The sequence below is a fragment of the Sinohyriopsis cumingii genome, chromosome 17 (assembly GCF_028554795.1).
Source record: "Sinohyriopsis cumingii isolate HCF-2022 chromosome 17, ASM2855479v2, whole genome shotgun sequence".
NCBI classification, from domain to species: domain Eukaryota; kingdom Metazoa; phylum Mollusca; class Bivalvia; order Unionida; family Unionidae; genus Sinohyriopsis; species Sinohyriopsis cumingii.
This window is the reverse complement of record NC_142977.1, coordinates 7,758,398-7,830,486: the sequence shown is the minus strand read 5'-3', so window position 1 is coordinate 7,830,486 and position 72,089 is coordinate 7,758,398. Positions and strand designations below refer to the sequence as shown.

General features: G+C 38.3%; 1 protein-coding gene and 1 long non-coding RNA gene across 4 annotated transcripts; one reads left to right on the top strand and one right to left on the bottom strand.

The window, feature by feature from the left end:
• Window positions 1–23,650: 23,650 nt before the first annotated feature.
• LOC149777704 (uncharacterized) lies at window positions 23,651–32,650 on the bottom strand. Of its 2 annotated transcripts, none has more exons than XR_016415446.1 (3): window positions 31,166–32,650; window positions 25,215–25,369; window positions 23,651–24,738 (listed from the first exon to the last, which is right to left on the bottom strand). It is a non-coding gene; the product is annotated as an uncharacterized LOC149777704 (long non-coding RNA). The 2 variants fall into 2 exon arrangements; XR_016415445.1 differs by lacking the exon at window positions 31,166–32,650 and adding an exon at window positions 26,214–26,400.
• On the top strand, window positions 26,483–68,567 carry LOC149777703 (steroid 17-alpha-hydroxylase/17,20 lyase-like). Of its 2 annotated transcripts, XM_089938756.1 has the most exons (8): window positions 26,483–26,893; window positions 34,514–34,716; window positions 36,952–37,158; window positions 38,153–38,291; window positions 39,916–40,129; window positions 46,135–46,186; window positions 55,947–56,074; window positions 57,492–68,567. In XM_089938756.1, the coding sequence occupies exons 1-8, from the start codon at window positions 26,605–26,607 to the stop codon at window positions 57,697–57,699; spliced, it is 1,440 nt and encodes a 479-aa protein (XP_089794882.1). In that variant the 5' UTR covers window positions 26,483–26,604; the 3' UTR covers window positions 57,700–68,567. The 2 variants fall into 2 exon arrangements, with proteins under 2 accessions (XP_089794882.1, XP_089794883.1); XM_089938757.1 differs by lacking the exon at window positions 34,514–34,716 and having other exon boundaries at window positions 26,731–26,893.
• Window positions 68,568–72,089: the final 3,522 nt, after the last annotated feature.

The following is a 72,089-nucleotide window of genomic DNA, read 5'->3' as shown; positions in this document are numbered from 1 at the left end:
ACGGCCAATGACCAGGAAATCGGAAATACCTATCACGTTCAACGCGAATTTGTACATCCTTACTATTTACCCGTCCGTAATACGTATTTTGACACTGTCAACATTGCTATAAAAGGAGATCTGGGACAAAATATTCCATTCTCCCAAAGGAAAAGTCACGATAAAATTCCATTTTCGAAAACGAATCTCTAGCGATGTATAAGTCATGTATCCAGTGTACCGAGGAGTCGCTCGATAGTAAGGATATGGTTTAGCAGATATGAGGAAATCGGCCTTTTCATTCGTTGGACTCGGTGTTGAAACCGATGGTGACACAAGGAATGCACGCTTTGAAAAATGCCACATGGACGCATGGCAAAGAATTTCTCAAAAATGTCATCATCGACAAATAAAAACCAAAAGAAGCTTTCTTGAGAGAAGGCAAAAATGTCTTGCTTCATTTGGGCAAAGACATTTTGGAAACTCCTGCTTCCCTGACGCCACAGCAAGGACAAGGCATATTGAGAATACCAAGACACCCTTCCAGAGGACTGCACACTCATAAAGATAGAAAGACTAAGAAAAGAAGAACTGTTGGAGACTTACAAGCTTTTGAGTGTTAAAAAAAATCACAGTCAGACAAAAAAGATGCACCTAGAGTCTTACACCTGTTCCAAATCGGAACTGCATATGTTTACCATGACACCCACCATGATAATGATGCAAGAATCCCAATGGGTCGAATTTTATCCCGTCTGATCTGTGAAGGACTCAGGACCAGCTTCAATCGAGTTTGAAATCAAAGGACAGTCCAAAGATTACATTGATCTGAATAGAAGTTACTTTTACTTATATTTGAAAGTGAAAGTAATTGACACATCGACAGACGGTCACGATATAAAGGACCAAGATAAATTTGCCCCCGCCATTAGTTTCATGCATTCCTTGGTCACTGGGGTAGATTTGTATTTGAATAACAAACTGGTTAGGAGCAGCATGGACACTTAACCTTACCAAACGTACCTGGAAAATCTCTTGACGTACGGAAAAGAAGCCAAGAATACCCATCTGGATGCTTGCGTGGTACGGAAACCTGATACAGTGGACAAGTTTAACGATACCGATTTGATTACAGATAAAGACCCCAACCAAAATGTAGGATACAACACCCGACGAAACCAAATCAAAGGACCCCAAAAAAATTTAGAACGATCGTTTGCATTTAGAGATGTGGACGCAAGAGAAGTACTTGTTGAACGGAGTGGATGTCCGCCTGAGACTGAATCTCAGCAGTGTGGCTTTCCATTTGAAACGCGATGCTGTCTATTACAAAATCATCATCTTCCTCCACCATTAATACTGGCCGCCATGTATAGCCTATCTTGTGCTGAAAATGGCGTTAAACCCCACAATAATAACAACAACAACAAAACCATCATCGAAGAAGCTAGACTTTACGTGCGACGTGTGGACGTGTTACCTAAAGTGGGAAACGACATCAGTCACACTTTGAGCAGAACGACCGCCAAGTATCCAATATGACGCGTGGAAGTGAAACCTTTCACCATTCCCGCTGGGCATCAATCTATCATCGAAGATCATCTGTTTCGAGGTCGGTTACCCAAACATGTCGTCAGTGGTATCGTCAAAAATACAGTCTTCATTGGAGCCTTCGAGGAAGATCCTTTTGAGTTTCAGCACTACAATGCATCCAAGATCGATATATACACACACACGTATAAAATACATTATATATATATATATATATATATATACATATATATATATATATATATATATATATATATATATATATATATATATATATATATATATATATATATATATATATATATATATATATATATATATATATATATATATATATATATATACCTAGATAGATAGATATGCACACACACACACATAAATATACGTGCCTGCAGCATGATATCCCAGTGCTATACATCACTGGAAACTGTCACACTGCAGACATCGTAGCGATATCACTGAAAACTTCTTAAAGCTACGTTAAAAATCTGAATCACACACACACACACATGTCAGCTAAACAAACCAAAGCAAAGGAAAATCTAAAATCTTTCGGCAATGAGTCTCAAACTGCAGGACATAAACTATAAACAATAAAATAGATTAATTACTTAAGGGTAAAATTGGCAAAATAATCTCCTCTTATCCAACATATCTTGAAATTTGCCAGTACAGTTTCACGTATTACATACAATAGTAAGAAATCATACGTAGAACACAAACCATTCATTGCAAAATTGTATCATCTCGCTAATGCCATTTGTCTTTGATATCTTTTCGTATATATTCACATCCTGCTTCCCTAACATCATTGCCTTGTTACGACTCTATGGTCTTAAACAATGTAACAGAAGGATGAAACCAACAAAATTACAATATACATAACAGCTTACAAGTAACAACCATTTTCAATCTCACCTTTGGATTTTCAGCATCGTTAATACTTTGCCTTTACAAGTACAAAACTTTATTTCTGTATAAATAAGGCCATAATGTTTAAAACTAAATATAGACACACTAACAACAGACAGTTTGGTAACAACCAACTCGCCGTCATTAGCGTGCAGACTGATGCATCATTGCCACAGAATATATGCCAGTAAATGCGATCTTGTGCCATTTTGTCCGTCCATTACGCAACCCGAAGTTGAAGTCCTCAAGGACCTGCTCCACTATTAAAGCACCCAGTTAACTATAATTTCACATGGTGGGGGAGAGGCCTTGGTTGGTACTAGTCTGACTTCCTACAGTGCGGATGTGAAGTTTGAAGTTAAGTGGGTAGGAGGCGCACATTTAGTACCACTTTACCTGACTTTTTAGAAACCTGAAAGAATTAAGGTTAAGGAAAGTTCAAATGTAATCGACGACCATTCGTCCTACACTAATATCATTGAGTCTCTTATCCAGACACACACCACCACACACATACATCAACCCCACACACCACCACCAACCGCACAATAATACAAAACAAAAAATTGAAAATGTGAACAATGACAAACCACACAGTTCTCCCGAATTCTTGGGTTGGCCCACATTTGTATCGGCCGCATACACCCTTCATGGATCAACCATGCACACAAGTTTACAGATCAGCGGTTTCGTCTTTGTATGGCCTTGATTGATACATTATCTTCCATATTCATATAGAGACAAAGACGGCCAGACGGACAGCCTGGTATACCCACACATACATACGCACATACAGCACACTGTTGCTGAATTGGGTTGTTCTAGTTGTATTGGAAACGCCAGCCCTTCATGGATCAACCATGCTCACTTACATGCATATAGGTATACGCACAGTCAGGTACAGACAGTTACAATAAAACCGTGCTGGTCATAATAACAGGTACGGAATTAAAATCTATAGATACATGCTACTAAATTAAACTCCTAATAGCAATTTGTAACAGTTCAAAATTCACAACATTTCAAATCCGCGTAGTACTAAAGGCATCAATTCATGAAATGACATTAAAACCTGAATATGTTTCACATATCAAATAAAATACAAATGTCACACTTACCCCTATGGCTGGAGAACAAGAATGGAGAACGTTCACTCCATGACAAGATCCAAAAACCAGTATGTCAGTTAGAAAACAAACTTGCCTTAAATCTACGTGAGTGTGAGTATTGATAAGGGTAAAATACCTCTGCATACCGCGCTTTTAGTGTCTCTCACTGCAAGCGATCTACAACGAGATAAATGCTAGTTTAGTTGCTAGACTATTGTCCACCCTAGTTAACGTTGTACGCAGGTACGAAGAAAATGATCAAATCGTTCTAAGGCGATACAAAGTTATGTCTTGCCTTATTCTGAGACAATGAAAGGGATTACAATATCATCTCCCTCCCAATAGAGACGGAAGTAAATTTATTAACTTTATGTCAGTAATTTAAACTACCGTCGTATGATACATACTAAATGGTCTCCATACTGAAGGTTTTAAATCGCTCATAGTTGTTTGCTAATTAGAAATTCAAATATTCCAAAATTCATGTACCACGGTTGTATCAATTTTAATTATAACCATCTGCCTTAAGAATTATCTGACGATCTGTGGGGTTTTTTTTATTCTTATTATTTAGATTGCCTTTATTGTAATTGCTATAATCCATTTAGTTTTCGATTTCATTTGTTAGTCTTGTAATTAAAATCAAAACACAATAAAACAATCGAACAAACAGGTACGTGCATGTAAGTTGGCAGGTAAAGGAATATAATAAAACGAATGAAAAATGAACAAACTAATGAAAATAGCAATGAATGAAAAACGAAATAGACAAATTGCAGAATGGCGAAATATATGCATTTATAAACAAATGAGAATAAACAAGAGAATAATAAAGGATAAGAAAATTTCGCTAAACGGGCATTTTTATGTGAATGGAAATGCAGTATGCATATTACGGGAACGAACGGAAGAATATATTTTGAGTGGGGGTATAATTTACTTCTGTCCTCTTAGCTAATAAATTACTAATCTAGCCAATTGAAAGGACTTAACGACTATAAAGCCATATGTTTTGTTTTCTCTGCTAAATCTAGTTAATAGTTTATCTTCGAGTGCCATTGGGTATAAATTGCTAAGAGCAGAGGAATACAGATTAGTTTCAACCGTATTTGGGAAACGTTGTAAAATTCAATAACAATCACGTAATTTTGGGGGATTCAGTGGAAAGCATAGGCTTATTATCATTGTCTCCCCCTCCCCAGTAACAACAAACGTAACATCAGTGATCTCGATACTGGTGCATATGATTATACAGAAAATATGAATAAAATTACATACAAAGCATAACAATGAACATAGTTCCCATGGTACAAGACATAGTTTACAGATTACAAGACATAGTTGACAGAGTATAAGACATAGTTCACAGAGTACAAGACATAATTTACAGAGTATAATGCATAGTTCACAGAGAACCAGACATAATTTACATAGTACAAGACAAGTTCACAGATTACAAGACATAGCTTACAAAGTACAAGACAGTTTACAGAGTACCAGATATAGTTCACAGGGTACAAGACATAGTTCACAGAGTACAAAACAGAGTTCAAATAGTACAAGACATAGTTCACAGAGTACAATACATAGTTTGCAGAGTACAAGACATAGTTGACAGAGTACCAGACAGTTTACAGAGTACAATACAAGTTCACAGTGTCAAAGACATAGTTTACAGAGTACAAGGCATAGTTCACAGAATACAAGACATAGTTCACAGAGTACAACACATAGTTCACAGAGTACAACACATAGTTCATAGAGTACAAGACACAGTTTAGCGTAAGCTTCACATTATGTAGATTCCAATCAATGTTCTTCTGTTTTTTCCAAAGTAATATGGCGTTTTACGCCAGGTCTTGTGGGTAGAAAATACATTATATTATATTTAAACCAACAAGGTGAATCCATAAACTGCCCTACCAAGGCCAAACACACTCTTTAATGCCTGATTCGAGTTGTATGTCCAGGGCCAAACACCACTCTTTAATGCATGATTCGAGTTCTATATCCAGGGCCAAACACCACTCTTTCATGCCTGATTCGAGTTGTATATCCAGGGCCATACACCACTCTTCAATGCCTGTTCCCAGTTGTATATCCAGGGCCAAACACCACTCTTTAATACCTGATTCGAGTTGTATATCCAGGGCCAAACACCACTCTTTAATGCCTGATTCGAGTTGAATATCCAGGGCCAAACACCACTCTTTAATGCCTGATCCCAGTTGTATATCCAGGGCCAAACAAAACTATTAAAGCCTGATTCGAGTTGTATATCTAGGGGCAAACAACACCCTTTAATACCTGATTCGAGTTGTATATCCAGGGCCAAACACCACTCTTTAATGCCTGATCCCAGTTGTGTATCCAGGGCCAAACAAAACTCTTAAAGCCTGATTCGAGTTGTATATCCAGGGCCAAACACCACTCTTTAATGCTTGATTCGAATTGTATATCCAGGGCCAGACACCACTCTTTAATCCCTGATTCGTGTTGTATATCCAGGGCCAAACAATGCTCTTTAATGCCTGATCCGAGTTGTATGTCCAGGGATAGCTTTTTATCCATTCATATATATATATATATAGCATATTTGTACATAACACCAAAAACAGCTGATTCTTTGATAAGTAATTATTAGAATTCTTTATTTGTTATAAACAAAATAAATCAATCAAAGTATAGGGGAGAAGTCCAAATATTCTGGCACTATTTGCTGTTTATCGGTTATATGATAAAATATGAATGTTCCAAACAACTCGGACTAATTTAAAGTACTATAGTAATTGATGTTTAGGGAAACAAGGAGAACTCGCTCGTGCAATGATCAGAACCGTGATAAGGCACTAACAATCAGCTATTTATGCAATCTACTACGACCTGTCTATGCGACTCCACCCAATCTTTTTAAAATTACCTTGGCGCTTGATGTTTGTCGCAGACACTATACAAATTGAAACTGATCGATTTGAAAATGTACCAGTCAAGGAAAGAAATGTAATTACTGTGACAGTTATGGTACTAGAGACGAATACTACTCATTATTCATTAGTCCTCTCTTTCGAGACCAAAATGGACGACTTTAGAAGCTATTTTACTACCGTAGACGTAATATTCTAAAATGCTGTGAACTATTTTCTACACATAATTGCGTAATTTGTGTGTGTGTGATATTTGGATTTTTAACGTAGCTTGAAAACATATTCAGTCATATAAAGATGTCTGCAGCGTTGCAGTTTATAGTGATCTTTAGCACTGGGGCATCATGCTGCAGACATGTAGCATGATGTCCCACCCAGTCACATTATCCTGATATCAGGATGAGCAGTCATAACACTAACCTCTTAATGTTGAGCACTTAGCGAGGCAGCTGTAAGTACCGATTTTAAAAGTCTTTGGTATGACTCGGCCGGGGTTCTAACCCGCGACCTCCCGATCCGAGACGGATTCTCTAACCACTAGGCAGCCTGAGCGGTCTCACTTTTATAATGAAAACATTATCATAGGTTTCTTCATCTACTTATAGCTTTTTATTTACACGATAATTTATAAATGCATTTGAAAATAATTGTGCACACCTCACGACAGATATTTTTATCGCTTTACAGCACGCTCACCCCATGACCTTATGGACCTTAATCATTTGCCTCAACAGGTCTAGCTCTATGGTCTATGTAATTGAGAACATGCATTTGTGTTTATGCAAATTAATTAAATGATTACTTACAGGACTAACAATTAGTTTTAGATTTTGAAAATGCTGATGATATTAAAGACAAGATAGTATATTCAGTTTCTCTAATTAGCAAGAATATCTTGTATATAGATTTTAAAGAAACAAATATTTTATACTTGCACTCTGACAATCTTTGCCAACCCTTACACATAAACTACATTTATTTAATATTTATATTTTGAGGAAGAGGTTGAAAGTGAGTGTGAGTCTGATCAGATTATATTATAATCATTTATATGTTTTCAAATCAGCTTCTAGACAACTTATTAGTGAGATATCAAATGTTTAGATGAATGACGGAAATACAGATCTATGTACCAGAAACAATCAAGCTAGTTATAGAAATATGATATTAGGATATTTCCTATGAAGTCCGCCATGTGGCACCATTCCGCTCCCCGTGACCAATTAAATAGTCCGTTTCGGATATTAAACAAACTTGCATGCCCCTATGGGCGATTACGCCTATAATTTAAATATGATGATGATGGTTAGAGGAAGCTTTTGAATGTGAATTAAAGAAATATATAACCTAGTTGATGTTTGTTGGCTCTAGCAGCAAATTCCCCAATGTAGGTGCCACCTTCCCCACACAACTACAACACCATCAAAACGCCAAGCATATTACAAGCGATTAGACCATCACAGGGACAAGCGTGTTACAAGCGATTAGACCATCACAGGGACAAGCATATTACAAGCGATGAGACCATCACAGGGGCAAGCAAATTACGAGCTATCAGACCATCACAGGGGCAAGCATATTACGAGCGATCAGATCATCACAGGAACAAGCATATTACAAGTGATCAGGCCATCACAGGGACAAACATATTACGAGCGATCAGACCATCACAGGGCCAAAAAATGTATTAGAAGCGATCAGACCATCACAGGGACAAGCATATTACAAGCGAATAGACCATCACAGGAACAAGCATATTACAAGCGATCAGACCATCACAGGGACAAGCATATTACAAGCGATCAGACCATCACCGGGCCAAGCATATTACAAGCGATCAGATCATCACAGGGACAAGCATATTACTGGCAATCAGACCATCACAGGGACAAGCATATTACGAGCGATCAGACCATCACAGGGCCAAAAAATTTATTGGAAGCGATCACACCATCACAGGGACAAGCATATTACAAGGGATCAGACCATCACAGGACAAGCATATTACTGGCGATCAGATCATCACAGGGACAATCATATTACTGGCGATCAGATCATCACAGGGACAAGCATATTACAAGGGATCAAATCATCACAGGGACAAGTATATTACTGGCGATCAGATCATCACAGATGCAAGCATATTACTGGCGATCAGGTCAACACAGGGACAAACATATTACTGGCGATCAGATCATCACAGGGACAAGCATATTACTGGCGATCAAGTCATCACAGGGACAAACATATAACGAGCGATCAGATCATCACAGGGACAAGCATATTACTGGCGATCAGACCATCACAGGGACAAACATATTACAAGCGATCAGACCATCACATGGACAAACATATTACGAGCGATCAGACCATCACAGGGTCAAAAATTGTATTAGAAGCGATCAGACCATCACAGGGACAAGCATATTACAAGCGAATAGTCCATCGCAGGGACAAGAATATTACAAGCGATCAGACCATCACCGGGCCAAGCATATTACAAGCGATCAGATCATCACAGGGACAAGCATATTACTGGCAATCAGACCATCACAGGGACAAGCATATTACAAGCGATCAGACCATCACAGGGCCAAATATATTGCAAGCGATCAAACCATCACAGCGACAAGCATATTACGAGCGATCAGACTATCACAGGGCCAAAAAATTTATTAGAAGCGATCACACCATCACAGGGACAAGCATATTACAAGCGATCAGACCATCACCGGGCCAAGCATATTGCAAGCGATCAGATCATCACAGGGACAAGCATATTACTGGCAATCAGACCATCACAGGGACAAGCATATTACGAGCGATCAGACCATCACAGGGCCAAAAAATTTATTAGAAGCGATCACACCATCACAGGGACAAGCATATTACAAGGGATCAGACCATCACAGGACAAGCATATTACTGGCGATGAGATCATGACAGGGACAATCATATTACTGGCGATCAGATCATCACAGGGACAAGCATATTACAAGGGATCAAATCATCACAGGGACAAGTATATTACTGGCGATCAGATCATCACAGATGCAAGCATATTACTGCCGATCAGGTCATCACAGGGACAAACATATTACTGGCGATCAGATCATCACAGGGACAAGCATATTACTGGCGATCAAGTCATCACAGGGACAAACATATAACGAGCGATCAGATCATCACAGGGACAAGCATATTACTGGCGATCAGACCATCACAGGGACAAACATATTACAAGCGATCAGACCATCACATGGACAAACATATTACGAGCGATCAGACCATCACAGGGTCAAAAATTGTATTAGAAGCGATCAGACCATCACAGGGACAAGCATATTACAAGCGAATAGTCCATCGCAGGGACAAGCATATTACAAGCGATCAGACCATCACCGGGCCAAGCATATTACAAACGATCAGATCATCACAGGGACAAGCATATTACTGGCAATCAGACCATCACAGGGACAAGCATATTACAAGCGATCAGACCATCACAGGGCCAAACATATTGCAAGCGATCAAACCATAACAGCGACAAGCATATTACGAGCGATCAGACTATCACAGGGCCAAAAAATGTATTAGAGGCGATCACACCATCACAGGGACAAGCATATTACAAGGGATCAGATCATCACAGGACACGCATATCACTGGCGATCAGATCATCACAGGGACAATCATATTACTGGCGATCAGATCATCACAGGGACAAGCATATTACTGGCGATCAGATCATCACAGGTACAAGCATATTACTGGCGATCAGATCATCACAAGGACAAGCATATTACAAGGGATCAGATCATCACAGGGACAAGCATATTACAAGCGATCAGACCATCACAGGTACACGCATATTACGAGCGATCAGATCATCACAGGGACAATCATATTAGTAGTGATCAGATTACCGCAGGCTCTTATAAAAGTTGCAAAAGTGTAAATATACATAACACATTAGTTAGGCAGAAAAGAAGAGAGAGAGAATGGTAATGAAGAATATTAAAAATTAATTCGTATTCATTCATTGGGGAAAACAATATGAACTGTAATGTTTATCTTCATTAAACGTTTGATTGATTGACTCAAGAAGGAAACATTGGAACATGGTGAAATACGGTTAGAAATAATGCGTTTTATTTGAGGGTGGAAAGGTATGTCTACATATATCTCTCTAAACATTCTTCAATTTATGTTTGAAGAGTTATTGCCGATTCTGTAAACTAAAAGTAAATAAGTGAGGTATTTTTAAAATGTGGCTTACAAATGTAATATTTGGATAACACTACTAGTTCGTATTTCAGCGTTTGAATGAACAATATTTAAAATTTTCATAATTTTCCCAATGCATGTTTTAATTTGCTTTGTTTTTCTCTTGAAATATCTATGGCCATCATCATCGTAGGTGTAGCGGTGGTCTCTTTGTTTTCTTTTCACATGATTAGCCATCGTTTCCTACGCTACCACAAACTCTGTACACCTTAATTTACATTAGCGATCTTTCTGGTTTCATTGGTACGTCACTTCTGCGTACAAGTACACATGTAATGCCTGTACCATGTTGTGGGAGGGTCATGCGGTTAAAACCAATAAGTATTGTTCATTGATGATGCAATATTAATTTATAGATATTAACGACGAATATGAGGTTTCTCACGTGTTGAAGATCAAAACATAAATTAAGCTATAAACCTCTCTATTTGACCTATGATGACTCTATGGTTTTAAAATAATTAATATAAATGAGTGAGAAACAACAAGCTTAGTAAAATTCAACGAATAATTTTTTCCCTAGCATACAAAAGTGAATTAAATCCAAAAATATCAGAGAATTGCAGACACAAGTCCTAATAATTAAAATTCTGAATAAACTTTAATGGAAATCCTCATTTCAATACTCTAAGAGGCAGAATAATTAATTCTGTCCCTACTCTCCCTCCATTGTTCTAGAAGCCTGTTTTGAAAACATACTACCAATGAATTTATTTCAAACTTTACAAAAGGCCTCGCCTCGCAGTGATCTGGTACACCAACACGAGGTGTTAATGTTAATGATGTGTCACCTTTTGCGAATATAAAACGATTGATCTTGTATTCTTATAAACATAGCCAGGAAAGCGAGCATGACGAAGTTCGACAACCCGTAAATGTGCTAGAAACCTCATTTTTGAAGCAACAAACGACATAATTTATTTATGTACATGTGGCCTCTCAGTGTTCCCCTAATCCTACATGAGGCAGTAATAATTTAAATTTATAAGTTGTCTCGCAGTAACCTCGTAGGTGGTAATGTGTAGCGACCATTCACCGTGAAAATAAATCAGAACCCTGTTTGATTAGTATTAAGGCTCATTGAATATAACTTTTGTTTGGTGAGGGTGTGATTTTTATCGGACTGTGACAGATTGGAAAAATGAGAACATTTGTACATCAATGATGCAAATAGAAACTATCCAGTGATTTGTACCAAGACAAGACTTGTTCTTTATTGCACTAAGCTTACAATACTCAACATAAGAGAAAAGAATTAGTATCTCATTTTGCATGCATACACATCAGCCATGGACAATTTATTTTCTCTCACAGAAACTGCAGTATATCTCCCACTGATAGCTCACAGTAAATGCAATATAACTCACAGTGATAACTCATAGTTAATGCGATATAACTCACAGTGATAACTCATAATAAATGCAATAAACTCACACTGATAACTCACAGTATATGCAATATAACTCACACTGGTAGCTCACAGAAACTGCAATATAACCAACACTGATAGATCACAGTATATGCGGTATAACTCACAATGGTAGCTCCCAGTCAGTGCAGTATACCTCACACTGATAGCTCACAGCAAATGCCATATAACTCACACTGATATGTCACGGTAAATGCAATATAACTCACACAGGTAGCTCGCAGTCAATGCAATATGACTCACACTGATAGGTCACAGTAAATGCAAAATAACTCACAATGGTACCTCACAGGCAATGCAATATAACTCACACTGATAGCTCACAGTAAATGCATTATAACTCACTGAGAGCTCACAGTAAATACAATATAACTCATACTGATACCTCACGGGAAATGCAGTATAACTCACAATGATAGCTCACAGTAAATGCAATATAACTCACGCAGGTAGCTCGCAGTTAATGCAATATAACTCACACTGATAGCTCAAAGTAAATGCCATATAACTCACATTGATAGCTCACAGTAAACGCAATATAACTCACAGCGATAACCCACAGTAAATGAAATAAACTCACACAGATAGCTCACAGTATATGCAATATAACTTACATCGACAGCTCACAGAAACTGCTATATAACACTGATTGCTCACGGTAAATGCAATATAGCTCACACTGATAGGTCACAGTAAATTCAATATAACTCACACAGATAGCTCACAGTAAATGCAATAAACTCACACTGATAGCTCACAGAAACTGCAATATAACTCACACTGATAGCTCACGGTAAAGGCAATATAATTCACACTGATAACTCACAGTAAATGCAATATAACTCAGATTGATAGCTCACAGTAAATGCAATATAACTCACACTGATAGCTCACAGTAAATGTAATATAACTCACACTTGCAGCTCACAGCCAATGCAATATAACTCACACTGATAGCTCACAGTAAATGCAATATAACTCACACTGATAACTCACGGTAAATGCAATATAACTCTCACTGGTAGATCACAGAAACTGCAATATAACTCACACTGATTGCTCACGGTAAATGCAATATAGCTCACACTGATAGGTCACAGTAAATGCAATATAACTCACATTGATAGCTCACAGTAAATCCAATATAACTCTCACTAATAGCTCACAGTAAATGCAATATGAAGCACACTGATAGGTCACAGTAAATGCAATATTACTCATAATGATAGCTCACAGTAAATGCAGTATAACTCACATTGATAGCTCACAGAACATGCTGTATAACGAACACTGATTGCTTACGGTAAATGCAATATAACTCACACTGATAGCTCACAGTATATGCAATATAACTCACAGTAATAGCTCACATAAACTACTATATAACTCACACTGATAGATCACAGTAAATTCAATATAATTCACACTGATAGCTCACAGTAAATGCAATGTAACTCACACTGACAGCTCACAGTAAATGTAATATAACTCACACTGATAGCATGATTTCATTATTACAGTCATTACTTCAATGGAATATGATCATGTTGAAATCTAATTATATAGACGTTGGTACATTTGGGAAGACGGTTTGTATATATGCTTGGGGTCCTCCTGGACAGTCTCACAGAATCCTGGGACACATTGTATAAAAAGTGTAATTTAAGAAATGCAGTTAAGGTCTCACTCTTGCGCCGTTACTTTTCACCATTAGACTGGGCAGTAATAGAGTTTTACACCTGGCAGGATAGGACAAAGATACTTTCCAATTCGTTTGTCAAAGATCTTCATAGCATATTGACTTACAAAATGAACACTTTTGGATCAAACCAAGACAAAAAGATTTATGCATACTTATAATCCTTTCAAAATGAAGAGAAGGAAGTTATGAAAAAATGACGAGAGGTCCGTTTCCTGAGGATGATATCGTAGACGTGTTAAGCTGGCATGACTGTGGAGTTGTATCTTCTCTTTCAATGGAGAAACTGAACGTAAAGAACTGAATCAGGAGCCAAGTTTCATTAAATAATGTTGGCATGGAAGCTTGTAGGATGGTCGTTTTCAACTTCAGGATGATTTCCAGAAACATTACGATAAACGTAAGCCTTTGTCAAATAAAGTACTGAATTATTTTGGATTTTCTATGGACATATACGTACTCGTATCTTTCTATGTACATATACGTACTAGTATATTTTTATTTACATGTAAGTAATAGTATGTTTCTATGTACATATATGTAGAATTGTCAAAAAATTCAAAGAATATAAGTAAGGTTTTCAAACGCTGTAAATTGATTTACAGTTAAACAAATGTTTAAATCCATCTGGACTTATGCTCACTAGACTATTTATATAACCTGTACAGTTACATCAGGTTTTGGCATTAACTAGTTTGGAATAAGCAATACACTATTAAAAGTAAACTGTTGCACAGCATATGAAGTCATCCTATGAACATATCGCTACATGCACACAAACGATAACGCTTACGCTCCACTGCGAATACGAAACCCCGGGTGGCCTAGTGGTATAAATATCTATCCTTATAGAATACTGCTATCTCAACTCCGTCCACGCGGGTTCGAGCCTTGGATCGACCGATATGGACAAGTTAAAATGTTTGATATTAGCTTCCTTTAGCTCGTTGGTTCTTCACGGTCTTTTCCGCTCGTTAACCGCCCCCCACCCCACCCCACAAACAAATCAGGTATCCACTAAGAATACATTCCCTCGCCTAGAATACCTAAACAGTTTTGGCAAAATGATAAATATAAACGCTAGTTTGTCGCACGAATTATCGCCATTTTTCTTCTTTTTATCTCTGCCGTCATGTCTCACCTATTATCAGTCTAATCGACTGGCCTCTTATTCTTTCTATATTGTGATCCTATTTTATATGTACCCGTCTAAAATACCCGTATAAGTACCCATCTAAAGTAGTGGTATTGAAGTAAATTTTACACTAACTCTGACTACATAGAAAACCCATGCACAAAACTGTATCCAATATTATTTTGTTCAGGAATTTATTAAACATAATTCGCAATTCGGAATTATTACTGAAGATTCCGAAACAACCGGCAAAATTAGGAATGGATGGCATATCTATGTCCGTTGTATGCCTGCCTCGTCCTGTGTAAAATAAAAAAGAGAGACAGAGACAGAGACACAGAGAGAAAGAGATCATCAGAATCTTTTTGATCTTGCCCAGCGGTTTGGACACAAGCTCCATCGGATTAATTTCTCAAACTCTTTTATCTGCTACACTCTCAAGCAACTTTCCCAGCTCCAATGTGCCATGGTCTCACAATGCGGTACGACTTGGACGTGCATGTGCATGCCTTTGTACATGATCTTTTTGAATTCACTTGCTGTCTCTACATATTTACCTTTAAAACAATAATTGTAGAATTTAGGATGAGACTGAAAACATGACGAGATGAATAAGTTTAGCAGAGGCGAAATGAAGTAATAAAAATGTAACTGATTGTTATTTGAAAGAAAGAGCTATAATACAAATCAATAGATTTTGGTACATGCAGTCAAGGCAGGCTTTAGGCCGATTTGACAAATTCGGCAGAGTTCCGTTATCATAAGGGCCCCGCGCGTTTGTAATTTTAAAAAAAATATACCTATAGAGAGAAAGTAATTTTAAAGCGATGGAAGACACTTTTATGTTCAATATCATATAAAACCCTTTCAAGTTTATTTCCAAATCTCACAAATGGACCCGCCTGAAAAAACCAGGTGGCCCCGCCAAAATGAACCAAATTTGGCTCCGCGTTTGCTAAGGCCGTTATTGCATGCAGCTCGAGAATCAAGACAAAATATTATAGACTGTCTGGATCAAAAGGAACATGTTCTAAGAATATTTACTGTCACCGCATGTGTTCATGACTGAACTCATTCCCCTGACTGGGACAGTGAAACAGCATTACTCACGATATAATCCAGAACGAACGCCACCGTAATTAATTATGGTCTGTCTATGGATGATCTGAAGTTCCTAATGACAAATGAAATTGTATTAGTTTCCCTGGTCCAGACAGAAAGAGTTGTTACTAACAGACATACAGAATTTGAAATCAACATATAACAGACACTAAGTACCAAGAAGGTATTATCATTAGACAGAGAAGATTTTTGATGGCACCAACGCAGCCATTTAAAAGAATTCTAATATGCTACAAAATAAATCAAATAAGAGCTGATATTGTAATGGTTGACAGGTAACGAAACCTGGCCTATATTAAAGATATATCAGTAATAGGTGACTCTCTGGTTGCACAGAAGAAAATACAAAAAAGTGACAAAGTAATCCAGACTGACCAGAGGAAATCGTGCCGATCGTGGTGGAAGCAGTATCAGTAATAACCTGCAAGACAGACTCAGTTTCCTTGGACAATAATAATAATAATAATAATAACGTGAGATGACGACGAGGAATATAGTCCATGTAAAGACTATAAATTGTGATCAATCATAACAGCTCGATATCAACTTTATCGCGATCTTATTAAACAGACACCAAACCGGACCAAGACTGAACAAGTAAGCTGCCCACGAATATAAAGCTAGCATCAATCATTCTTCATTATGCTGAAGCTTCGTAATTTTCAGACAAATTAGGAAAATAATCACAATAACAGTTGATTGTATTGGCTTGTCAGACAAAACAAAAACTTTTTGAAAGAACTGAGAAGTTCCAAGTTTTCGATGAGAAGAAAACAAAAAACTGACAAACTCACCGAAATAACAAGAGAGTAAATACATATAACATCCAGATAGAATGTGTACAGCTGGGCAGCAAACGGAGCAACCGAACGATGCAGATACCCAGACCTGATTAGAGCTATGCGTGATGCGGACAAAGACAAAAGGTCTCCTGTTTTCAAGCAATAATAAGACCCTAGAATCATGGTTAAAAAGGAAAACGATTGAATCTGTTAAAAAGTAAGTTTCACAGATGTGCAGAATACTTGCGTGCAAAGACGAGACTTGGTAATATCTGAAGACGTTTTAACAGCACATCAATCCAAAGCTTATGCAACGCAGGGGCATGGCACGTTCTACTTGTCGGTTATTTGGAAATATGATTAGCTCATCCGGTGATGATGATGTGTGGGTTTTTCAGCACATGATAGGCTATACATGTCGGCCAGTATATCTTGTGGAGGAAGAACCGGGCAAAAAGCAGGAAGAATCACTGACCCACTGGAAGCTACTGGAAAGCCATATGATATACCCAGGTTGGCCAAGCCCGAGATTCGAACCCATGTGTAGGGGTGAGATGGCAAGAATGGCGTGATTATGACAATCTTAATACTCTATTCGGCATTTCCTAATACAGAGCAGGTATGACCATCTAAAGTGGTGCACAAATATAAAACGTGTTTAATTAGAAAATTAGATTAAAATATATCCTGTTAAACAATTCCGTTTCAGAGCATTTTTGACAAGTTTCGTCTGCTCCGTAACATTCGAAAATCATTCGTACAGTTAATAGATATGTAGTAATCTGAGATAACTGAGAACGGGGAAGTGTAAATGAATATAATCATGTATCCCACGATTAAACTCGAGATATAATTCCACGCATATTTCAATGTTTTCATTGAAAAGATCAACTCCAATCGTTAATCTCACCATCTATATTTTATTCTAAGTGTAAGATTACACTCAATGATCCTCAGCGATAATGGAATTTAAAAGAAATATGCTGTAACTGGAGCAACCCTAAAATGTCACCAAACTATCACTAGCAGCTGATCGGAAGCAAAACATGAAACAATGCCGATTTTGTAATTAACCGTGGAAAACTCGCCTCAGTTGCTCCATTACCCTGCGATGCTGCCATGCCACTTTTCATCACAAAAAAGAAGGATGAATCTGTAACTTGCAGTACTGTGGTCATTTCGTAAATTTATATCCTTTTTAATTTTCGTCACAAAGGAAAAAGCGTCGTATAACGTTTACAATGGAATATTGACGGGTACATGGTGCAAATGAGTACACTGTGGTATAAGTACTACTGACCGTCCACAACACTTAAACTGTCTGTATAAGACAACACACATTTTCTCCTTGTTAATTTTCACACAAATTGAAGCATTACATAAATCAAATTACTTTCTTAGGTCGCAGTGACCTAAATGTTGACATAATTGTTGTCGCGTTTCAAATGAAGATATTCATTTTAATGTTTCACGTATATATATATATATATATATATATATATATATATATATATATATATATATATATATATATATCATTGTACAGGATGGCCGGATATCATTGTAATCGTACGCAGAGGATACGCTACTATATTACTATTTTTACAGGACGACTCGGCGTCGTTATTGTGGAGATTAAAGCCTTTTTCAGCACATGATAGACTATATATAGCGGCAAGTATAACTGGCGGTTCAATACCCAGGAGAAGATAAAAAAAAAAACAGAAGAACCATTGACCTACGAAAAGCCATTGTAAGATGACCTGGAGGAAGCACTACAATATCACAATTTGTACAGAACGGCTCGGCACCATTGTAAAATGACCCGGAGGACGTGTTAAGACAGAATTTTTGAGTACAAGCATTAAGATTGAAGTTTTCTCTAAATTGCATTAAAAGTAATTTTTCATTAAACTATATTGAAAGTAATTTTCTACTAAAATATGTTGGGATTAATTCTTTTTATTTCTGTACTACAACTGTATACTATTTTTAATAAGGATTGCGCAGTTACGACAAGTGTAAAACCCCTTTGTACAATACAATACATTTCTCATGTATTCAAAAGTCAGTAAATTTTAGACTCGGTGATAAGTTGCCGAACAAGCAATTTACTAAATTCCCTTTTAATGAGTAAGTTAAAAAATTCACTAGTTTCTTGTAACGAACAAACCGACACAGCCGACTTGTCTCTGATGACACACACAGGTGCAAAACAGCTTCAGTGAGAAAAGACCAGAGTCTCGTTCTGAGTCGAAATGTACGATCACAAGTATCTAGACGATGGTTCATATTTGGTCGTGAGGTTACGTTCAAAAATTGCGTATCAATTGAGAACAAACTTGCGCAAAATCAGTTCGTTCATTGAGAATCAGAAGATTATGTCTTCCCTTACAGGTAAGAATGTCTGTGTTTGTAAACTTCATTAAAATATAGGGACTTTTAATGTCTGAGATTTTCACGGTTCCCTCTAGAATTTATGTTTTTGTAATATTTTTGTGAGTTCTTTCAATTATTTATTATAATCTGATGGACTGTTAAATTATTTAAAAGTCTTCGCATTTATTATACGTATTATTAAAAAGACGAACGCACAACTAATTTCATGTTTAGCTTCAATTTGGAAATATAAGTAATAAAGAAACATGTTTTAATATTGTATTCCAAATTAGTATTCTATTTAAAATTTAGCAAAATACATTTTTTTCAAAAACGAGTGTTGCATCAAGCCTCAACTATTGAATTGTATACTCTTTGGCTATCATGAATTTAGTCAAGATTTAATTATCTGCATTATATTCTAAAAGGAAGAAATTATACAAATGTATGAAGATGGTAAGCTCGAAGGAAAAGTGTAATTATATATGTATTTCGTGTATGTTGTGTATTTTAAATATAAAGTTGTATAGATGCATCTCTAGAATATATATATATATATATATATATATATATATATATATATATATATATATATATATATATATATATATATATATATATATTATTTAAAAAGCATAGTTCATCGAGACTCAGAAGACTCTCTCTTACCTTACAGTTACTCCCCTTACCTCTCGTTCATCCTCCCCAAGAATGTAGCTCTATCAACAAGGTTAGGATTGACACCTGTTCTTAAGTTACGAGGAAAATCTCATCAGAACAAGTAGTGGACGAATATCATGGACAAAGACGTCACTTAGTAAAAACTGATTACCTCTTCTGTGACTTTCGAACTTTTTGCACACAAGTTGAGCCTGTTCTGAAACATCACCTCTAAGATCATCACAACGGGAAAGAACACAATTACAACTGAGAGTATTTCCAGCATAAAATGTATACATCACCGGTGAGAATTCTTCTTGCAGTAACACCTGAAATTCCCGACATGTTAAATGCATACAGTACCTAGTACAGCCCCGAATCCGAGCTACCTACAACCCAGGCTGAAATACATCTATCCATGCCATTGTACAGACAAGAAAACCCTCTTCTTCAATTAATAAACCAATTATGGGAAGCCTTAGAAAAAATCTACATTCTTATTTTGCATTTATTTTATTAATGTGAAGTAGGAATAAATAAATATAAATAATGACATTTACCAGAAAAAGTTACAAAGCTATTCTGAAAACCTGTCCCTCCTAACATCTGCCTGCCTGTCATTACATGATACAGAATTCTATTTGTCATACATTCTTTCTCTACATCGTCTTGAGGAATCAGAGACAAAATCTTAGCAATTTTCTCTCATCCGTTCTGATATAGTAAGGAATTTTTTGTCAGCACTTAACGAATCTCCATCCCTCCCTCCATCCCAATGACCCCTTCCCCTCCAATCATTACCAAAGGTCAATTTTTGTATTTTATCAGCTTGGCATCGGTTACTACATATAGATTTTAGCTGGTGAAAGAAACACTGATGCGTAAAATTAGGTGCACAGTGCTTATTGTTTCCTTTGGTTGTAAAGATTAAATTTACACTCAAATAACTTTTGACAGTGACAAATTCTATACTAGAAGAAATCCGATATACGTGCAATCATAAAGTACCCGTATCAAAATGTGTATATGTTGACAAAGTACAATCGAGCCTATTAGGGGCGGTCCATTTAGCACGTACGCATGGAAGAGGAGGGGGTAACCCAAATGCATACGCTTGCGTATGGGGGGGGTATAATGATGATGTAAGTACGCATAGGAAACGGTGGGGGGGGGACTTCGATAATAATTTGTCTAATGCGTAAACTGGTCGACTGGGTTCAGTCTACGTAAGAATTTTAGCGGACATGATACAAACTTTTTAAATTTACGCAGCTTATTTCTTTGATGCAGCTAGACATTCAACGTCGGTGGACTATCTGTTTTATTAAACACGTTAATATTATTAATCCTTGATCGTTTCTGCATGAATTAAATATAGGCCGTTCTGTTGAATTTGGGGACAGGGATGCATCAAGCGTACGTATGCAGGTAGGGGTGTAAAAAAGTACGCATCTGTACAGGGTGGGGGCAGGGGTCAAGCTTTTATATGTACACATGGAACATATATACGCACGTGGTCTTGATATGCACGTTGTTACTAAAGCAGGTATGATTGAAAATATCGTTCTCATCTTTTAGTTTATTATTCGAAATACAATGACTGGACATACGAGCCCATATTCCCTCATGGCTAATCACACATCACCAAACAATGATGATACTCAATCGGTTTCATATGCACTCGTGTGTCGCAGACACACTCGCATGACGACCTAGTAATTAATTATCATGTACCTACACTGTCATTCCGGATTCGAATGAAAGAAATCAAGGTATATAGGATTAATTATAGAGAATTAAAAATATACACCAGACAGAACGGAAAGCGCTATCCCTAGATTTATATAGAAGAATGCTTAATAATAGTAGGTATAATTACTATTTTAATACAAATAATACTATTATACAGGTTAGATAATTTTTAATTCGTTTTCTACGGAGATTCGAACGCAGGTCCGCGGTTAAACGGCAACCATCGCCTTGCCTGCACACACGGGCCCGGCCATATTCCCTCACGACTAAGGTCACATCACCGAAAAAAGATGTTACTCAGTCGGTGATGCATGCTATATCTTATACAGCCCCATATTTAACATACGTTGATCGAGGTACTAGTAGCGCACGGTTGGCGCTGAAAAATGTTGACAACGGGTTCTCAACGGCCAAGATCTTGGGTCAAGGCTTACAATCATGAAATGGGGGCCCCGAGTGGCCGAGTGGTCTAAAGTGCTCACCGTTAGGATCACTGCCATCTCACCTCTGTCTGCGTGGGTTCGAGTCGCGGGTTCGGCCTATGTTGGTATGTGAGAATGCTTGCCAGTAGCTTCTTGTGGGTCGGTGGTTCTTTCCGGGGGTTTCCCGGGTTCTTCCTCCACCATTAATACTGGCCGCCATGTATAGCCTATCTTGTGCTGAAAACAACAACAACAACAACAACAACAATCATGAAATTAGGCTGCCGACTCCCAAGTATTGTAGGATTAATTACCGTTATTACAAGACATCCGAAACGTTTTGTCAACGAATTTACATCAGAAACAAATGTGTTTTGTTATTTAGGCACACATGCCGTGGTCGTTGGCAGTTAAAGCTGATTACGTCCCGTTCCTGATTTTTCTTTATATAAAAGAAACAAACACCCAACAGTCCTTTTCAGGGTCACCCACCTTTCTCGAAAATATATATTATTCATTTTGCCGAAATCAATGAAAACTCAAAATCCCTTTTCTGCTCCATGAAGTACGTGTGTGAGTGCGTGAATGTAGGTCGTTATTCTAAAGCATCAAAACCAAAAGACATCTACGTTTTCTGTCTGGTCTATTCTGGTACAAATTTTACAATGCAATTCCCAACACAACACTTCGAAACGTTCGTTTCAATTTCTCTGTTGTTTGAAATTTCTTCACTTTCACATTTTTGTCCTCCTTTTCGTCTTCTCTTTCCTCTCGTCTTCTTTTGTTCTCTTTTTTCTCCTTCTCTTCGCGTCAGGGACCTTCCTTTTAGGAAGGTACCTCTTCTTTGTGTTTATAACCCTCTCCTCTTGCTCCTGTTGTTTCTTAGAGCAGTCTGAAGACCAATTTCCTTTCTCATGCGAAAGATAACAGGTATCTAGACTTTTGTCTCTTCTGATACCTTTCTTGTTTTTTGACGGTCTGGACATTCTGTAACCCAATGCCATTCCTTCTTACAGATATAGCAAGTATCTTGACTTTTTTATCGAATAGCCGAGACAGAAAACGTAGGTGTCTCTTGGTTTTGATGCTTTAGAATACTAATGACGATACTAATGACGATTATTTTTATCGCTTAACGGCTTGATGGAAGTTAACCATATTTGGTATTTATGGGTCCATGCGATAACCTTCTATAAGGGTTGAAGGGGGCTGTAACAAATGTTGACAGCGTGGCTACTTCCGATGGCCAACAACGTTGCATCAATTTTTGGTTGTTTTTGTTGGTGGTGGTGGTGATGGTGGCGCTGTTGCTATTTTTCATAGAGAAACGATATTTGCTGTGTGTAAAGTTCCCAAAATGCGAGGAAACTTAAACTTGAGTACCACGGGCTACATTATTTTCCAAATGCGCAGATAAGTATTTTGTAAAAATCTAATCAAAATTTCCTGTAACTTATTGGATAGACAAGTACTGAATACATGAATTATACAAAATAATGTTTCAACACTTTAAAAGGTGGACTTCAGCATATGTTTATACTGGATGCTATAGCACAGACACTTCGCAAAAGAGCATGCCGGGATCGGTCCAACAAAACCATGTAATGAGAAAAGGAAGAACACAGTACAAATAAGAAAATGATTCGTTGTCATAGTAGTGTTGGAGATACTGCTAGCGTAAGACGATAATAGCAATGAGATAATGATAACGACGATGATAAAGCTGGTTGTTACGAAATGTTCAAGCAAAAATATAAAAAATACCTACGAAAATGAGGAAGAAAAATGAGACGAAAAGTAATGAACTTGCTCACTCGACTTAAGTGCAGTTCATCTAAATGGTAGCAAATCTGAAGAAGTCGATGTCCCCCTACTTTCATGATACCTACTACAGCAGATGCGTATGTCGAGTTACTATTGTAATAAACTAAATGAATGAATGATAAACCGACTGTTTGTTTGGTTAGTTGATTGCCTGATTGATTAGTCAAACTACGTAATTGAATGAGATACATTAAACAAAGTTGAATCCGATTTTTATCCAGTTAATTGCCACAGAAGTAATAATCATGGTGGAGCTGCTTAAGCAAGTAAATCCAATAGTCTGTGACCTATGATTACAAGTCAATCCAATAGCCTGTGACCTATGATTACAAGTCAATCCAATAGCCTGTGACCTATGATTACAAGTCAATCCAATAGCCTGTGACCTATGATTACAAGTCAATCCAATAGCCTGTGACCTGTGATTACAAGTCAATCCAATAGCATGTGATCTATGATTACAAGTCACTACAATAGCCTGTGGCCTATGATTACTTGTTTTACGTCGGTAAATAACGCTTTGTTTTCCAGCACTTTTGCTGAAACGTTAACTCCGGAGGAATATTCCATTTGTTGGACATAAATATTTTCTGTTCCGGCATTTGCTTGGATTCTCTCTGGACATCCGTTTCTTTTTCCCTCTGTTCAATGAAATAGTTGTGATATCCTATCCATCAACATGCCATATGGTCCAGGAGAGAGACTGACGTCCGTAAAAACTTGCTTCGAAACCTTTGGCATCCACTTCTCCTTGGATCAATCTCACTGTTCTCTGAATAAAAAACAAGTAACCCATTGAAAAAGCATTCATCGGTATCTATGCCCCGAGCCATCAATTTCTTGCAAACATGGAGGCATATAAAATTACCTCCTGTATACTATTTTACTTTTGGCTATTCAGTTCAAAGTTTGTTTGCTAAGTATTAATATGAGTTTAGATGCAAAGCAATATAATATTTCTCGGTTTGTTTGACCTAATTGGAAATAAACCTGGTTGGAACCATAACTTGTTAAAGTTTGTGTATCAGCACAAAGTACCAAGATTTATTATCAAAATATGTCGACTTACTATCTGTAAAATTTAAAGCTACTAAATTGAAATGCAGAGATACTAAGTCTGTTTTCGAGTTACTATATAGAAAATTCAAATTAATAATTCGTATGTTCGAGATTCTAAGCTGCAATTTCAGGATTGTACCTGAAATTTCGAGAAGGTTAGCCAACTTTCGCGTAACTTTCAAAACTCACAAATCAATCCACTTGGCCTTTGTGCTCCCTCGTAGTTTTTCAAAGTCCCAGGTGGTGTCATATTTCTGGATAATTTCAGTTGGTGTCTGTAAAACACCATCTGTCATCAGTCTGATTCGATCAGTTATCACACGTTTCCTTCCATTGTCTTACAGCTATAAAAAAAATCCTGTACGTAATAGTTACAATAAAATATTAATTTTAAGACTTGATTCCAGCAATTTAAAGATAGTTTGATGAGTTATTGTTACGTTAGATCGCTCCGGTAGCCTAAATAGTTAAAAAGGTCACATCCGATGCGGAAGGTCATGGTTTCGAACCCCACCCAAGTCGTACCGAAGACTTATAATACTAGTACTAGCACCTACCTCGCTTGGCACTCAGTAATAAGAGGTTAGTGTTAGGACTGGTTGGCCTGGTGTCAGGATAATGTGAGTGGGTAGGACATGTATATATATATATATATATATATATATAGAGAGAGAGAGAGAGAGAGAGAGAGAGAGAGAGAGATAGATAGATAGATAGATAGATTTGCACTTGTAAACAAAAGCCATCTTCAACAGCGTGATCACTCCAAGCAGGCGACCCATTTGATTTGTTGTTGTTTTTATGGGATTTAACGCCATTTGTAGCACAAGATAGACATGGCAGCCAGTACAAATGGTGTAGGAAGAATGAGGAAAATCTCCGAAAGAATCACTGACCCAAGAGAAGCTACTGGCAACCTTTTTTTACGTACCCATACTGGCTGATCCCCAAGCTCAGACTAACAGAAATAGGTGATATGGCGGTGATCCGTAACGGTGTGCACCCATTCTATTTGTAAAAAGGGGACAGCCATTGAGAAACGTCTTGAATCAATACAACTGTTTTGTTTAGTACATTTAATGTTCAATGAAACAAGATAATTTAGTATGTACACGGTACTCGTATTGTATATTCTATATATAACTCTTGCTCTCATAACGTAAGAAACAATTATATTAAAAGTATTACCTTTTCCTTTTGACACCGGTAATAGTTCTCATATCAAAACACTGTGATCTTTTTATAAACATATTGTACGTCTGCAGAGAGAGAGAGAGAGAGAGAGAGAGGCAGCCTATAAGCATCTCGTCCTCACCGATGCAACGATTGCGTTCACTAAGTTTTCTGATAGAGACTTAAAAGTTATGAACGGGTCTCCGTTTGCATGATGTGCGCATGTTCTGTAAAGGGTATTATAGCTAGTTTACCGACCACTTTATTTTCCCGTTGCGCTTTGTTTGTGCAGTACTGCGTTGACTGTTCCCAAGGTCAATGTTAAATATAGTGATTTTAATGAACTCGGATATCACGCTTTGCACCTAAAAGGAAGGAGTTATTTCTGCTTCAAGGTGAGGTCAAAATGTTCGCGAGAATAACAAAATCTCCTCCTGGTCCACCGGGATGGCCTATCTTGGGATGCCTTTTGGAAATTGATTCCAGTCGTCCTCACGTCAGTTTTGATAAATGGGCGAAGCAATATGGGCCCCTGATTTCGTGTAAAATGGCCGCCAAAACTTTGGTTGTAATCAGCAGTCCTCTATTGGTCAAGCAAGCCTTGGTGGAGAAAAGTTGTTCTGATGTATTAAATGACCGACCGGATACATTCTTTTCCAAATATATAATGGATAATGCAAAGGGTGTTCTGTTTGGTGAGTTTCGTTCATTTTTATTCCTCTTGCCTTCATTTCATTATGAATCTCTTCTCGTATTTGTTTACTTTTCAATATCGTGTTTTTTTCATGTTAAAGATGTGCAACATTACTTGAATAGCAGATCCAGTCTACTGCTTGTCTACTAAGAGGAGGATTCAACTATATTGTATTTGGGCTTTACATTCACCTGATAGTTTCCCCAGGTATAGTCTCATTCTAAAAACGATTTCAATACGTTGCACATTTTGTTTTCTGTATGCAGAAAGAAACGTCCCGGACCCGCTGTGACGTGAAACGACGAAACGGCCCAGTATAATTAAAAAAGACGCAAAATTCACAGCTGCAATAACACGGCTTTCTTTGGTACATTAATTATATTTTAAGAATGTTTGGTCACTCTAGACTAAAAATTATCCAATATGCCCTCATTCGACTTATTGCGACTAGATCTCTCCAAAACAATAAGAATGTCGTCTATTCTGAACCAGCCGACATTTATTTTAAGCCACATTGATTGAATAGGCACTTCCGTGAAGCTACTTAGAGTTGGACTGCTCCGGTGGCCTAAGTGGTTAGTGCGTCCGCCTCGGATACGGGAGGTCGCGGGTTTGAACTCCGGTCGAGTCATACCAAAGACTTATAAAAATGGTACTAACAGCTACCTCTCTAGGCACTCAGCATTAAGAGGTTACGTTAGGACTGGTCGGCCGGTGTCGGAATGTCACTGGGTGGGAAATCATGCCACATGTCTGCGGCCTGATGCCCCAGTGTTAGACATCACTATAAACTGCCACAATGCAGACGTCGTAGCGACATGACTGAAAAAGTATTGAAGCTACGTTAAAAATCTAAATCACGTACACACACGCACACTTTCTGTTGGACATGGGGACGTATGAAAACATTTTCTCCCCATAGTACTCGATTTTATCTATTCTTTCGTATGTACAAATATAAATATCGAAGGAAACATTGGTCCATGTCTATCAGGTATGCTGGATTACGACCTCATCACAGACATACGGGATTACGACCTCATCACAGACACACGGGATTACGACCTCATCACAGGCATACTGGATTACGACCTCATCACAGGCATACTGGATTACGACCTCATCACAGACATACTGGATTACGACCTCATCACAGGCATACTGGATTACGACCTCATCACAGACATACTGGATTACGACCTCATCACAGGCATACTGGATTACGACCTCATCACAGGCATACTAGATTACGACCTCATCACATGCATATTGGATTACGACCTCATCACATGCATATTGGATTACGACCTCATCACAGACATACTGGAGTACGACCTCATGACAGACATACTGGATTACGACCTCATCACAGGCATACTGGATTACGACCTCATCACAGACATACTGGATTACGACCTCATCACAGGCATATTGGATTACGACCTCATCACAGGCATACTGGATTACGACCTCATCACAGGCATATTTGGATTACGACCTCATCACAGGCATACTGGATTAAGCCCGCATTACATGCCACTCTAAAGCTTGCTGCAGAGAAGAATATGTTGTTACAAATGGAATGCACCCATCGTTATATTACCTCGAAACCCTTTGTGCTTCGCACGATGCTCTAGCGTTTTGTAAACTCTTGTTTAGAATTAAAGAGAAAATGTCTTACACAGACAATGTGTGAACCTAAGGGTCCCAAAATCCACATAAACACAGTCAAACCATGTATAGGTACCGTAAATAAATTCAAACATTTCTGAGCACGGTTCTTATGGAATACCTGTTGTCACTTTTGTTCTTGTAGGTTTAACGCCATTTTTCAAAACGATATCGGCTATGCATGGCGGCCAGTATAAATGGTGGATTAAGAACCCTGGAAAACCCATGAAATAATCATCGACGCACGAGAAAATACTGGCAAACTTTCTCACATACCCACCCTGACCGAATTCGAGATGTAACACCTGTGAATGTAGCAATGGTAGAGACTTGCACCTCTTATGTTAGGTGTTTAGGCTCGAATAAACAGTAACGCAAGAAAGAGTCAAAACAACAAGCTTTGAAAATTGTAACAAAAAATTAATTTCCCTATAAAATACTGTAAAAATAAAAAATTAAAAACTTACGGTTCTAAGAATCAAATCCAAAAATAATTCAAGAATAACCCACGAATTAAATTTTCAAAGTCCTAGTAGTGAAATGTTCTCAACAATTCAAGTTCGAGTTCCGACGAAGAATCCAAGATGGAAAGCGATTACGTATAATGTATCCTTTGTGGTGTTGGAATGTCTACAGTTCTGTGTTATTCACAAACAATACTCACGGTATTTGAATTTCACAATACAATTTACTGAAATATCTTTGTCCTAGAATTCGATATGAGCACTCATATATTTCCAGGAAAAATAATTAATCCTTTTGAATCAAAATAATTCGAATAAACATTAAAAAAACTCCTAACTGACACAACAAAAGAAACTCCTTTAGGTCAGGTATAAACTAAGAACGATGATGATATAGTAACTCGAAAGGCAAAACAAATTCCTGGATGAGGGAAAATTTTCCAGAAGCTTCGAGAAGTATTTGCGTATAAAAGCACATTTGACATTGACAAGAAGAAATCATTTTACTCAAAGATAAAAATGAAAAGTTGTTTACTTCGCTCACTGATTTCTGAATTAAGGTTGGGAATTAGGTCATCTTTAGGTGTTTAAAAATGAACAAAGTCAAACTATTTTATGGAAAAGTATCGAGTTCCTAGTAAAGAAAACTACATTATTATGACATATAATGAAATCAAAAATAAAAAGATTTTAAAAATTACAAACAATTAAATTAAATTAGGTATCCGTTAAATTAATTAAATATACATAACACACCAATGATTTGATTTGCCACATCCTTTCATTATTCCGCATACAGCAGAGTTAGTTTCCTCTGATTTTACAGATGATTGGTTCTATACTATGTGCAATTGTATTGAAGTGGGATTGGTAAGTGTCAGCTCATTTATTTGTTAGACGTGAGCTGGGATGTCGAAGGAAACATCAGAATGCGAATTTGGGATAATGACACATCCAATTTGTAGTGTTAGAAACAAGAACATGGAATTATTGCTTTTCGCTAGTGACATAAGATCAGAAAACATCAGATGTGATTCATTACGGTTTGCTATGTGCCAAACATCAGATGTGATTCATTACGGTTTGCTATGTGCCAAACATCAGATGTGATTCATTACGGTTTGCTATGTGCTAAACATCAGATATGATTCATTACGGTTTGCTATGTGCCAAACATCAGATGTGATTCATTACGGTTTGCTATGTGCCAAACATCAGATGTGATTCATTACGGTTTGCTATGTGCCAAACATCAGATGTGATTCATTACGGTTTGCTATGTGCCAAGCATCAGATAAGATTCATTACGGTTTGCTATGTGCCAAACATCAGATGTGATTCATTACGGTTTGCTATGTGCCAAACATCAGATGTGATTCATTACGGTTTGCTATGTGCCAAACATAAGATATGATTCATTATGGTTTGATATGTGCCAAACATCAAATCAGCAGTAAATGTCCGTCCTGGATGTACACAGAAGATTCGTATGCTTTTCATGTTTGCCAGTAGTAGTATAAAAGTTGAGGTTCTGCACCCCTATTTCTTGAAGGTGATATTTATGCCACAAAAAGGGGGTTCTGGACCACTTTTTCTTGTACGGTAAAAAATAGATGTATTGGACCTTATAAGAGAAATGGGTGCTTTAAACCACTTTAAACCACTTTTTATGCAGAAAAGGGTGTCTTAGGCCCTGGATGGTAAAATTGAACCCTTTTTTGATGAATGAGGGTACAGTGTATAACCAGACGTAGTAATCCCATGGGGGTTATGGACTAGTTTGTGATGCTTCTTAGATGTTTATCATTAGTATAAACATTGGATAAGGAAACTTCAATTCCATAAATGTTTCCAGAGTCGTCAGTGCTACCACCTTGGCCATGGAAGGCATCATCGCCAGACATGCCAGAGGTGCCTGAGGTGACAAATGACTACAATGATATTTTGAAACGTCACATCGTCGTATAATGCAATTTCCGCATCAGATCTTACAGATAAACAATATATGGAGGCTGGAATAAGTGCAGCATCAGCAAGTACAATTACTGCAACAAATGCAATTTACGTTAAAAAATCCTGAGATACTACAACATATACATTAAACATGGGCGCTAACAAGAAAACGTCTATATATGTACCTGCTGCTGCATCTGATATTGTAAATAATATGTTGGAGTAGCTGATGGTAGTGACAGCACCAAACGTGCTAAAAACTGCATTGGTCATATTCCACATCTCGTAGACGCTGTAGATAATCATTGGAGGTTTTGTTGCATCTGCGTCAACTCGGTATCCGGGAAATAATCCAAATTATGGTTTCCTTTTAACAACGCGATAACTGAATGGTTAGAGTGGACCACAAACGGAGAAGCCTCTAAATTTTGAATCAAAATATACTGTCCAGCGGCTGTTACAATTTGGAAATTTCAACTACAAGTCGACTAAATGCTAATGTCGGAAGCATTTATAACTGGCTGTTAGTAGGATCGACCGATAATACAACATGTATAAGACATCGATTGTTTGTGTTACTAATTCTCAGTAATTTACGCTTGATCCTGAAGTATCCACAAACAAGTGCTCGGATTTCCGGATTTATGTTGTCAACGCTAAGTGTCATTATCCTGGAGTTACTGTTTCAGATATATACCAATGACGACTTAATGTAAATCTTGAAGTTTCATATGCAAGTTAAATATTTAGTGTCATGTCATATATAAAAATGTCAACAGATCCACCATCAATCAAAGTTGCTAAAGAATTGTAGAATATTATATTTAATCCTAAAACCGAGGTCACGATAGCTAATGTTGATTCGCTAGACCCAGAAAGTGATGAGGAATTCAAGAGCGGTAAATATAATTGCTCGAATGAAAAAAATAACTTTAGGTTCACCTGGTGTAAATGAGAACAATGATAATTTTGATAGAGTTGCAGGAATGAGAGACCCTCAGCTGAAATATACAATCAGAAACTTTGATATAATAAGTAAATACTGTCATCCTAGTGACTGTGAGGAACAACGATTAAAGTTGAAATGTTGCTGTCAAATACACTGCTTTAGCTTACCAATGAAAATTCGTTTAACTCATTAAATAAAATCTCGCGGCGGTACAACACCGGAACAGGAACGAATAAATGAAGTTCAGGCTGAACTTGACAAGCTAGCTGATACAGAAAGAAATAAACTAGTACGAGATAAAGTTGCTAAACACCGTAGTCTTCGTGATCTAGGTATGTACTCTGCTGATAAAAAAAGACATTGATGGTATTAGCAGATACTACATTAACACAAGCAAAACTTGAATATCCTTTGCTGCAGATTGATGCTGCACTTTATACAGTATCAGATATAGAATCACAGCTTGAGTCGTACTCCGATATAGAAAACGATTTGTTTTATTAAACTTTATATGAAATAACACCCCAGAGATTAGCCAGCGGCTAAAATATTACATGTATGGAGTTACACACTCCGTCACCAGCACACTTGGCTACCTGTCACACTGGTCAATCAAGCAGTCAGTATTCCAGGTTGTTCAATCAAGCAATCAGCGTCCACCAATCTCAATCAGAAACGCCCGATCGCCTGGTACTCGACCATCAACACTTTGCTCAGCTTCACAGCTGCTACGGTCAATTCCTATGGTTAGCTCTACAGCTTGTACGACGACGACTCCGATTACTCTGGTTAGCTGAAAATACATCTAACACCGTGTACTATGCATGACACGGGCATATGCGATGAATCGTAATGACGTTACACACAGATTACATTATGAGCACAATAATTACAAAATTACAGAAGTGAACCTATCCGTGCCGAAAAGAATCATACGGTACTAAAAGTTCTTAAAAATGCAACTTTATATATTGCTAATATAAATATATTACTAAGTCCCAAACAAGAATAGAAAATATTTGCATGATACTACGTAAACCAAAGTTACATAGAAAATATATAAAAAAAAATAAACGTGATAATACAATAGTTATAACTTGTACACAAAAAATTAATGACTCAACATACCTCTACAGCTGAAGATGTGCAAGTCCTTAAAGTAGATCACTCACTGACAACACGTTCCATAATGTAATGATTTTGTCTTGCGGTGAGGTATTTACACACAGACGATGCCGCAATTCAGCTCTTCGCAAGTGCGGCATAAGATGTACCGAACTCACTGTTTCGAAATATTTGTACAATACACATAAATTACCCCCGAGTACCGTTGTACACAAAATCTAGACCCGAGTACAAGTATTTCATAAATAAAAGGATTTATACAATTCCGTTACATTTATAAAACGATAGCTTCACATGAAAATGTTATTAGTCTTATATAACGAGAGTTTCCGGGTCAGCCCAACATGTGTTCGACGACGATGATGATATGGTCTTTTTCTGAGTTTTCTTTCTGAAGTAAAACTCATCAAATCTTGGCAAACATTTTATTCTAAAACATCAATACATAACTCTGTTCTTGTGTGCATTTTTCTAACTTCCCTTAGATGACGGAACCTTCTGTCTAATGACCTCTGGTAAGTCTGGTTTCCAGGTTGTTTAAAGCTTACTTGCACAGTCTTGGTCCAATCTGTTGTCTGTTCAGTAACATTCACTGATGTTGATATAAGCGACAGTCATGATAATACATAGTTATGTCTAGAATTACACTCATCGGACCTTCTTAAGTATTATTATTTTCCCAATACTTGCTGTTTTTATTTGTTTTTCACTTGAACACAAGCGTTTTCACATTGAGTTTGATTGGCAGATTATTATTACAGCTGCTTCGTAAACAATCGGCAGATCAGTGTGGCATATACTGACACAATTTGTAATTTCATATGTGTAAACTGAGAGTCGCCTATTAATGATATGGCTGTGGCATATGCCAGTTTTTTACATGTTTGCTTTCCTTTGCTCCATCCTGTTGTCAGTTTGTAATTAGAAGTCCACCGGATGTTTGCCTTGCTACCAGCATCAATCATCTCTACCTTGAGATAACACCACATTGGCGCTACGGTTTTCATCAAAGAGAATTCTTACTGTCTGGGCCAGGGAATCCACAATACTTTCATTGGTCATAATGCGCTTCAGATTCTCTGATTATACTGGCCATTTTTCCGGGTTGATATCCGTAGTAATATTGTCTTTTCAGGGGACTGAGCGAAATCATTGACAGTTGTCTTGACAGTAATGCTCTTGAACATGCCTCTTTTGATCCTGACATTCTCTATTGTGTTGCTCAGACTTTTTAGCAGCGTACACCAAAATCTATTGCTTTGTGCTATAGTTCTTCGCGTGGTTTCTGTTATGATTATCAGTTACATTTTTATTTATTCACTGCACCTGTACTAAGCTGTCAACACTTCACCTGTACTAAGCTGTCAACACTTCACCTGTACTAAGCTGTCAACACTTCACCTGTACTAAGCTGTAAGTTTTTCAGTCACATCATCATTATAACATTATTTTCTTGAAGGTAAATACGGACAGACAACAACTGAATCAAAAAAGATCATGTACGAAGGTCTGAGCACGCACTGCCAAGGTGCCCCGCAGTTTGAGACCATGGCACAGAAGGAACTGCAAAAGCTGATTAAGAATGTAGCAGATCAAAAAGGAAGAGATTTCAACCCAAGCGAGTTTGTGTCCAGCTCTCTGGCCAACATCGTAGCGATTCTGGTGAACACTCCGTCTCTCTATGTCTTTCTGACCTTCTTTACGTATACAACGTATAGAAATAATAGCAAAAGGCCATTGGATTAGACTGATAATATGTGAGACATGACGGCGATGTAATAGAAACAATAGCAAAAGACCATTGGATAAGATTGATAATATGTGACACGTGACAGCAATGATATTGAAACAATAGCAAGGGACCAGTGGATTTGATTGATAATGTGTGAGACATGTCGGCAATGATATAGAAACAATAGTAATAGACCATTGGATTAGATTGACAATATGTGAGACATGACGGCAACGATATTGAAAAAATATCACGATAATTCGCGATGAAAACAAAGGTATATGTTTAACGCGTTGCGAAAATGATATAGGGTTTCTAGGGGATCAATGTACTCTCGGTAGATTTGTGATTTGGGACATTGATGGCTTGATGCATTGTAACACATGATGGGCCATACTTGGTGGCCAATATATTTGTGGCAGGAAAAGCCCGGAAAACACGAGAAGACCGATGATGCAATGTGAAGTTAAAGGAATGCATTATCATTGGTGTACAATGGTCGATCCAAGACTCGAAGCAGCGCGAATAGAGCTGATATGGAAGAGATCAATAATGGCCAGCACTTTAAATCACTTGTCCTCCCGATGTTTCGTATTCTCAATGGAGCGTAAACGTTATTGTATGCGTCTAGGCAGGTTTAGTATCGTAGGAGGACACAGTATGACTATACAAGTTTTTATTCCATACTTTAAATAACGTACTGCGTAATCCAGACTATCTGCCAAGATTTAAACAAGTTCATTGATGCCTGCATGCCCGACATGCTCTGCAGTGACATTACATCATGAAACCAGAGGTCTCATTATGATTTTAAATATAGACCAGAACTGTTTAGTATTTGAGTGTCCAGGTTATTGAATATAGACTAGAATGTGACCAGTGACAGTACATAAATATAAACTGAAGTCCCTGGGTGGTTGGATACTCCTTGTAATGTACGGCACTGCTATGCCATCAAACTGAACCTTAACGATTTTAGGCAATCCTTGTTTCATTGTAATATGCAGCTTATCGAAAATTCACAAAAGAATATAATTCAATATTTTCACTCAGAAAATTGAACATTGTCATTATCTTTTCATAGTAAAGTAATTACTAAAGATGAACCTTGTGCGAAATATGCTTGGTACTGCAATGGCTGCAACAGGTATCATGGAGAATGATATAATTTTCTGAATTATTAAATATGTTAATAGTAAAGATTTCCTTTGCTAAGTTAGGTGTTTTTGTTAGATTTTGCTGTAAAACAGACTACCTGTTGCCTATTCAATAGCTGATTGGAATGTCTGTATCTTCTATGCTGATTCATCCAGTGTTATTTGATCTTGCGGTAATATTGCAAAATGTGCATGTCTAGTGTCATGTTTGCACTAGGCAAGTAGTGATTTCGTTCAGTTTACAACAGGGCATTGACAGAACATTTGTAAAATAAAACAATATTTATTTTGACCATTAGAGACCAAGTTTAAGGCACAAAAGTTCTTTTTTAACTTTCAATCCAGGATTACGTTAGCATCAACTTTGTAGCGCAATTTTTCCATGGTTCTTTCAAGTGTTGACATTAAAACCTTTGACAGACGAATCTCCATTTTAGAGCGCGCTGAGCTTAAACTTTTATCTTCAGGTGGAATGGGATAAAGCAGCTGTACCAGTTATATAAATTGTCTAATAAAAAAAACCCAGTTGTAACTAAACATTTGGTTAACTAAACATTTGGCAAGCTTTATATCAATCTCCAGCATTTAAAACACTTGGTTATATTCTTTACATTTTATGACATTTATACGCATTTGTACATATGTTTGCGTATATATTCGCATAAAATATGTATATACGTACATGATTATAGGCATAGATGCAATACACAAACAAATCGTTATGATGTTAATAGATATTATATTCTACATACCAGCCTAATTTTTATTCCATTTAGAGAATTCTTGTTAGGCATATTTCTTTTGAAGCTAGGATGAATCTTTTAAGGTAGAACGTTTTTCTTTTACTTTCAATCCAGGGTTTTGTTAGTGTAAAATGTTTAACGCAATAGTTGCATGTTTCTTTTAATTGTTGACATTTAAAACTTGGAACCAGATAGGGAATTTACATTGAATCCTATGATGTGATTGGTTTTGTGTGTAATCAACATGATTGAAATGTATACCCAGTTTTCCGGCTCCGTGATGGACGGAAAAGATGCTGAGGTGATATGGGAATACAACAGGGCAATCAGGGGGTCAGTCGAAGCAGCGACCGATACTATGCTTTGGATGTTCCCGTTTTTACGCTTTTTGCCGGTGGAAGTCGGGCGGAGATACAGACGCACGATGCAAGCTAAAGAAGAACTACTGAAAACATTCTTCCAATCGAACAAGGTGCTTAGAATTTGTTTTTATTTCCTCTGGTCAAAGGACAAGCAAGGTTATGGTATAAACCTTCGTTCTGTCACTCATTTCCCGTCGTCCGCCAATCGGTAAATACGTTTTTCGAACACTATGGCGGTTTAATTGCTGTTTAAACTTCGATCGAATTTTATTTACCTACGGCAAGGATTTTATGGGAACAAAAATTAAAATGTATCCATTTACCACGCGCGATTGGATTTTTGTAATTCTTGAACGTAAAATCAACTCGATGTTGTAAGAATGTCTCTTGCTATTACCGTTGTTCCTTCTACCCTCGTGATTTTGGTTCTACGTACCATTGGAATTAAACGTGTTAATTAAATATAGGCTTTTTCGTTCCGTACATTATTAAGCAGATATTACTCACGTTTTTTTTCAAATGTGTTATTGATGATTGTATAAATCAAGTCATGATACAAAATGCTATGTTTGTAGCAGGATATTAGTCATATCGTCATAAATGTTCTTTGAGAGTGACATTGCTTTAGAGTTAGCTCAAATATCAAAACAATCACTCGTATTTTCTTGGTTGCTGGTAATTTGTCTTTAGTTGGTTTTTGCAGACTATCGTTCACATTTCATTTCTAGTTAAATATGAAAGAGGACTGTAAAGGCTTTCATCCTGTCATTGATCATGGATGCCTTCTGAATCAAGGGATACAACATCATACCGTCCTTGTTTTGTTGCTGCGTGGACAACGTGAATCTAAAACATATTGGATGTAATCACACTGTTTATATTGTGAACTGTGTCTCATTTGAAGTTATAGATTAATAAAAATGAAATAAGATAATTTATAATAAACGGCTTTGCTCTTACTTGTACACATTTATAAGTGTCGTTTTCTTGCTTTCAGATTTATCACGTCATATTCTTAGACGAGTACCTATTCATATCACTTCAATGTGTTAGAAGAATACTTGTTCATATCAATAAATACTCAATCTTTAAACATTTTAACAGGAAACATATGAAGCTGGTCGGGAGCGTGGACTGGTTGACGTTCTCTTGAAGCTCCAATCGCAAGCAACGCTTAATGGAGAAACAGAATGGCTGACAGACTCTCATATCAAGGCTATCATCCAGGATGTAATATTTGGTGGTAATGTTCGCAAAGTTTACCGTTCAAAGGATTTTTTTAAAGACACAAAGGGTGGTAGAATAAAATGGATTCATACCTAGAAATCAAACATTGGGGGACTTCACCCTTTTACAGTTTCATAACAAGTTCCTTTTTGGAGAATGAACCGGCCTACAAAATTGAAACTCCACTGATCAATATCAATATATCTGGCTTTCTTGGTGGTAGGTGGTGAGCCTGATTACAATACAGGAACACCTCTTACTCAGATCAAACTTGATTTGTAGGTGTTGCTGGCAGGCTTGGGCCTGGTTTACATGCACGCAAAGTCAACATAACAACAGGGCCGTTAAAATGTGGAACATCAATAGCAAAATAACAGTGCCGTTAAAATGTGGAACATCAATAGCAAAACAACAAGACCGTTACAATGTGGAATATCAATGTCCAGTTCATTGCGTAAATTGAGATTTAACCTACTTAAAACGATGAAACATTGTCCTCTCAATGTATGCGTTTGAATGTGAGATTGTACGTTTTGCAAAAATAGCAACAATAATTTAAAATGTTATTGTATAAAATAAGTTCTTGTTGGTGAAATCACTATACATGTAAGGTAATCGAGCATTGCTAGAAAAGGCCATTTTTTATCAACGTGTTTGGACCTTTTACCGGTTACTATTCTTGAAAATGAAACAAATCTTATTTTTCTTCTTCGTGAAACCGGGAACAATGAAGAGATTGATTTGTTGCAAATCATTAATTCACTTTTCTAAATCTCTGTAATATGCTATACATACCATTGGTTATAAAGCAAATTGTTTCTAAAAATGCCACAAATGACATTGCTACAGGCGTCTACATTTTTTCCAAAGAAATATTTGTGTATCCGTGATTAACCCCAGCACCATCTTTTTCTTTCGTAATGGAGAAGCTTAGTATATTTTTGTTAAAAACAAATTAGCTGTTAGCATAACCTAATGCATCTGAAAACTGCGTGTTCTCATTAATACAGTTAGTAATATACTTGTATGAAAGAAAAACATTATTGTCGATCACATATGTACTGGCATAAACGAGAGTATGGGTTATGGATAAATTGGATACTATAAAAAATTTAAACAAAAGATAGATATCGCATCTAGCAATCATAACCGAAGGTATCGGCTTTGTATTGGAGTTGCTTCAACGAAATGAACGGGAGCAAAGGTTCCCAAAAATGTTTTAATATTTATATTTGCTTATTGTCTGTTTGAGAGTAGACGTAGCTTAGTTGGTGGAACGTGGACTCTAATACGAGGGTTCCTGGTTCAATAACCGACCAGGCCAGAATTAGTCGGCTTCGGCGTAGTGTCCTTGTGAAAAGCATTCAGCTCTCATTTCTCAACATGAAATGGGCAATAATGTGTTTAAAATAGCCACTAATACAGAACCAATCAACCAAACACTGGCTTGCCAAGTTTTATGCATACGTTTAGGTTATCGTTAAATTATCCCCTTTTTCCTTTATCAGTATATTGACTTATCGAGGTCTTTTATACTTGCTTAGGTGCAGGAATATTTCTTAATCTGTTATCACGTACAATGTTGAACAAACAAATACTATTTTCAGAAAGTTCTAATAAGACAAGTCACATCTTTTCAGGAATTGGTAGCGTCACATATAGCATCCTCGGCATTCTCCTGCTCCTTCTTCATCACCATGAATGTGTAGATGGTATATATCAAGAAATCGTCAAAGTGGTTGGCTTGGACAGATATCCCAGTCTTCAAGACAGACCTGCCATGTCCTACACAGAGGCAGTAATACTGGAGGCACTGCGCTATATCACACCTGTGCCTATATCCGCTCCTCATCGGTATGTACTTTGGTTTTCTTTAGTCACGGTTCCTCTATTGGTACCTTATCATACTTTTGGAATAAATGGTGTTGGTTAATTTGTGGTGTCAAAGCAACACTTTGAACAACACATTGTGCTGAGACATGTAGTTTGAAGTGTGTTCCCCAAGGACACCCAACTCTGTGTGTGTGTGTGTGTCTGTGTGTGTGTGTGTGTGTGTGTGTGTGATTTGGATTTTTAACGTGGCTTTAACAATTTTTCAGTCATATCGATATGATGTCTGAAGTGTGGCAGTTTCTTGTGATTTCCAGCACTGGGGCATCATACCGAAAACATGTAGCATGATGTCCTACTCAGTCACATTATCCTGACCCCATGCCGACCAGTCCTAACACTAACCTCTTAATGCGTTGCGCCAAGCGAGACAGCTGTGTATAACTCTGCCGGGGATCGAACTCGCGACCTTCTGCATCCGAGGCGGACGCTCTAATCACTAGACCACTGGAGCGGTGACACACAACTGGAGTGGATCCAGAATGATCCGATGGTGGGAATCGAACCTGTACCGTTCTGCAAGGAGTATTATGTATCAACCACTGCGCTTCCGCAGCTCGATGCGGATTAAAAAGCTTGCCCACAACAATCTGTTCTGCCATCGTGTTCAAGAAAAATTACTTCAGTTGCCGTAGCAAGTAATTGCCTTTCAACCTAAATCAAACAACAAAACAGATAAATACATTTGTATGCTATTGTGCAATTGTAGACCAAAGAAATGTTGGGAAAGATTAGACAGTTAAGACATTTATATACTCTAAGCCTTGTTTCGGACTAATTCGTTCATGACCTTCCCAATAGTCGAAATGGCGAGAAAGAAAAAACAACACATGCTACCTTGCAAGAAAAATATGATGCCACAGTCATTGCATTCGTAAAAGAGACCATTGAAAATGGAGGATTATGTTCTATTGAAACACACTAATTGACAAGCGCTAATATTGACACTTGGAATTGATATTGTATATCGGGGTAGACAAGCAATTCCTTAACTAGAAGCTACAGTCAAGGCACATTCGCTGTAGCAGGATTGACCTGAATGGATGCTTGGAGCAAATGGCAACACAACACAATGTGATGAAAGATGGAAGTTTATGAAATGAATTAATAAAATTATGTATATACTCTAAACATAAGACTCATTCAATTAATTTAAACAATCGTTCACAAAGGGAAAACATAAGTGTGATTCGTATATTTAAAATGAAAGTGAGATTCATACAATCTCGTGTAATGAAAGTGAGATTTAAATAATCTCAGGTAATGAAAGTAACTCAAATTGTACATCAGTTGAAACAACACCATCAATTGAAACAAATATATTCAATTGCAGTCAACAAAACAATTGTACCAAACAGATGATTTTTTATTCATTTATAGTATAGTTCACAGCCACGTATGACACATAAATACTTGTAAAACTGGCAAAGGAAACATTGTGACATGGCTCACGTGTCCATTGTCAAACCACACAGTTCTCCTGCATTCTTGGGTTGGCCCACACTTGTATTGGCCACACACACCCTTCATGGATCCACCATGCGCAGAAGTTTACAAATCAGCAGTTCCGTTCTTGTATGGTCTTGATGGTCACACCTACTTATATCCCCATACAGACGGCCAGACCGACAGCCTGATATACCCGCACATACATACGCACAGACAGCTACAACTTGTAACAATTCAAACGTTCACACCGTTTCGAATATTCGTAGTGGTAAAGGCAACGTTTCACGCTACGACATTAAAACTTAATATGCTTCATATATGAAATTTAAAAAACATGTAACACGTACCCCTATGGCTGTAGAACAAAAATGGAGAACTTCACTCTTTGACAAGATCCAAAAGACCAATGTGTCAATTATAAAAGAAACTTGCATTAAATCTACAGGAGAATGAGTATTAGTAAGGGTCAAATACCCGTGTATACCGTGCTTTTGTGTCTCTCGCCGCAAGTCATCTACCACGAGATACATGCTAGTTCATTTGCTTAACTAGAAAAACAATTATCCACCCTATGTAATGTTGTGCGCATGTACGACAAAAATGATCAAATCGTTCTAAAGCGAAACCATGTTAGTTCTTGCCTTATTCTGTGACATTCGCCCACGTTGTCGATAATTGATTCCCACCAACTCAACAATGTTTTCCATTTGTATATAACGTCTGTTGTGTTTTAAGCCAACTGTACGTTTCGAGGTCCAATATGAATTCCTGTACCCCATAATATAGCCAAATTCGTAAATAAATATATTATGGATAAAAGTTCTCGTTTAACCGTTTTTTGACGTTTATCTTTGACGTAACTTTCCATGACGTGAAAATATTATGTTCTAATTGATTTTTACACATAAATATGCATGAATTGGATCACTATCAAGTCAGTTAAAGATATTTCCTCATGCCTAGAAAAAATGACTCGGCACGAATGGCACATGAGCCTGGAGACTCAAAAACAAGCCTCAGAAGTCTTTTATGCATGAATAGGACGTATGCAAGGAGATTTAATGGCACCTCTAACATGACAGATTTGTAGCACCGATTTAAAAACAAAACAAGTTCTACAATGTAAAGGATACACCTACAAACCAATAAGGAAGACAAACCCTTCTATTAAAACTTAAGCTAGATGTCAATTACGATAATGTTTAAAAATGTATATGCTAAAATTTATTGAAAGTTGCAACAAAAGTACTAGGATAAAATATATAAAATAGGTCAAAACAATATTGTCAAAACCTACTTTATAAACCGCTTTTTTCCACAAAGTGCAAGATTTTCGTAATCTTTATAAATGAACTTCCATGCAGCGACCAAGAATGTGTTCTGCTGTAAGTGAACACTGGCATGGAATGTATTTTCACTTTTGCGGAGGAATGTTTGGTTGGTTTTCTGTGTCCTGAAAGAGGATTTCGCTGTACCGTATCATATCTTCGATTTTCTTTTCACCTATAAGGGGAGTCGCTATACAATTAGAATTTATGGTCCGAACTCTGCTTGTACAGTCTTCATTTGAAATATCTTTACCAGGTATGTATAACACCTAGATTCATGTAATAGCTGTAATTAGCACATGGAATGTTCAGTCGGAAACTGGTGACAGCAGGACAGTTTTGACTGATTCATCTGCCTTTTCATTGCTCTTAAAACCAAAATATCAGTCATGCTTCTGTACAATATGCGATGTGGAAACATTGTCAAATTTAAGGTCTTTCATGGTTTTCACTTGGGAAGGTAAACAAGAAAAGACTTATTTACTGACAGGTTTCAATGAAGTTCAAAGACTTCCGTACGGCTGTATTTTCTTTATTGAGAAGAGATGTAGGTTTTATCTGGCGGAATTTGACTCCCTACTCTACTCGTCATGAACCAAATGAACTTACATGATTGTTTATCGTCAACGTGAGACATCTTACGTTAGTTTGCTATCGCTGCTGCTCCTAAACTGCAGGAATACTGACATGCAACTTGATGTACACTCATCCAATATCTACCTGGTCCTAAATCAAACAATGTGGCTATCATTTGAAAATAATTTTAGCTTTGCCCCTATGGTACCTGTGATGTCTCATTGGTTCGAAATGATGTAACCATCACGTATCTAGTCTAGCTTTTAAGACGGCCATCTTAAAAGTTGTCATGATTTCCCATCCTAAAAGGTATTGGCATTGAATTCTACTAAAACGCTGCCTATGAGATACAGTTGAAAATGTACCGATTTAATATCCATTATGGACATCACGGTGACCATCTTGAAAATCCTATTATTGTTGTTCTTCCTGGATCAAAGGTTAAATCAGCAGGTGGATTTCTTTATCAGGTCTCGGTTCTAATTGGTACAAAATTTATTTTTTGCAAATTGACCTCCAGCGTAGCAACTGAATCCTTATTTTATTTACTTCTCCTAAAATGACGGCCATAGCGAGACATGGCTTTTATTAGAAGGCCTTGCTTATATCTAGTTGGTTCCGCATGACTCTGACATCAGATATGGCCAACATGGTGGTCCTCTTCTTGTACATTTTACTCTTAAATAGATGGCGATAGTGACATGTGAGTTATTTAATACACATGTCATATACTGCGTATTTTATTAATAATAATATTAACGCTGAGCCGACCGCAAGCATGCCTGCGATGGACGTCGTCTTATAAATTTTGCGATCGCTTCTTCTCCGATGAATACAATGTCGTATTGCTATAGGGTTTCCATTATCAAACCTTCAATATAGCCGCCATATTATCGATACTGAAAATCTTGCTTGACAATTCTTAACAAACGGGTACATTGAAATGGGGAGTTAACAAAAGACTTCTTACAAACGGGTACATTGATTTGGAGAGGTAACAAAATACATCTCTACAAATGGGCACATTGAAATGGAGAGTTAATAAAAGAATTCTTACAAACGCGAACATTGATTTGGAGAGGTAATAAAATACTTCTTTAGAAATGGGCACATTGAAATGGATAGGTAATAAAATACTTCTTAACAAAAGAGCACGTTGAAATGGAGAGTTAATAAAATGCTTCATTACAAATAGGCACGTTGAAATGGAGAGTTAATAAAATACTTCTTTACAAATGGGCACATTGAAATGGAGAGTTAATAAAATGCTTCTCAATATATATACTTTGACGGAAGAGAAATTGATGCCTCCAACTTGATGGCAAGGATAGACATCTTGAAAATCTTGTCATCTCTGCTCGTTGTTAGTTGATAGTCGTATTGACAGGTTTTCAAATAATTGTTTATACCTATACGTTGTTGGTCTTAAATGCAGTTGATGCCAATGCGAACCCTCAGAACCTGACAAATATCATAGCAGATACTTCTCGAGAACGAATACCCATACTGACGTTGAACAAACTAAAAATTAGTACAATTTAGAGTTACTTCTGTAATAATATTACCCTGATTAATACGTATTCAGTGAATCCCAAGATGCTAAGAGAGATTTAGTGTATTATTCCAAATTCAAATACAGTCGGCTCCACTTAAATGCATATCGCTTAATTGCATAGATCGCTTAAGTGTATAGCGAAAGTATGGTCCCATTTTATATTATAAATATACTTGAATTCCGCTTAAATGCATACTCCGTTTATATGCATAGCTTGGGTCCGGTCCCGAGGCTATGCATATAAGCGGAGTTGACTGTATTAACAATACGCTAACGTAGTTATGTGTTTCAGCGGTATACAGCTTTGCTTTTATTTTAATGTTACTGGATATGGACACGAGTGTGCTGGTGTGAAAAATATTGCAAAAGTACGAGTGCTCAATTAATGTTTGAATTTTAATTTTTAATAGAGCTTGGATAGTCATGCTGTGAAGAATTGTTAAAATTTAATATTTTTAGTTTTGTCATCTATGATGCGAGACAGTGATGTACACAAACATAACTTTGCCAGCTCTCTCATTTTTGCTTTGAAACCATTATACTCCATTAGTAATTGTTCAAAAATGTTTTGCTTTGCGGATAAGTAATGGGAACACAAATGTGACTGATTTAATCTGATTTAATCTGCACATATCGCTCAAATTTGTACTACAGTAGAATTCTAATCTAGAAGGTTATACGATACTGACTTATCGAGAACTGTCACTCGCTAATTAAAATTAAATTTATTGACAGTCATTAAGAAGTACTATTGCTAGAATGCAAGTATTCTCAAGACTAGTCTTGACTGTTCTAGAATTTGGTTCGATTCGTTATCAATATAGTCCATCGATCAATTTTACTTTTACGATGTACATGTACTCACTTTCTTTCTCTATCTTTTTGATAAAAAGGAATCACATATTAGTGGTAGTATTTGCAAATGTTTAGATTACAATTATATGTGCTAAAGTAGTTAAACAACTCAAACAATGGATGCCGCGATATTGCAGAAAGATCTATGTAATTTGCATATGGCTTTTAAGTTTGTACAATTTTTTGTCTTTCCTTTTTGTTTTTAGCGCCATGGAAGATACAGAACTTGAAGGATATACCATACCTAAAGAAGCAACGGTAACAACTGAAATATTTTGAAGGCAATTGGGAATCTGCTTTTGGTAAAAATGAAATAACGACGATAGCATAATCTGAACAGAACTGCACATTTATTAACATTTGAAATGTTACATTTGTATTGATGATAATGAAAACAATGTGTAAACATTTCCGGTAAGCAAGTTGATCACTTGATAAATAGGCAGATAAGAACTAACATATGAAATCCAGAACAGTAAAATATCTTTTTCGTTCTCCGCGTTGATTGCTTCTAGAAAGGTATATATTGGCACTTCCAACAGCCTAATTACAATGCAATCAGAATTAAGCAGGCCAATAACTATTTGTGTAGGTACCTTGCGAAATAGTAAACTAGATAACTTGCCAACTACCAAACTAATTTAATGTCTCAGATTAAAGATCTCCATTGACTAATTACTAACTGAGACGGATAAGAGAGATAGAGAGAGAGAGACAGACAGACAGACAGAGAGAGAGAATTATTGATCCCGTTCTTTGTAAAATGGATAATCATGAATGTAATACGAAAAATGTTTCCGTATTGATATATAAACTTAACTAAATCACCACAATGTGAGTGCTTCACCATAGCATGTATAGCCCTGACTAGTCTGGATATCGTGTTGTTTCTGCACGAATGCAGTTGAGTTATAGTTATTTACATAATGAGTGGATCTTTTTTTCCTGATGGTGGAAGGGGGACGAGTCTCCGGCTAAATGGGATGTTGCGTTTGTTAATGATGACCCTTGTGGGATGGCTGGGGTTGTGAATGCAGATTCTGGCTGCATATCATAATGGTAACTCTACTCTTCTTAATGTTTAAGATGTTTAGTCTGCTAGAATCTATAGTTCTTCTTTAGAGGTATTTTGGAGTGTGCCTGTACATATACGCAGATCTGTAGCTTGAACTATATCAAGACGTTTGATAATGGATGGTGTGGCAGATGCGTAGATCTGACATCCATAATCCAGTTTGGATCTAATTAAAGCCCTGTAGAGTGGTACTAATGTGCCTTTGTCTGCACCCCATAGTAAACCTTTGATGTTTTTTCAGGAGATTAAGGTCTCCGTTACATTTTAGTACTATTTCGGTGATATGATGATTCCATGAGAGGTGCTGGTCGTAACACATACCTAAACCATAGCGACTTTTTCAAATTTGAATAGTTCTCATTGAATGTAAAAGGTTGGGGGTTCTATAATGTACCATTTATGGGGGGAGAATAGTACTCCAGTTGATTTTCATTTTGATAGTTTGAACCCCCGTTTGCCAGCCCATTTGCCGATGTTAGTTAAATTGGCTTGCAGTTCAGTAATTATCTGTTGGCTGCGTGGGTTGCCAGCTTTCTATATGCCACTGTCGTCAGCAAATTGTGATAAATTAATTTTACTGAGGTCAACAGAGCGTTCTATGTTGTTTATCATTACATTAAATAGATTATAGGGGACTTTAGATAGAGGTAGTACGTTTGTTGTCTGGCAGCGGCATTCTCTGAATGGACGGACACACTGGTCCTCATCCATCTCCCAAATCTCTCGCGGCTGCCTCCAAGAAGAAATTATTCCTGGCATACCCCGGTACACCGCTTCAGCTGGCGGGCCAAACGTCATTATTGGGGGTGGGTGGGTGATATTCACACTGCATCACTAGGCGTATGAACTACTACAGGGAAGTCACCGGCTAGGGCGGAAGGTCTCTACAGATTAACGGCCAAGTGTTCGGGACCAAGGCGCACCATATGTACTAGTGGATTGCGGCTGTGGCCGACCAGCTATAGAATGAAATAGCAGGGAAGGCTGATCTCTTCAGTCATGGTTGGCCATCTGCCTATAAGAGAGAAACCCCGATATAACACCTACGGCCTGCGGACCTCGCTGTCACCCTCCTGGCTTGCTGTGGCATGGCAGATGAACCCCATGTTTAAAGGGTGGGGCCAGTTTGCGCAGACTGCACTCCACCTCAAAGGTCCATTGCTGTCTACTGTTTACGTTCGACTCTATCAAGCCCTGCAACGATGGGAAAGGGGCGAAAACGGCTGCTAAAAGACCGCAGTCCCAATCCTGCATGCAGGCGACTCAGGCCTTTGGCCGTCTGGTAATGATCAGGAGACGACACCATCACCCGGCAGCAGCCTGAGTGACCAAGCAGCCTTTTCTAGGGACAGCACTGCCTGCTTCGCATGGAGAGGGGCCTAGAGAAGATCGTCTAACCAAAGCTCGTCTCCTTACCCGCACCCACCCCCACCCCACCCCCCACCCCCCCGTTGGCCTGCCGCTGGCAACGGGCATCTTCCAATGCGATCGAAACTTAACAGACAAAACAAGGCGTGCTCCACCTGATTCATGACAGAAAAATGCGAGACTCAACCGACATCAACAGACCAGAACGACGCTTTGCCTTAATCGCACACGAACTCTCTCGCCTTAGCGAAGTCCGTCTTTGAGAGGAGGCAAGTTTGAGAGAACTCTGCGCTGGATACACCCTGTACTGGTCAGGAAAACTAAAAACTGAAAAACGACTTTCAGGAGTCGGTTTCATGGTCAAGGACACAATCGCCACCAAGTTAACAAACCTTCCCACTGGTCGCAACGACCGCATCATGTTCATGTGTCACCCGTTAGGGAACCAACAACACGCCACACTCTTCAGTGTATATCCTCCAACACTCAAAGCAGATCCTTCTGAAAAGGATAAATTCTACGCTGACTTACGCATGCTTATCAAAAGCGTTTCAGAGATCGACAAAATAATCATCCTCGGAGATTCCAGTACCAGAGTGGGCCGAGCCTCAGAAGCCTGGAAAGCCGTCCTTGTGAAATATGGCGTTGGTGGCTGTAATGACAATGGGCGCTTGCTTCTTGAATTTTGAGCAGAATTACAGCTCACCATAACAAACACCGTATTTTAGCAGAAAGACAGCCCGAAAACTACCTGGATGCATCCTACATCAAAATACTGACACCTAATCGATTGCATCATAGTACGCCATAGGGATATAAAAGATGTCTTTCATACCAGAGTGATGCCCAGTGCAGACTGCCACACAGATCATCGTCTTGTCCGATGCAAGTTCGACTTCCACTTGAAGCCCAGGCCGAAACAACAAGGAAGAACTCCGAAAAGGAAGCTCCGGATCAAAAACCTGTTGTCTGAAAACGTCAAGGCAGATTTTCAAGAGAGCCTGCAGTCTACACTGAAAGAACTTAATTGTGCGCCAGATCTACCTCCGGAAGAGATGTGGAATCACATCAAGGCTGCCATTCTGCAAACCACAGAAGAAATCCTTGGATTCACCAGTATCTGCAGTTATATGCAGTTCCCTCCAATGCAGTCTCCGAGACATACAAAAGGAATGGTGGACAAAGTTTGCAGAAAGAACCCAGCTGTATGCTGACACTGTTGACTACAAGGGGTTCTCTGAAGCGCTGAAATCAGTGTATGGTCCTTCCTTCCAAATGCCTAGCCCCCTACGGAGTACAGATGGCCAAGAGCTACTCACTGACAGGGAATCTATACTGAACCGCTGGTCAGAGCACTTCCACACCCTCTTCAGCACTAGCCGTACAGTCCAGGAGGCAGCTATATATCGTATCCCACAACAGCCACCTAAGATGGAACTTGATGATTCACCCACACTGCAAGAGACTTCAAAAGCCATAGAACAACTGAAGACAGGAAATGCTGCATATAAAGATGGTATCCCACCAGAGATATGGAAGAGAGGATGCCTAGCATTGCATCCACCGGTTCTTCGTTTGCTACTTGGAGCAAGGTAAACTTCCACAAGACCTCTGAGATGCAGTCAGCATCACCTTGTACAAAAATAATGGGGAAAAGTCTGACTGCTCAAACTACCTTAGGATAACTCTACGCTCTATTGCAGGCAAAATCCTTGCTAGAGTGTTGCTAAACAGACTGGTACCCACCATTGCAGAAGAACATGCTACAGAGAGTCAATGTGGCTTCAGAGCCAATATAGGCACAACTGAAATGGTGTTCGTCCCGAGACAGATCCAGGAAAAACGCCGAGAACAATACAAAGGACTGTACATCACATTTGTGGACCTGACGAAGGCATTTGATACGGTGAGCAGAACTGGACTGTGGAAAATCCTTGAAAAGCTTGGTTGTCCTCCTAAATTCCTTACCATGATCATCCAACTACATGAAGACCAGCTTGGTCAGGTCAGAAACAATAACGATCTGTCACAAACCTTCCCCATTGTAAATGGCATGAAATAAGGCAGCGTTTTAGCCCACACACTGTTCTCAATCTTCTTTAGCATGATGCTCTAAAAAGCAACACAAGACCTTGATGACAAAGATGGCATCTATATCCGATTTCGGTCTGATGGCAACCTCTTCAACTTAATGCGACTTCATGCCCACACCAAGACCTTGAAAAAAACTGATTAGAGAACTTCTCTTCGCAGAAGACGACGCACTTGCTGCTCACACGGAAGCTGCCTTACAGCGCGTACTATCCCGCTTTGAAGAAGCTTGCCAGCTCTTTGGTCTTGAAATCAACCTAAAGAAAACTGAGGTACTTCACCAACCTGCTCCCATGGAAGGGTATCGACCACCAAGCATATTCATTCATCAAACAAAGCTGAACGTAGTCCACCAGTTCACCTACCTTGACTGTGTGATATCCTTTTGATGTCAAGATTGACAACGAAATAGACAACAGACTGGCCAAGGCAAACACCGCCTTTGGCGGACTCTATAAACGAGTCTAGCACAATGCCAGTCTTAACACAGATACAAAGATCAGCGTCTACGGAGCTGTCGTACCGACGACCCTCCTACATGGCGCCGAATCCTGGGTCACCTACAACCTCCGCACCATCCCTATTGGCTTTAAAAACTGAAGTTTCACAACAATTTGGCCAGATATTTTAGGTTGGAAATGTCCCTCGTCGCTGCATTGGTCTGGGGTGAAATCAAAGGCCAACAAAGTGCAACCTTCTGCATAATCCTCGTACGTAATCCGTGACTGGTGTTGGTTCCTAATTGTCCCGTGGCGTCATACAGGGACAAGTACCATCTCAAGTAATTTTCTTCCAGATGGGTGTTTTTGGCTTCTTTTCCGTACGTCAAGAGATTCTCCAGGTACGCTCGGTAAGGGTAAGTGTCCATGCTGCTACTGACAAGTTTGTTATTCAAGTACGAATCCACTCCACTGAACAAGGAATGCGTGAAATTAATGACGGGAGCTACTTTATATTTGTACTTTATATCGGGATCATCCATCCATGTGTCGGTCACTTTCACTTTTAAGTAAAAGTAACTGCTAATCAGATCAATGTAATCTTCGGGCTCTTCTTTGATTTTAAACTCGATGGGAGCTGATCCTGAGTCCTTGACAGCGGAGATGGGATGAAATTCGACCCATTGGGATTTTTGCAATGTTATCATCGTGGGTGGCATGGCAATCAGATCTAGTTCCGACTTGGAACAGTCTCAAGACTCTCGGTGCATCATTTTTCTCTCTGATTTGTAATAATCAAAAACTTATAAGTCTCGAGCATTTCTTCTTTTCTTAGTCTTTCTATCTTTGTCAGTGTGAAGTTCTCTGTGGCGTGTCTTAGTCGTCTCCTTTTGCCTTGTCCTTGCTGTGACGTCAGGGATGCAGGAATGCCTGACTTATCAGCAACGAGGGCATTTATAGGAGTTTCTCGCCGACCCCAAATGTCTTTGTCTGTTTGAAACACGACATTTTTGCATGCAATGAAGAAAGCTTCTTTTTGGTTTTGTTTGTCGATGATGACATTTTGGAGAAATTCTTTACTGTGTTTCAATACAGCATCTTTCAAAGCGCGAACCGATGACACAACACACCACAAAGATTTGGCAGAAAAAGACGATTTGAATTTAAGACACACGTTCTCCACACCACACCCACAAGGGTTGCTTTTGTAGATCTTGCAGAGAAGAACTGGGTGACGGATTGGTCACGTTGGTAGCGGTAGGTAAGCCTGTGTGGAAGGTGCAGTGAGGGCAATGAACAAAGATTGGCTCCTGTATTCACTTCTCGTACGCTTGATGAGCAGCACAGTGGTTAGGAATGTGAATGCATTCTAAATCTAAAAAGATGAATTTCCTTTATTTTTGGTCATCTTCCTTCTCTTGTTTGGAATGGTATTTTTGAATGCAGCATTCGTGTTCCAATTCCACGATTTGGCGACAAATGTGACATTGTTTCTTTCCTCGACAAACGTGTCACTTGGCACTTTTGGTACGTATGCCTTGTCCACACCTCAGGAGTTGGTAAGCACGTTTCTGTTGTGAACCTTGCGTCTTTAGATGTCGTTGGTAACATGTTGGACTTACAAAAGTTCGCTGACAAGCAAGGCAATGCACTCGTTCTTGTCCTTCGTCCAGACAGGGTTGAGAGGCCAAACATCCCTCACGTTTCGATCCACAATGTTTGTGTTGATCTCGATTGTTATAGGCATAGTCACATTTCTCACAGTAATAACTGTATTCCAGGAGTGGGCAGTTACTGGTAAGGGCATCGAAATGCTCATCGTGATGATAGACGTGAATGTATATTCCGTCTTTGAAATCTTTTCTACGAAACAACAACGGTCCGCGTATCTCTTGTGGATGCACTTTAATAGGTGTAGCGTGGAGCTAGGACGCCTTGCAATTTTTGCATTTCAGGAATACCAAAGGGTGTGTTTTTGGATAGCTCCGCTTGGTGTAACAATAGTTCTGCTTCATTTCTTTGTTTGACTCGGTTCGATTTTCGAATGATCTCCCAGGCTCTTTTCCATTCTACCGTGTTATTCTTGTCGGCATACGTTCGTCCCACCACGACAGTAAGGTATAAACACATCTTGTCTTGAGGATTGTTAATTCAGACGAGATTCTTTCTGGTGCTGCGATGATCGTCCACCAATAAAACTTTTTTTGTGTCCTGTGACTTGTGGAAGTAAAACGTGGATCATGAACAGTGTCGCTTTTCCATCGGTGATGTGAAACTTGTCGTTGGATTGTTGCACGTGTTGAATCTTGTCGATGAATTTTGAAGTTGTCAATTCTGCTTGGCTGCTAAACTCGATCCAAACGGGATACTTCAAACTGTCGCGATAAATGGAAAGTCTGAAGCGATCGTCTTCATTGGCTTCACATTGTCGTTTCAGTGTGGTTAACAAAGAATCACATACATCGGCGACTAACTCTTCTGCTTTCTTCAGCGGTACATTGGACATTTCTGCCTCTTACTTTCTTCTCCTTTCTCCACGAAATGATGCGATTGTTTCATCTTGACTGCAATAAGTCAAATGACTACATTTTGAACGCCATGGGCACCTTTATATCCATGTCAGACCAGTGTTTATATAAAGGACCAGTGTCTATTCTCCTAGTATTAATTTCACTCTCAAACCGACCAGAACGATAGAAGAGCCCACACAAATTAAACTTCTCATCAGAGCTTTGCGAGGTGTCATATGAAACTTTTATTCAGACAAGCCGACGGACTACTCCCCTCCTTCCGAGATAAAAGTAAAGATACATGCTATATCTGGGCTACAGAGTTTCCAGACTGTGAAAAAGGCAGGGCAAGTGCCAGAAGAAACAAAGGTCAAGATACCTGCTATCATTGTCATGAAAACGGACATTGGTCTTCAGAATGCCCTAACAAACAACAGGAACAAGAGGAAAAGAGGGGTTCGGAACAGGAAGGTATCCTCCTAAAAAGAAGACCCCAGACACGTCAAGAAGAATAAAAAAGAGAGGAAGAGAAGACGAGGAGAAGGTGAAGAAGAAGAGGATGAGAAAACTGTGAAAGTGAAGTACAGAGATTGGACAAAGAAGTATATAAACTTTATGAAGTGTTGTGTTGTGAATGAGATTATAAAATTTGTACCAGAATAGACCAGACTGAAAACGTAAGTGTCTCTTGGTTTTGATTGTTTAGAATAAGGACCTACACTCACACAATCACACTTGTACATCATGGAGCAAAAAAAAAGGATTTTGAATTTTAATTGATTTTGGCAAAATTAATAATATCTCTTTTGTTTGACGTGGGTGGCCCTTAAAGGGACCGTTGGGCATTTGTTTTGTTTTTTAAAACTCAGGTACGGGACGTAATCTGTTTTAACTGCCTTAAGCTTTTGCCACGGCCAATACCAACTTCTGGACTTGTACCTGTGAATGATTTGATAGAAATGACTAGGGTTGGTATCTCAGGCGTAGTAACAGGGTTGGACTGTTTGGCTCGGGAAGGTCATTTTCTCTTGGGTCGTAATAAAGACGTATGATACATTTGTTTCAGACTCCTTAACTCTGCCAAAATATCTAAGAGTACCGTCACCGTTTGACTTGCACTGTCCTCCTTCTCTCTTAGACGGCGCTTCTTTTCTGATGTTCTTTCTGTCGTTAACTTCTTTCCTCTTCTTCTTCTCGCTGTTGCTGTTGAATTAGAAATGCTTGTTCTGCTTCTTTCAGCTGTTGTAAAAAATTATTAAATTCTTCTTTCTGCCTCTGTTTGAAACCCTTGACGTGTGGTAAAGAAGGAGACGTAGGCAAAGGTACTGGTATCGGAACAAATTCTTGCGAAGAAGAAAGAAAATCGACTAAATGCCAATTAAAATCGGTCTCTTCTGAAGCAAGACTGTGTTGACTTTGGTAGCCGATGCGATACCATCGCTTCTCGTCTTCATGGCCGGTGCACTTCTTAGGTTCCGTCATGTTTGAAAACTCTATCGCATGGATTCACAGAGCAAAGACGCTAACGCATCTATATAGGAATGTTACGTCACAGGCAACTCTCTCCGGATTGGAAGACAGACTCCAGACGGTGGCTCAATTTTGTAACAGGTGAAGAAAAAAAACACTCAATCCGTTTCGATCCGCTTTTCCACTATAAATAACGGCAGTTCATTTCATTCCCTTCACCTGTTTGGTTCACAAGATGTGGACTAATGTTGAAGCATCTACTCTCGTATCGTTGATGCTATTCCGTGCGGACTTAAACATGTATGTCAAATCATCATGGACAATCATCCAAATCACCGATGCGATCGTTGAGAAAGGAAGTATTTATGTGGAGAGACAAGGTTGTTTGTATGGTCCAGAAGTCAGAAGAAGTTTGAGGTAGGCAAGAAGAACCATGCGATGTCCTATATGTTAACGGAATGATGTTAACATAAAAACCAAAGGAACTTTTCAGGGCCACTCATATGTCTCGAAAATATTTGCTTCCTTGTCTAAATTTTGTTGTGTCTGTTGTATAGTTATTTGTGTAATAGATAGATGTTCATCCATGTCTGTATGTTGTATGTGTTATATATGTCTATGTCCCGTCAGCCCCGTTCCCGCCAAGTTTTCTAGGTATTTTCCCCGCTGTTTGGTCTAATTGAGGTCAGCCTCTTGCTACATTGTTACCAATCATTAGTACCGTGACGTCACCTCACCTGTTCCATTCATATTGTCCCTATATAGTCATAATACTTTTCTGTCCCTAAACAGGCCCAACATTCCCATGTTAAAGTCATATTGTACCCAAATTTCCTGTACTATGTTCCCCACGTTAAATTCCCATTGTCCCTATTCATGCCCACGACCTTTTTGACTGGAATTCCGTTGTCCCTAAACAGCTCCCTATTACTACTGCCCTATATGTTATCCTTGACTTAGAGAAATACCTAATGTTAAATACTATACACTATAGCGCTGCCATCGTGGATCAAAATTTGTTTGCTTTCATGCGTATTAGAGCACAGTTTATCTTTGTTTCCTAGATAATAATCAATATCTGGACAATTCATCATGATGCAGCGATATGGGACGACCCCTGGGTATTCAGGCCTGAACGTTTCCTAGACGAGAATGGTGGAATTCTGCCAGCAGAGCATGTTTTGAGACAATCGTAAGTGTTGACTAATCGATACTTAGCAACAACTCCACGCATAGGATTATCGTATTATATAATTTACTGGCTCTAAGAAAATCGTAAGTGTAGACTAATCGATACTTAGCAATAGCTCCACTCCTAGGATTATCGTATTATATAATCAACTGGCTCTAAGACAATCGTAAGTGTAGACTAATCGACACCTAGCAACAGCTCCACGCCTAGGATTCTCGTATTATATAATCTACAGGCTCTAAACAATCGTAAATGTAAACTAATCGACACTTAGCAACAGCTCCACTCCTAGGATTATCGTATTATATAATCTACAGGCTCTTAGACAATCGTAAGTGTAGACTAATCGATGCTTAGCAATAGGTCCACTCCTAGGATTATCGTATCATATAATCAACTGGCTCTAAGACAATCGTAAGTGTAGACTAATCGATACTTACCAATAGCTCCACTCCTAGGATTATCGTATTATATAATCAACTGGCTCTAAGACAATCGTAAGTGTAGACTAATCGACAATTAGCAACAGCTCCACTCCTAGGATTCTCGTATTATATAATCTACAGGCTCTAAGACAATCGTAAGTGTAAACTAATCGACACTTAGCAACAGCTCCACTCCTAGGATTCTCGTATTATATAATCTACAGGCTTTAAACAATCGTAAGTGTAGACCAATCGACAATTAGCAACAGCTCCACGCCAATGATTCTCGTATTATATAATCTACAGGCTCTAAAACAATCGTAAGTGTAGACCAATCGACACTTAGCAACAGCTCCACTCCTTGGATTCTCGTATTATATAATCTACAGGCTCTAAGACAATCGTAAGTGTAGACCAATCGACACTTAGCAACAGCTCCACTCCTAGGATTATCGTATTATATAATCTACAGACTCTAAGACAATCGCAAGTTTAGACTAATCGATACTTAGCAATAGCTCCACTCCTACGATTCTCATATTATATAATCTACAGGCTCTAAGACAATCGTAAGTGTAGACCAATCGACAATTAGCAACAGCTCCACTCCTAGGATTATCGTATTATATAATCTACAGGCTCTAAGACAATCGTAAGTGTAGACCAATCGACACTTAGCAACAGCTCCACTCCTAGGATTCTCGTATTATATAATCTACAGGCTCTAAGACAATCGTAAGTGTAGACCAATCGACACTTAGCAACAGCTCCACTCCTAGGAATATCGTACTATATAATCTACAGGCTCTAAGACAATCGTAAGTGTAGACCAATCGACACTTAGCAACAGCTCCACTCCTAGGATTATCGTATTATATAATATACAGGCTCTACGACAATCGTAAGTGTAGACTAATCGATCACCAATCATATTATGTTTCGGTGTGTTTCAATTTAGAAAATACTTTAATTTTCGTTCGTCCTACTTTTAGACTGGTGAATTTTGGATCCGGACCAAGGAGTTGTGTCGGTGAAGACCTGGCGAGGTCACGGATATTCCTCTACCTGACTACACTTGTGCAAAAATTTGACCTACTTCCGCCGGAAGTAGGCAACGGAATTTCGGACGACCCTCGAACCTTCCTTCCCGGTGGGGTATTGCGACCTCCTGATTACATGATGCGAGCAGTTGCCAGATAAAATTAATAGCATTCAAGATAACTTGCTTCATTATGTTTATGAACTATATATGTTTGGATGTATATTTATATATCTGCATGTACAAATGTAAAGTCAAACGTTAAATTTATGCCCTCTACGAGACCGACTCGTCCAAAAAGATGGTAATATTAAATGCTGATATATTATCAAAAGTAGAAAGAAACATTCAATTGAATACCCGCCTATTGCATGAAAAGGGATAATTTGTTACCTGTCAAGCTTATTAATGACAATAATTCTTTTTCTATTTGTGGTAGTTGTTTGCAAAAAAATTATGCAATCTTATTTAAAAAATAAATGTTATTAAAGGTTCTGGAAAAGATAATGGCATACAGTTTTAATCGTTCAATTTAAAAAGTATCTTTTATTGTGGGAACTGCTTTAAAACATGCAATTTTGCTTGTGGTTTTGAGAGAGTGTGTATACGGCTCCCCTGGGATACATATTTCGAAAACTCGCGTGAGCTGTATTGTATGTATGTAGGTGTTTGAGTTTGACGTCATGTCAACTTTATCTAAAGGCTTCCTTATAAACATCAACATGACGTACACTTTCATGAAGGTTGAATAAAATATAATAATTGGTGAGCCGTTAGTAAAGTGTGCATAAAATGCAAGATAAAGGTAAACATACCACATCTGTTAAAAACAGGGACAAACAACATTTTGCGTATCAAAAGCAGTCACTCATGAAATGTGTCAAACTTTTATTTGGTAGAAGAACTTAATACTGAGTAGAAATAGGCAGACGAAGGCAACGAATGGCCAGTATTAACTCTCAACACATACTCAATATAGCATTTATTAAACTCTTTGCAGATTTTGTAAAGATTCATAATCATATAACATTTCATTTGTTCCACTGAGAAATACAAGAAAATGTGGATACTTCGTCTCCCACGAACCGGTCAATCATCTGGGTCCCCTGCAAAATACAAGAAAATGTGGATAATTCGTCTCCCAGGAGCCGGTCAGTCATCGGGGTCTTCTACAAAATACAAGAAAATGTGGATACATCGTCTCCCACGAGCCGGTCAATCATTGGGATCCCCTGCAAAATGTAAGAAATGTTGATACTTTTTGGTCACCTACCAACATGAGTAGCACTGGATTCCACTGAGGAAAGAAGAAAATGTATGTAAGTGGTGGTACACATAAAGACCATCCTTTATCAAACAAACTGCACCCGATTAATAGCTGGCGGTTCTTTGAACCTCATGAAATGTATATGTCATGTTTCTGTATAGTTATATGTTCTCAAATTTGTTAATTATTCTTTGTGATTACACTTACTCTATTTCCATGCCAGTATTAGTTTTGAAAAGTCATACAGAAAGTATATGCGATTGGAATCTAAATTTGTTCAAAGCAGATTGTAGCTCGCAAGTAATCAAATGGCTTCGTCTGAAATGACGTGAAGGGAGGAAACTTGGCTCTAATCGTTTCTTAACATTTTAAAAGTTGTTACCTTATTCCAAACATTATACAACAATCTTAGTTTTATGGATTGATAAAATACCTAATTGTTCCTTACACATGAAAAGTCAAAACCTCTTACATCGATCAGCAACTGTTAGAATGTTCCTATGTTTCTGACAGTGACATGCAGTAAAATTACTTGCAAGCAGCTATATATTTTGTATATGACAAATTGCTCTAGCTGTGTATGTATTATATCCTATACAAATACAAATCTAAATTCCCTTTTTACTACAATTTTACACGCCCCTTTCCTTTCGAAAGGTCTGGTCCTCTGTCGTTTTCAGATATTATCTGGAACATTGATACAACGTTTTTCCGAGTGTCTTGCACGAAGTGATATTTTAACCCGATACACTGGTGACAAGTGAAAATTGCCACATCCGTCGTTTAAACTTCAAAACTGGTTGTTTATCCTTTCTTTTTCCTTATCTATTTAACTTTTCTTGGCAAATATATGTCCACATCACAGGTTTGCTTTGTATATATAACTTATTTCCACCATGTCCCAATAATTGTTCAATGTCTCCTTTTATAGCAGACGACCCATTGTATTCTGTTTAATGTATATGGTACTAGTTCATCAAGATTATACGAACAGAACTTGCCACCAAATAAAATATAAAAGTGGTCCCTTTGAATGTCCACGAGAGACTCATTTTATTCAAAGCCTTGCGTTTTCATCTGGATACTTCTCCACCTCTACGGGAAAAGGATTTGTCAACTTTTAGGTACTGAAGATGTGTATGACGATGTGTGCGTACCTTGTGATTTACACCCTCATTGGACAGATGTACGTGACTGGAAAAAATTGGGGTTTAGAAGATTGGACCAACGAAATGGCCAATTATTCTTAAGAGTTGTGATCTTCAATTCAAACCTCTAGGGAAAAATGTAACTTTTAAACCTGTGTTAGTGACAGTGCTATAAGAAGAACCCGGCACCGAGGACAACCACTCCCTTCAGGACAGGACTGTCATAGACATTCCTGAAAGACCGTTCCGGTAGAACCCCTGTGTGACTGTACCCAATGTAGAGGCTTTAAGAACATTACACACTGTACATGTGACACCTTGGTTACCAAAAACGTGTTGTACAGTGACTTGTTTGTATCCCACTTTGATCGTTCCAATGTGTTTCTTATTGCTGTACTTAACCATTTGGCTTTTATGTATTTTTGTCTTTTTGTGTTGTTGCATTTTAAGAAATAAACGTGTCCTGAAAAAGTATAAAAACTCTTGTCTTGTCTGTTTTCGGGACAAAAGTGACATTCCCTGCACTATGGCTACCTCTACTGTCTCTGCTCCCTCTTTCTTTACTTTCAAAGTCATCGACGAACACTTAGATCGTGCCAGTTGAGAGACCATGTATCTTCGTCATCCCTTTGACATGTTAAATGCCGGACTTAGTGGTTCAGGCAAAACCGAATTTGTCAAACGTTTGATCAAACATCAACATCATTTGATCGATCGTCCACCTCAACGGATCGTGTGGTGTTACAAAGAGTGGCAGTTGGCATAAAGCCTCCTGCGAGAAAATCAAGGCGATTCCATCGTGTTTGTGGAAGGCATTCCTAGCAAAGACCCATCGTTCGTGTCTGACCCCAGTCAAGCCCATCTGGTCATTTTCGACGACATGTTAGGAGAAGACGAAGAAGATATTAAAATGTCGTTTATACGCAAAGGGTATCATCGTAATGCCAGTGTCATTTACAGTACCCATATTTTGTTTCAACAAAGTACAGCCCATCGCACCATCAGTCTCAATGTTCATTTCGTGGTCTTGTTTAAAAGCCCTAGAGATAAATCGCAAGTTCAAGTCTTAGCCAAACAGTTAGGAACACCTTGGCTGACTCATGCGTACGAAGATGCCACCCAAACCCCACACGCCTATTTACTCGTGGACTTAACCCACACACACACACCAGATTATTTGCGATTTCGTACCCATCTGTTTCACCACTGGTGCCAAAATGGAGGGCTTGTCATGTACACGTCTCCGTCGTCGACTTGACAAACAAATATCTATAAAAACCTAGGACACTTTGAGTCTGTCACACACAGCGCCAACATGACATCCATTCAGTCTCATCTTCCCGTCAAATTGAATCGTGCATTGTACGGCATCAGTCGCGAAAGAAAAATCCACAAATACGTGCCCGTGTCTTAGAAGCCAGTCTCAAAGAAGTATTACGATGCTTTACGGTGACAACGTGTCAATTATTGCAATGCATCATTCACATTCCTCATCAAACCCAACGCATTTTTGAGAGAAACAAAGTAGCCTTGACGCAACTGGCCGATCATTGCATCGACACTCAAATCAAAAAGCAAATCCCTTTGAAACCTGGAGGTAGCGGTTCTCTAGGAGATGTCATCATTCGATCCGTCTTAAAATGGGATACTAATGCCCAAAAAGTTATTCCCATGAAAAAATGTCACTCCCAAAAAAGCCAAACAAACCCCAAAGAAGAAAAAGGGCAGCGATGTCAAGACCATGTCACAACCCAGAAAAGGAAAAGTCCACAAAAAAGGAAAAGAAAAGTCCCCAGAAAAATACAAGCCCCCAGAAAAATAAAAGCCCCCAGAAAACAGTTTCTACCCTACAAGAGAGACACTTCGTCCAGGACCCAACCTTACATTCGTAAACCACTACCTTCATCGACGGTTACCGCGTCTCCAGTAGCCTCAGCTTCTTCCACTTCTCCGTTCTTGGTGATATCTGCCAAAGCCAATTTGACACCCATTCTTCCTCAGTTGATGAAAAAATGGAAACCCAGGTCTACAAGAACTTCTTCAGCGGTGACATCCTCCTCCTCCTCTTTAGCTGCAGTGTTAGCTGCTCACAACGTACCTGCTCCCAAAATCAAAGTCCTAGAGAGATCTGGCATGTTACACAGTTTACTGAATATCTCCAAGCAAGAACAGTCCCGATTTAGTCCGTTGCGAACCCCTCCACGACGTGTGGTGCCAGTCATCAAGTTGATACGACCTTAAGACAATCAGTGGCGACGCGTTCCAGTATAAAATGGACCTGAGGAAAAGAATAGAAATCAGTGTTGTGTGCTCCTGAACACCAAAAGATGTCATCCCCAGAAGCCATCCCTCTTCTAACCCCAAAGGAAAGAAAAGAAAAGGACTGCCTCCTTGTTTAGTCAAACATGGGGACATGTTGTCCGTCCTGTCCAAAGCGTCTCCACCCTTGCGAAAAAAACTCATTGAAACAGCCTCCAAAGACGTCATCGATACCGTGTACGAATGTTGTTCGAACGTCTTGAACGGTACGATACCTTTGTCTAAACACGAGAAACAAATGTTTAGCCAAACATCGTCACGTTCTTTGCCAAATGGTTCAAAAGAAAATGCCCATTCGTCAAGCGAAGAAGATGTTGAGAAAACGCGGAGGAATTTTGCCTCTGTTGTTAGGACCCTTTACAAAAGGAGTATTGGTAACAATTCTGGGAGGATTCATGGAAGCAAGATAAAAAGGACCAAGAAGATAAAAGGGACCTTTGGAATCCAAACATCTCAGACGTGACAATTAAAATCCGTTGGAATGACGAAAACTGACTTTAATGCCTGCAAACGATGGATGGAATACCATCGTTGGCAAGAACAACGGATCCCCCGTTTACCTCCCAATCCTCATGTGACTGAGATGTCCCAGCTACAACACGAATTTCAGTCGTTGATGGATCGCAACTATTTGTCCGAAAGAGAAAAATCACAAAAGCACGGTCAACTATTGCAACGACTACAGCTCTTTCACCAGAATGCTATACACGAAACAGCTCTTCCCACTCTGAAAGATTTTAAGACCCTGATGAAAAGTCTTATCACCATCACCATCACCACCACCACCACCACCAGTGGTCAAAACAGACGCAGCCCCACGAATACCTGAGGAAGAAGAGGTACGAGAAGTCTTTTAAACACCGTCAGCAGATTATATTTCTAGTAAGACTGCGGAGTCCTTGTTGATCCCTTCCCCCACTCCTCAACGAGAAAAGAAGAACTGCTCGAGACTTACAAGTTTGTGAGTGTTGAAAAAAATCACAGTGAGACAAAAATGATGCACCGAGAGTCTTGCACCTGTTCCAAGTCGGAACTACATCTGTTTAACATGCCACCCACCATGATAATGATGCAAGAATCCCAATGAGTCGAATTTTATCCCGTCTCCTCTGTGAAGGACTCAGGTTCAGCTCCCACCGAGTTTGAAATCAAAGGACAGCCCGAAGGTTACATTGATCTGCATAGCAATTACTTGTAGATGAAAGTTAAAGTAATCGACACATCGACGGACGGTCCCGATATAAAGAACGAAGTTAAATTGCCCCCGTCAATAGTTTCATGCATTCCTTGTTCACTGGGGTAGATTTGTATTTGAATAACAAAATGGTCATTAGCAGCATGGACACTTAACCTTACCGAGCGTACCTGGCAAATCTCTTGACGTCCGGAAAAGAAACCAAGAACACCCATCTGGATGCTTGCGTGGTATGAAAACCTGATACAGCGGGCAAGTTTGACGATATCGATTTGATTACAGATAAAGGCCCCAACCACAATGTAGGATTCAACGCCCGACGAAAGAAAATCAAAGGACCCTACAAAAATTTAGAACTAATAGATCGTTTACATTTAGAGATGTGGGTGCAAGAGAAGTATTTGTTGAAAGGAGTGGATGTCCGCCTGAGACTGAATCTCAGCAGTGTCGCTTTCCATTTGAAAAGTGATGCTGTCTATTACAAAACCATCATCTTCCTCCACCATTAATACTGGCCGCCATGTATAGCCTATCTTTGCTGAAAAATGGCGTTAAACCCCACAATGACAACAACAACAACAAAACCATCATCGAAGAAGCTAGACTTTACGTGCGATGTGTGGAAGTGTTACCTAAAGTGGGAACCGACATCAGTCACACTTTGAGCAGAAAGACCGCCAAGTATCCGATACGACACGTGGAAGTGAAAACTTTCACCATTCCAGCTGGGAATCAATCTATCATCGAAGATCATCTGTTCCAAGGTCAGTTACCCAAACATGTGATCAGTGATATATTCACATATATATATATATATATATATATATATATATATATATATATATATATATATATATATACGTATGTGTCTGCAGCATGATGTCCCAGTGCTAGACATCACTATAAACTGTCACACTGCAGACATCGTAGCGATATGACTGAAAAATTGTTAAAGCTACGTTAAAAATCCAAATCACACACACACACACGCACACACACACACACACACACACACACACACCCTCAGCTAAACAAACCAAAGCATGTGGGTGCAAGAGAAGTATTTGTTGAAAGGAGTGGATGTCCGCCTGAGACTGAATCTCAGCAGTGTCGCTTTCCATTTGAAAAGTGATGCTGTCTATTACAAAACCATCATCTTCCTCCACCATTAATACTGGCCGCCATGTATAGCCTATCTTTGCTGAAAAATGGCGTTAAACCCCACAATAATAACAACAACAACAAAACCATCATCGAAGAAGCTAGACTTCACGTGCGACGTGTGGACGTGTTACCTAAAGTGGGAAACGACATCAGTCACACTTTGATCAGAACGACCGCCACGTATCCAATATGACACGTGAAAGAGAAACCTTTCACCATTCCCGCTGGGCATCAATCTATCATCGAAGATCATCTGTTTCAAGGTCAGCTACCCAAACATGTCGTCAGTGGTATTGTCAAAAATACAGTCTTCAATGGAGCCTTCGAGGAAGATCCTTTTGAGTTTCAGCACTACAATGCATCCAGGATCGATATATACATAGACACGTATAAAATACATTATATATATATATATATATATATATATATATATATATATATATATATATATATATATATATATATATATATATATATATATATATATATATATATATGTGCACACACACACACACACACACATATAAATATACGTAGCTGCAGCATGATGTCCCAGTGCTATACGTCACTGGTCACACTGCAGACATCGTAGCGGTATGACTGAAAACTTCTTAAAGCTACGTTAAAAATCTAAATCACACACACACACACACACACACACACACACACACACATCTCAGCTAAACAAACCAAAGCAAAAGAAAATCTAAAATCTTTCGGCAATGAGCCTCAAACTGCAGGACATAAACTATAAACAATAAAATAGATTAATTACTTAAGGGTAAAATTGGCAAAATAATCCCCCCTTATCCAACATATCTTGAAATTTGCCTGTACAGTTTCACGTATTACATACAATAGTAAGAAATCATACGTAGAACACAAACCATTCATTGCAAAATTGTATCATCTCGCTAATGCCATTTGTCTTTGATATATTTTCGTATATATTCACATCCTGCCATCTACCATCATTGCTTTGTTACGACTCTATGTCTTAAACATTGTAACAGAAGGATGAAGCCAACAACATTAAAGTATACATAACAGTTTACAAGTAACAACCATTTTCAATCTCACCTTTGGATTTTCAGCATCGTTAATACTTTGCCTTTATAAGTACAAAACTTTATTTCTTTATAAATAAGGCCATAATGTTTTAAACTAAATATAGATACACTAACAACTAACAGTTTGGTAACAACCAACTCGACGTCATTAGCGTGCCGAGTGATGCATCATTGCCACAGAATGTATGCCAGGAAATGCGATCTTGTGCCATTTTGTCCGTCCATTGTGCAGCCCGATGTTGAAGTCCTCGAGGACCTGCTCCACTATTCTGAGCCTGTTGTTTGTCGGACTTCTCACTGGCTGCTTTAATCGCTGCACTGGTTTTATAATAGCGGCTTAATGTGCACGATTGTCATCCTTATGGGGGGGGGGATGCTAGCAGTGTCGCCACGGAGCTGCCAGTTTCCAAACCTGATAGATCCATGCCGGGTGACTGCTTCTTTCTGAGTCTTATCTCTATATTCGTGATATGGTGGGTACATGTGTCGCAGAGGATACTGCGGAGGCGCCATTGATACAAGCATTAAGGTATTTAGCCATCAACGAAGTAAGCGTCCATATGTCATAATCGTTACTGTAGGAGTGGTGGAACGTATGCGTTGTCCAATAGGATCTTTGTAGCAAACCTGATCTTTGAGTGCCAGATTATCTTGCCATTGTTTTCATGCAGTCAAGAGCGAGCATATTATCTGGCTTGCTGTGGAGACAGCAGCGGAAATATATAAAAGAGTACAATATATCAACCTCTTGCCTCTGTCATTTTCTGTTGACATGATGGCCTCTGACTTGGTTGTTTGTGTTTAGGTTGTACTCCAATTGATCTCTGGGCAGTTTCCTTTCTCCGTGCTCATCCTGACCTCCACTGTCGCATCCAAGGTCTGGTAGAATCTTTCTCCACGTCAGCGGCTTCGTTAGTTGAAGCATATTCTACTATCACTGGTATGTTGCCAAACCAGTGCTGAAAAATGGCTCACCTTATGCGGTCGTTGACTGTCTGCACTGCGCTCATAGCCTTAGATGCACTTTGCTCGAGGTCCATGGCAACCCTGAAACGTTTCGTTTAGGCGCGGTCTCTTCCTGACCACAGAAACATGTACTTTCCTGAGGAGATCTTGTCCAAATCCAACGATTTTACCTCTTGCAAACTTATTCTTGTCATATTCAAGCGTTCTAGTTCCTGTGCCATCAAACTAGCATAGCCAGACCCTCGCAGTGTTCTGACATAATAATAATAATAATAATAATTATAAGAATAACCAGGTTAACAAATATGTTCATAGAGACAAATCTTCCTTGTGGTCCTCAAAGACGCATGCTTACGTGAGCACTCGCACATATTTAATATTTGGTCAACAGGTACATAAATTAATAATATTCTATACACAGATGTACAGGTTACAGCATGCCTGAAGTAATATAAACATCCATTATATATCCTAAAATACGCACAAATGAACGCACAGATAAAAGGAGAGGCTTTTAATACCATCCCATCTTATAATAAATAAGTTCTTGAATAAGGTTTCACATGAAGTAAGGGAGTTACGTGTCCTGAAGGTTAGGATATTACAAAAAAGTAGGTGCTGATGCAGAGCATAGCGTTTAGATATACATGTAGTTGCTTTTCGACCTCGGAATATAGGTTCGTTTTTAGTTTATTGATGATGCTCTGCATCTTTGCTCAGTCAGGTTACGGATACAATATGGATAAAGATCTCTCAGACATTTTTGTCACAATTTCTTTAAAATATAATTAGTTTTCGTACATGTAGCCATTGTCGACGTTAAAACAAAATATTCGAGGGAGCTGTAATAGGATGTTTCAGGTATATTCAGTCTGTCTGTTATTAAGAGTTTGTCTGTTCTCGATAGATTATAATTAGATGTTTTCCCATGTGGAAGAACCATAGTCTATTACTGTAAGTATATATCCGGAAAAATTATAAAGTGCAAGCGACTTGGGATGTAGAAATTACACTAGGCATGTTTACGCCATTTCGAGTTAAAAGAAAATGTCATTGGATGAGCGCTGCCTTGTTCAGATTTTCAAAAGTCTCGTTTAATATGCGTTATCTTTTGTTGGCGCAAAAAAAAAATGATTTATTTCTGATGTCACATTTAACTTGATTTCAACGGAGTCGAGAGATTTACCAGATGAATGCAGTGTACAATTCTCACTGAAAGATCAGTCCCTGAGTACACTGGACACAAAACTACACTTTAAGTCATTTGAGAGACTGTAGAAAATGAATCTATCCTTATATGAGAACGTGACATAGGCCTTGCATCGGAAGCATATTTATAACAAATAACTATTCGTACAAATAACAACTGGTCTGTCAGTGACATATCATACGAGTCGAATAACTAAGTTTGAAGAATATGTTTAGGCTGAATGAGTATCGAATGTTTAACCAGATATAATGCTCTTTTAAGGCCAGTGAAATTACGATATCAAGTTATCCCGCTTTGATTGGTAGTAACTACTGGTCTATACGTTTCGTGAATGCAGTTTGATAAGAAATTTGTCGTGAACCTAACTGATTTACGTAGGAGGCTCTACTTGTTAAGATATTCGAATAGATGCTTGCTGATATTTTATAAAGAATTATTGAAAGTGTATATACTTATACTATGTATATTTAATTTGCATTGTTTACTGGATTTTCCTCATGATTATGTTATGTCTATCTGTATTTTGTAATGGGCATTTGTTGAAAATCAAGTTAAATGTCTAATTGATTAGTGACATATTTTGTAAACCACATATTACATAGCTAATATTTCTCTGTGAGTATAGATTACATATTCAGATCGTAATTAATGGAAATAAACATGTTCACTTGTATCTGAACTCATACAATTCGTTTTGACTTGGAAATTCCTTATCTTGTTGACTGTTTTAGAAGAAAGAGTGACCCACATCATTTCTCTGTTATTGTGTTGAATTTATATTAATGTTGTTTCCTTCAAAATTACTCATTTATACCTTATTCCGTAGAAGAGGAATCAGTCTTATTGCTTTCCGCAGATTTTCGTTTGGGTGTCTTTATTTGTTATTCACTGGAATTACAAAGTGCTCAAAAATATTTTCGGGCTATAACATTATTAGGGAATTACTTTGAAATAATTCAAGGGCCTTTGGGATTCTATTATTCTGATACATCAAGATTGTTAACACATCCAGGAAACTGGCTAATTAACACATTAGAGACTGTATGCACATGAGCACATTCAATGTTGGAATGTATTCGGACCACAACTGCAATTCGTTTGGAATTCTATGCTTTTGTACTTATGACATAACTTTTAGTACTATTTGGGATTTAATTCACAATACAGGAGTTCTTTAACATTTTCACGTTGTACACTTTGTATATTTGTTGAATTTTACAAAATTGTTGGCTCTAGCTCTTTTCTGTTACTTAGTTTAAGGCCATCGAGTCGTAATTCGTCGATACGAGTCAACAGTTAGATGCGTCATTCTTACATTCACTTATGAATTGCAAATACTGTAACCAATTCCAATGACTGGAAATTTACAGAAAGTGATAATATTGTTAACTACTTCTTGCCGTGACTCAGAGTTGACATTTTGAGAATTTTGTGGTAAAATCCATCTAGACTAGCCGATTTGTTAATTTAGTAGTAGTATCAATTGCAACAGTTATTGTGTGATGTGTGTGTGTGAGTGTGTGTGTCATTTGGATTTTTAGCGTAGCTTTAACAATTTTTCAGTCATATCGCTACGATGTATGCAGTGTGGCAGTTTATAGTGATGTCTAGCACTGGGGCATCATGCCGCAGACATGTAGCATGATGTCCCACCCAGTCAAATTATCCTGACACCAGGCCGACCAGTCCTAACACTAACCTCTTAATGCTGAGCGCCTAGCGAGGCAGCTGTTAGTACCATTTTTGTAAGTCTTTGTTATGACTCGGCCGGGGTTCGAACCCACGACCTCACGCTTCCGAGGCGGATGCTCCAACCACTAGGACACCGGAGCGGTCGACAGTTATTGTAGTTAGGAAATATGGAACTAATAAATAATAATAATAAATACCTAATTTTGTACCAACACCCTTCCATTAAAGAAGACATTCAAATTTATTTATGTTATACTCCGTCTTATTAGACCTATCAAGTGCTTGAGAAATTTAAGTGACAATGCGGTTTTGTTAATTTGATCATCTGTACAAATAGTGAAGTTAACTATAATTTCACATGGTGGGGGAGAGGCCTTCGCGATATTTCGCACTTGCGAGCAATCCCTTGGTTTGGTACTATCTGACCTCCTACAGTGCGGACGTGACGTTTGAGGTTATGTGGGTAGGAGGCACACATTTAATAGCATTTTAGCTGAATTTTTAGAAACCTGAAAGCATTGAGGTTAAGGAAAGTTAAAATGTAATCGACGACCATTCGTCCTACACTAATATCATTGAATCTCTTATCCACACACACACACAACCACCACCCGCACAATAATACAAAACAAAAAAAAATTGAAAATGTGAACAATGACAAACCACACAGTTCTCCCGAATTCTTGGGTTGGCCCACATTTGTATCTGCCGCATACACCCTTCATGGATCAACCATGCACACAAGTTTACAAATCAGCGGTTTCGTCTTTGTATGGCCTTCATTGTTACATCATCTTCCATATTCATATAGACACACAGACGGTCAGACGGACAGCCTGGTATACCCACACATACATATGCACATACAGCACACTGTTGCTGAATTGGGTTGGCCTAGTTGTATTGGAAACGCCTGCCCTTCATGGATCCACCATGCGCACAGACATACGTATAGGCATACGTACAGTCAGGTACAGACAGTTACAATAAAACCGTACTGGTCATAATAACAGGTACGGAATTAAAATCTATGGATACATGCTACTAAATTAAACTCCTAATAGCAATTTGTAACAGTTCAAAATTCACAACATTTCAAATCCGCGTAGTAGTAAAGGCATCAATTCACGAAATGACATTAAAACCTGGATGTACTTCACATATCAAATAAAATACAAATGTCACACTTACCCCTATGGCTGGAGAACAAAAATGGAGAAGTTCACTCCATGACAAGATCCAAAAACCAGTATCTCAGTTAGAAAACAAACTTGCCTTAAATCTACGTGAGAGTGAGTATTGGCAAGGGTAAAATACCTCTGCATACCGTACTTTTAGTGTCTATTGCCGCAAGCGATCTACGACGAGATACGTGCTAGTTTAGTTGCTGGACAATTATCCACCCTAGTTAACGTTGTACGCAGGTACGAAGAAAATGATCAAATCGTTCTAAGGCTATACAAAGTTATGTCTTGCCTTATTCTGAGACAAAATGAAAGGGATTACAATATCATCTCCCTCCAAATAGAGATGGAAGTAAATTTATTTACTTTATGTCAGTAATTTAAACTACCGTCGTATGATACATACTAAATGGTCTCCACATTGAAGCACAGTACACTTGTTACAGTATAAATGTCAGACATTAAGTACGCTTTCTGATAAGCTAATAAATGGTGTATAGACTTGGACTTTGAAAAGAAATAATAAATAATTAACTAATTATTATAAAGATTGATATGCAGAACAATTTATATTTTATTATCTGTTTGTCTAATATTTTGGTAAATTTAAAAATACAAAATGCAAAGTGATCGTCATGAACTTATAGTAAATTATTTCTGGAATAGAAGTTACATAAGAGCTCTGAATCAATGTCATATTTTATTTACCTGCCTCAATATGAACTTTATGGTTAGAACATCTAAATACAGAAACTTTCAGATTAATGTAAACAGGTAATCATCTGCAAGGTTATTTTTCCACATTCCGTGACTACTTGTACTCTTTGTCATAGATTTTGTTGATTTACGTTTTTGCCGATTTTGATACATGATATCTATGTAATGTCTTGCCCCACGCAAACAGAGGTGTCATGGTAGTGATCCGTAACGGAGAGCGCTTAACACCACTCGGGGCTCCTACGTTTTTGCCGATTTTGCTACACAATATCTTTGTAATGTTTAAAAAAGTTAATGCAAGAAAAGGTTTTAAATCGCTCATAGTTGCTTGCTAATTAGAAATTCAAATATTCCAAAATTCCTGTACCACGGTTGTATCAATTTTAATTATAACCATCTGCCTTAAGAATTTTCTGACGATCTGGGGGTTTTTTTATTCTTATTATTTAGATTGCCATTATTGTAATTACTATAATTCATTTAGTTTTCGATTTCATCTGTTAGTCTTGTAATTAAAATCAAAACACAATAAAACAATCGAACAAACAGGTACGTGCATGTAAGTTGGCAGTAAAGGAATATAATAAAATGAATGAGAAATGAACAAACTAATGAAAAT

Excerpts from the sequence above, each read along its gene's own strand:
- LOC149777703 (XM_089938756.1), top strand. The coding sequence starts at position 26,605 with ATGTTCGCGAGAATAACAAAATCTCCTCCTGGTCCACCGGGATGGCCT. Across the intron at positions 34,717-36,951 it reads CCAACATCGTAGCGATTCTG|TTTTCCGGCTCCGTGATGGA; the intron begins GTGAACACTCCG and ends ATGTATACCCAG. Across the intron at positions 46,187-55,946 it reads CCATACCTAAAGAAGCAACG|ATAATAATCAATATCTGGAC; the intron begins GTAACAACTGAA and ends TTTGTTTCCTAG.